This window comes from Cyclopterus lumpus, chromosome 18, assembly GCF_009769545.1.
Source record: "Cyclopterus lumpus isolate fCycLum1 chromosome 18, fCycLum1.pri, whole genome shotgun sequence".
In the NCBI taxonomy this organism is placed as follows: domain Eukaryota; kingdom Metazoa; phylum Chordata; class Actinopteri; order Perciformes; family Cyclopteridae; genus Cyclopterus; species Cyclopterus lumpus.
Window position 1 is genome coordinate 220,175 of NC_046983.1, and position 71,298 is coordinate 291,472.

At 45.5% G+C, this 71,298-nt stretch overlaps 2 protein-coding genes across 2 annotated transcripts in view; one reads left to right on the forward strand and one right to left on the reverse strand.

Moving 5' to 3' along the window:
• Positions 1 to 4,288: 4,288 nt before the first annotated feature.
• On the reverse strand, positions 4,289 to 54,848 carry dlg4b (discs, large homolog 4b (Drosophila)). The gene is made up of 18 exons (XM_034556982.1): positions 54,782 to 54,848; positions 49,829 to 49,954; positions 36,669 to 36,719; positions 33,292 to 33,416; positions 28,887 to 29,056; positions 26,830 to 26,966; positions 21,785 to 21,935; positions 21,376 to 21,644; positions 21,005 to 21,107; positions 20,625 to 20,721; positions 20,364 to 20,540; positions 20,250 to 20,287; positions 18,144 to 18,191; positions 5,144 to 5,245; positions 4,902 to 5,074; positions 4,673 to 4,782; positions 4,474 to 4,565; positions 4,289 to 4,395 (listed from the first exon to the last, which is right to left on the reverse strand). Exons 1-18 carry the CDS (start codon positions 54,809 to 54,811, stop codon positions 4,289 to 4,291), a joined length of 2,106 nt encoding a protein of 701 aa, XP_034412873.1. The 5' UTR covers positions 54,812 to 54,848.
• Positions 54,849 to 63,396: 8,548 nt separating this feature from the next.
• Positions 63,397 to 71,298, forward strand: part of LOC117747615 (7SK snRNA methylphosphate capping enzyme-like) — a 12,597-nt gene continuing 4,695 nt past the window's right edge. The window contains exons 1-6 of the mRNA XM_034556983.1: positions 63,397 to 63,727; positions 67,636 to 67,980; positions 68,057 to 68,370; positions 70,019 to 70,307; positions 70,469 to 70,982; positions 71,064 to 71,273. Coding sequence (XP_034412874.1) covers positions 67,643 to 67,980; positions 68,057 to 68,370; positions 70,019 to 70,307; positions 70,469 to 70,982; positions 71,064 to 71,273 — 1,665 coding nt within the window. The 5' untranslated portion in view covers positions 63,397 to 63,727; positions 67,636 to 67,642. The remainder of the gene's footprint in view (positions 63,728 to 67,635; positions 67,981 to 68,056; positions 68,371 to 70,018; positions 70,308 to 70,468; positions 70,983 to 71,063; positions 71,274 to 71,298) is intronic.

Consider the following 71,298-nt stretch of genomic DNA (forward strand, 5'->3'; position numbering starts at 1 on the left):
TCCACAAACAGGACCCTCATATGTCCCTGGGGGGTCGAGATGTTGCAGCACATGGTGCAGTCCAATGTTGACTGCATCATCCACCGAGCTGTTACATGACACATGACATCTATTGTACTTCTGGTCACATGACATATATTGTACTCCTATCCATCCTGATAGAGGGATCCTTCTCTGTTGCTCTCCCTGAGCGTTCTGCCCCTTTTCTCTCCTTTTGGGGGAGTTGTTCCTGTTCTGATGTGAGGGTCAAAGGTCAGAGGATGTGAGGGTCAGAGATTGTGAGGGTCAGAGGATGTGAGGGTCAGAGATTGTGAGGGTCAAAGGTCAGAGGATGTGTGGGTCAGAGATTGTGAGGGTCAAAGGTCAGAGGATGTGAGGGTCAAAGGTCAGAGGATGTGAGGGTTAGAGATTGTGAGGGTCGAAGGTCAGAGGATGTGTGGGTCAGAGATTGTGAGGGTCAAAGGTCAGAGGATGTGAGGGTTAGAGATTGTGAGGGTCGAAGGTCAGAGGATGTGTGGGTCAGAGATTGTGAGGGTCGAAGGTCAGAGGATGTGTGGGTCAGAGATTGTGAGGGTCGAAGGTCAGAGGATGTGAGGGTTAGAGATTGTGAGGGTCGAAGGTCAGAGGATGTGAGGGTTAGAGATTGTGAGGGTCGAAGGTCAGAGGATGTGAGGGTTAGAGATTGTGAGGGTCGAAGGTCAGAGGATGTGAGGGTTAGAGATTGTGAGGGTCGAAGGTTAGAGGATGTCGTATGTGTACAGATTGTAAAGCCTTCTGAGGAGAGTTTGAACTTCATTGAATTACAGTGGTATGACAGGGTGATACCTGAAACATCCCATCTAGCATGAAAATAATTCAATACAACCCAGAGAGCATTAGATGCAATGGTAAGAAATGAAGTCAATGGTAAACATGAATAACTAGAACAATATGATAATAGTAATATAACCCAGAGAGCATTAGACCCAGCGTGGACTGAAACATTTAATAAAATGGAATCTGTTCTGTGAGATGATGGAGCAACAGACGCCCCAAACTTAAAGGTTTTATTAACTCTTAAGGTTTTTGAAAACCCTTATACTGTTAAACTGTTTTTACTTTCAGTTTGTAAACTTTGTTTCTCTGCAGGTCGAACAAAGCGAAGTTTGTTCTTCATCTGTCTGGTTCTTTGGTCCAGTGGTGCCGAGTCCTTCCATGGTGAAGAACATATGAATCAAACAGACCTTACATTCAGGTTTTATAAAGGAATTTATTTCAATATTTGAGTTTCATTTAGAACTAATTATTTCATTATACAACAAGTCTGCTCTGTGTGTGTGTCACAGGCTAATAAATATTCTGATATAAGTTTAATAAAGTGTTTCTGTCAGTGCTCAGAAAGAAAAGACGACATCAGGTAACCCTGCTGTGTGTGTGAGAGATGATATTTCATCTTCAATAATTAGGATTATTCTTATTATAATAATTATTAGAATTATTCACATGACCCTGATATTCAGTCTAAAAACCCACCAGAACCTTCAGAAACCTGTTCAGGAGCATTGTGGGTTATGGAGTCAAGACAGACCCCCCACCTTTAGCCTCGCCATTGGTCCTGTTCAGGAGCAGCGAATCATGGGGTCTGTAGTCCAAAAGAGACCCATAGTCAGGGATTGTGGCAAGAAGAGTTGTAGCTGGGAATGGGTAATGTAGTCCTTTTGTGCTGAAGATATTTGTTGGCGGTGCAATCCTTCACTGGAGTGAGGAACTGTGGGTAATGTAGTATTTTGCTCAAAAAGAGATGTGTTCAGTTTCGGGTTGACATCCTTGTTGCTGCTCAGCTAAAACTGTCCACTGCAAGGAGGATTGTAGGAGTTGTAGTCCAGTTAGAAGTAGATTGTAGTCGTTGTAGTCCCGTCTGAAGTAGATTGTAGTCGTTGTAGTCCAGTTAGAAGTAGATTGTAGTCGTTGTAGTCCCGTTAGAAGTAGATTGTAGTCATTGTAGTCCAGTTAGAAGAAGATTGTAGTCATTGTAGTCCAGTTAGAAGTAGATTGTAGTCATTGTAGTCCCGTTAGAAGTAGATTGTAGTCGTTGTAGTCCAGTTAGAAGTAGATTGTAGTTGTTATAGTCCAGTTAGAAGTAGATTGTAGTCATTGTAGTCCAGTTAGAAGTAGATTATAGTCATTGTAGTCCAGTTAGAAGTAGATTGTAGTCGTTGTAGTCCAGTTAGAAGTAGATTGTAGTCGTTGTAGTCCAGTTAGAAGTAAATTGTAGTCATTGTAGTCCAGTTAGAAGTAGATTGTAGTCGTTGTAGTCCCGTTAGAAGTAGATTGTAGTCATTGTAGTCCAGTTAGAAGAAGATTGTAGTCATTGTAGTCCAGTTAGAAGAAGATTGTAGTCGTTGTAGTCCAGTTAGAAGTAGATTGTAGTCGTTGTAGACCAGTTAGAAGAAGATTGTAGTCATTGTAGTCCCGTCTGAAGTAGATTGTAGTCCAGTTAGAAGTAGATTGTAGTTGTTGTAGTCCAGTTAGAAGTAGATTGTAGTCGTTGTAGTCCAGTTAGAAGTAGATTGTAGTCATTGTAGTCCAGTTAGAAGTAGATTGTAGTCGTTGTAGTCCCGTCTGAAGAAGATTGTAGTCGTTGTAGACCCGTTAGAAGTAGATTGTAGTCGTTGTAGTCCAGTTAGAAGTAGATTGTAGTCGTTGTAGACCCGTTAGAAGTAGATTGTAGTCATTGTAGTCCAGTTAGAAGTAGATTGTAGTCGTTGTAGTCCCGTCTGAAGTAGATTGTAGTCGTTGTAGACCCGTTAGAAGTAGATTGTAGTCGTTGTAGTCCAGTTAGAAGTAGATTGTAGTCGTTGTAGACCCGTTAGAAGTAGATTGTAGTCGTTGTAGACCAGTTAGAAGAAGATTGTAGTCATTGTAGTCCCGTCTGAAGTAGATTGTAGTCCAGTTAGAAGTAGATTGTAGTCGTTGTAGTCCAGTTAGAAGTAGATTGTAGTCGTTGTAGTCCCGTCTGAAGTAGATTGTAGTCGTTGTAGACCCGTTAGAAGTAGATTGTAGTCGTTGTAGTCCCGTCTGAAGTAGATTGTAGTCGTTGTAGTCCCGTCTGAAGTAGATTGTAGTCGTTGTAGACCCGTTAGAAGTAGATTGTAGTCGTTGTAGTCCCGTCTGAAGTAGATTGTAGTCGTTGTAGTCCCGTCTGAAGTAGATTGTAGTCGTTGTAGACCCGTTAGAAGTAGATTGTAGTCGTTGTAGTCCCGTCTGAAGTAGATTGTAGTCGTTGTAGACCCGTTAGAAGTAGATTGTAGTCATTGTAGTCCAGTTAGAAGTAGATTGTAGTCGTTGTAGTCCCGTTAGAAGTAGATTGTAGTCCCGTCTGAAGGGGGTTGTAGTCGTTGTAGTCCTGATAGAAGGGGGTTGCGAGTGTTGTAGTCCAGGCAGAAGTAGATTGTAGTCCAGTTAGAAGTAGATTGTAATCGTTGTAGTCCGTCAGAAAGGGATTGTAGCAGTTGTAGTCCAGACAGAAGATGATTGTAGTTGTTGTAGTCCAGAAAGAAGGGGATTGTAGGAGTTGTAGTCCCGTCAGAAGGGGGTTGTAGTTGTTATAGTCCCATCAGAAGGGGATTGTAGGAGTTGTAGTCCAGACAGAAGATGATTGTAGTTGTTGTAGTCCAGAAAGAAGGGGATTGTAGGAGTTGTAGTCCCGTCAGAAGGGGGTTGTAGTCGTTGTAGTCCCGTCAGAAGGGGGCTGTAGTCGTTGTAGTCCTGACAAAAGAGGGTTGTGGGTGTTGTAGTCCAGGCAGAAGGAGGTTGTGGAAGATGAAGTACAGCAGAGGGGGTTTAGGGTGTTGTGGTGCGGGCAAAGGGGGGTTGTGGGTCTTGTTGTCTAGTGTATGATACTTTAAGCCCTGAATAGACTGTGTTTGAGCCCCATAGTTTTATTTACAGTCACACAAGTCTTTATGTACACTACACACAAACGCACGCACTCACGCACACACACACACACACACACACACACACACGCACACCCACCACTTTCACTTTCACATCACATAAATAAATAAATAGATAAATCATTAAATAAATAGGATAATTACAGTCCTGATTCATTATGTTCTGATAATACAGGATCAATCAATCTATCAATAAACCGTCTCTCTGCATCTTTTCCTCTGATGCTCATCAACCCGCAAAAAGAAAACTGTGAAAAGACAAACCTCCTGCTCTCCGCTAAGAGGAAGAGGAGGATGAGGAGGAGGAGGGTGTTTCCAGTGAGATGGCGCCCATCGCTGGTTTCAGCCAATCAGAGTCTGTCACGAGCTGGAACCCAGATGTACGGACCGCTCTGCTCCTCAATGACTGCTTTGACCAGGTGGTAGACCTCCTCGAAGCTGTCGCCGTGCACGATGGCTGCCCTTACAAACACACACAGTTAACATTAATCTGTAACCAGAACCTTCGTCTCACCTGCATGAAGATTGTTTTTACCCGTGAAACACTCGAGAAAGTCTTGTTCCAGTTTGATGGCTCGATCCAGAGCTTTCCTCGCCTGATCCTCCGACAGACGCTTGTTCAGATCCCTGTACACACACACACACACACTTATTTTAACTGTCTACGTGAAACAGCAGTGAAAGCGTCAATTGTGACGTATTTCATGACCTCACTGATGACCTCACTGACTTACAGGATGTTCTCCAGGGACCGAGGTCGGATGAAGATGGCAATGGGTTGCAGCTGAGCGGCCTGCAGCCTCCTCACTGCGTTGGCCGACACATCCAGGATGCAGTGTTTCCCCTGATGAGCACAAACGCACACACACACGCGCACACGCACACACAAACGCACACCGTCAGCTCATCGCTGCAACAACTCCAACATCCCGACACGTGACCGCAGTGAGTGGTGTGTCTCACCTGCTCGGCCACCTGTCGGACGCTCTGCACCGACGTGCCGTACAGGTGGTTGTTGTACTGCCCCGCCTCGATGAAGCGGTGGGATTGGATGTCCCGCTCCATCTGCTCCCGGGACGACACAAAGTGGTAGTCCCGCCCATCGGCCTCGTAGTCCCTCCGAGGCCGAGTCGTGTCTGCGGAGAGAGAGAGTGACATCACTTCCTGTTTGTCTATGTCATGTTTTCAGTTTCAACAACACTTACGAGGGACGCAGGAGCCAAACTTGTCCGGGAACTCGGAGAGCAGGTCGTCGTTGACCCGGTCTTTGGTCGGGCCGAGGATAATGACGGGACGAGCATAGTCCACTACAGAAACAGAGAGGCAGGTTATGAACACCTAGATGACTAACTATTAACACCTGCTCGTTACTGACAAACACCTGGGAGACACAGGGCCGGGAGTTTCTTTGTGGTTGTTTTGTGTATCTTTGTGGTTGTATTGCATCTCATTGTGATGTATTGCATCTCATTGTGGTTGTGTGGTTGTTTGTGTCTCTTTGTGGTTGTTTTGTGTCTCTTAGTGGTTGTTTTGTGTATATTTGTGGTTGTATTGCATCTCATTGTGGTTGTTGTGTGTCTCTGTGGTTGTTTTGGTCTCTTTGTGGTTGTTTTGTGTATCTTTGTGGTTGTATTGCTTCTCATTGTGGTTGTGTGGTTGTTTTGTGTATCTTTGTGGTTGTTCTGTGCTTCTTTGTGGTTGTTTTGTGTCTCTGTGGTTGTTTTTGTCTCTTTGTGGTTGTTTTGTGTCTCTTTGTGGTTGTTTGTGTCTCTTTGTGGTTGGTTTTGTCTCTCTGTGGTTGTTTTTGTCTCTTTGTGGTGGTTTTGGGCTCCACGGTGGTGTAGTGGCTAGCACTGTCGCCTCACAGCAAGAGGGCCGCGGGTTCGATTCCCGGTCGGAGCGGTCCTTCTGTGTGGAGTTTGCATGTTCTCCCCGTGGCAGCGTGGGTTCTCTCGGGGCTCTCCGGCTTCCTCCCACAGTCCAAAGACATGCTGCAGGTTAATTGATCTCTAAATGTCCCATAGGTGTGAATGTGAGAGTGAATGGTTGTATGTCCCTACATGTGCCCTCGATGGACTGGCGGCCTGTCCAGGGTGTCCCCTGCCTTCGCCCTATGTCAGCTGGGATAGGTTGTTTTGTGTCTCTGTGGTTGTTTTTGTCTCTTTGTGGTTGTTTTGTGTCTCTGTGGTTGTTTTTGTCTCTTTGTAGTGGTTTTGGGTCTCTGTGGCTGTTTTTGTCTCTTTATGGTTGTTTGTGTCTCTCTGTGGTTGTTTTTGTCTCTTTGTGGTTGTTTTTGTCTCTTTGTGGTGGTTTTGGGTCTCTGTGGTTGTTTTTGTCTCTCTGTGGTTGTTTTGTGTCTCATTATGGTTGTTTTTGTCTCTTTGTGGTGGTTTTGGGTCTCTGTGGTTGTTTTTGTCTCTTTGTGGTTGTTTTTTTCTCTTTATGGTTGTTTTGTCTCTCTGTGGTTGTTTTTGTCTCTCTGTGGTTGTTTTTGTCTCTTTGTGGTTGTTTTTTTCTCTTCATGGTTGTTTTGTCTCTCTGTGGTTGTTTTGTCTCTCTGTGGTTGTTTTGTGTCTCATTATGGTTGTTTTTGTCTCTTTGTGGTTGTTTTGTGTCTCTGTGGTTGTTTTTGTCTCTTTATGGTTGTTTTTGTCTCTTTGTGGTGGTTTTGTGTCTCTGTGGTTGTTTTTGTCTCTTTATGGTTGTTTTTGTCTCTTTGTGGTTGTTTTGTGTCTCTTTGTGGTTGTTTTTGTCTCTTTGTGGTTGTTTTGTCTCTCTGTGGTTGTTTTGTGTCTCTGTGGTTGTTTTTGTCTCTTTGTGGTTGTTTTGTGTCTCTGTGGTTGTTTTTGTCTCTTTGTAGTGGTTTTGGGTCTCTGTGGCTGTTTTTGTCTCTTTATGGTTGTTTGTGTCTCTCTGTGGTTGTTTTTGTCTCTTTGTGGTTGTTTTTGTCTCTCTGTGGTTGTTTTTGTCTCTCTGTGGTTGTTTTTTGTCTCTTTGTGGTGGTTTTGGGTCTCTGTGGTTGTTTTTGTCTCTTTGTGGTTGTTTTGTGTCTCTGTGGTTGTTTTTGTCTCTTTGTAGTGGTTTTGGGTCTTTGTGGCTGTTTTTGTCTCTTTATGGTTGTTTGTGTCTCTCTGTGGTTGTTTTTGTCTCTTTGTGGTTGTTTTTGTCTCTTTGGTGGTGGTTTTGGGTCTCTGTGGTTGTTTTGTCTTTTTGTGGTTGTTTTGTGTCTCTTTGTGGTTGTTTTTGTCTCTTTTGTGGTGGTTTTGGGTCTCTGTGGTTGTTTTTGTCTCTCTGTGGTTGTTTTGTGTCTCTGTGGTTGTTTTTGTCTCTTTGTGGTGGTTTTGGGTCTCTGTGGTTGTTTTGTGTCTCTGTGGTTGTTTTTGTCTCTTTGTGGTTGTTTTGTGTCTCTGTGGTTGTTTTGTGTCTCTGTGGTTGTTTTTGTCTCTTTGTGGTTGTTTTTGTCTCTCTGTGGTTGTTTTGTGTCTCTGTGGTTGTTTTTGTCTCTTTGTAGTGGTTTTGGGTCTCTGTGGCTGTTTTTGTCTCTTTATGGTTGTTTGTGTCTCTCTGTGGTTGTTTTGTGTCTCTTTGTGGTTGTTTTTGTCTCTTTGTGGTTGTTTTGTGTCTCTGTGGTTGTTTTTGTCTCTTTGTAGTGGTTTTGGGTCTTTGTGGCTGTTTTTGTCTCTTTATGGTTGTTTGTGTCTCTCTGTGGTTGTTTTTGTCTCTTTGTGGTTGTTTTTGTCTCTTTGTGGTGGTTTTGGGTCTCTGTGGTTGTTTTGTGTCTCTGTGGTTGTTTTTGTCTCTTTATGGTTGTTTGTGTCTCTTTGTGGTGGTTTTGGGTCTCTGTGGTTGTTTTTGTCTCTTTGTGGTGGTTTTGGGTCTCTGTGGTTGTTTTTTGTCTCTTTGTGGTTGTTTGTCTCTCTGTGGTTGTTTTGTGTCTCTGGTGGTTGTTTTGTCTCTTTGTGGTTGTTTTGTGTCTCTGTGGTTGTTTTGTCTCTCTGTGGTTGTTTTGTGTCTCTTTATGGTTGTTTTTGTCTCTTTGTGGTGGTTTTGGGTCTCTGTGGTTGTTTTTGTCTCTTTGTGGTTGTTTTGTCTCTCTGTGGTTGTTTTGTGTCTCTGTGGTTGTTTTTGTCTCTTTGTGGTTGTTTTGTGTCTCTGTGGTTGTTTTGTGTCTCTTTATGGTTTGTTTTTGTCTCTTTGGGTGGTTTTGGGTCCTCTGTGGTTGTTTTTGTCTCTTTGTGGTTGTTTTTGTCTCATTGTGGTGGTTTTGGGTCTCTGTGGTTGTTTTTTGTCTCTTTTGTGGTTTGTTTTGTCTCTCTGTGGTTGGTTTTGTGTCTCTGTGGTTTGTTTTGTCTCTTTGTGGTTGTTTTGTCTCTCTGTGGTTACTTTTGTGTCTCTGTGGTTGTTTTTGTCTCTTTGTGGTTGTTTTTGTCTCTTTGTGGTTGTTTTGTCTCTTTGTAGTGGTTTGGGTCTCTGTGGCTGTTTTTTTCTCTTTATGGTTGTTTGTGTCTCTCTGTGGTTGTTTTGTCCTCTTTGTGGTTGTTTTTGTCTCTTTGTGGTGGTTTTTGGGTCTCTGTGGTTGTTTTTGTCTCTCTGTGGTTGTTTTGTGTCTCATTATGGTTGTTTTTGTCTCTTTGTGGTTGTTTTGTCTCTCTGTGGTTGTTTTTTTCTCTTTATGGTTGTTTTTGTCTTTCTGTGGTTTTTTTTTGTCTCTCTGTGGTTGTTTTTTTCTCTTTATGGTTGTTTTGTCTCTCTGTGGTTGTTTTCTGTCTCTGTGGTTGTTTTGTGTCTCATTATGGTTGTTTTTGTCTCTTTATGGTTGTTTTTGTCTCTTTGTGGTTGTTTTGTGACTCTGTGGTTGTTTTTGTCTCTTTATGGTTGTTTTTGTCTCTTTGTGGTGGTTTTGTCTCTCTGTGGTTGTTTTTGTCTCTTTGTGGTTGTTTTGTGTCTCTGTGGTTGTTTTTGTCTCTTTGTAGTGGTTTTGGGTCTCTGTGGCTGTTTTTGTCTCTTTATGGTTGTTTTGTGTCTCTCTGTGGTTGTTGTTTGTCTCTTTGTGGTTGTTTTTGTCTCTCTGTGGTTGTTTTTGTTCTCTTTGTGGTGGTTTTGGGTCTCTGTGGTTGTTTTGTCTCTTTGTGGTTGTTTTGTGCTCTCTGTGGTATGTTTTGTGTCTCTGTGTTGTTGATGTTGTGACTCTTTGTAGTGGTTTTGGGTATTTTGTGGCTGTTTTTGTCTCTTTATGGTTGTTTTTGTGTCTCTCATGTGGTTGTTTTTGTTCTCTTTGTTGTTGTTTTATTGTCTACTTATGTGGTGGTTTTGGTCTCTGTGGTTTGTTTTTGTCTCGTTGTGGTTGTTTTGTGTCTCTTTGTGGGTTGTTTTTGTCTACATTTGTGGGGGTTTTGTGTCCTCTGTGGTTGTTTTGTGTCTCTGTGGTTGTTTTTGTCTCTTTGGGTTGTTTTGTGTCTCTGTGGTTGTTTCTGTGTGCTCTGTGTTTGTTTTTGGTCTCTTTGTGGTGGGTTTTGGGGTCTCTGTGGTTGTTTTGTGTCTCTGTGGTTGTTTTTGTCTCTTTGTGGTTGTTTGGGTCTCTGTGGCTGTTTTGTCTCTTTATGGTTGTTTGTGTCTCTCTGTGTTGTTTTTGTCTCTTTATGGTTGTTTGTGTCTCTCTGTGGTTTTTTTTGTCTAATTTGTGGTTGTTTTTGTCTCTTTGTGGTGGTTTTGGGTATCTGTGGTTGTTTTGTGTATCCTGTGGTTGTTTTTGTCTCTCTTAGGTTGTTTGTGTCTCTTTGTGGTGGTTTTGGGTCTCTGTGGTTGTTTTTGTCTCTTTGTGGTGGTTTTGGGTCTCTGTGGTTGTTTTTGTCTCTGTTTGGGTTGTTTTGTCTCTCTGTGGTTGTTTTGTGTCTCTGTGGTTGTTTTTGTCTCTTGTGGTTGTTTTGTGTCTCTGTTGGTTGTTTTGGGTCTCTGTGGTTGTTTTTTGTCTCTATGGTTGTTTTTTGTCTCTTTGTGGTTGTTTTGTCTCTCTGTGGTTGTTTTTGTCTCTTTGTGGTTGTTTTTGTCTCTTTGTGGTTGTTTTTGTCTCTTTGTGGTTGTTTTGTGTCTCTGTGGTTGTTTTTGTCTCTTTATGGTTGTTTTGTGTCTCTGTGGTTGTTTTGTGTCTCTGTGGTTGTTTTGTGTCTCTTTGTGGTTGTTTTTGTCTCTTTATTGGTTGTTTGTGTCTCTCTGTGGTTGTTTTTGTCTCTTTGTGGTTGTTTTTGTCTCTTTGTGGTTGTTTTTGTCTCATTATGGTTGTTTGTGTCTCTCTGTGGTTGTTTGTCTCTTGTGTGGTGTTTGGTCTCTGTGGTTGTTTTTGTCTCTTTGTGGTTGTTTTCTCTCTGTGGTTGTTTTGTGTCTCTGTGGTTGTTTTGTCTCTTTGTAGTGGTTTTGGGTCTCTGTGGCTGTTTTGTCTCTTTTGGTTGTTTGTGTCTCTCGTGTTGTTTTTGTCTCTTTGTGGTTGTTTGTCCTCTTTGTGGTGGTTTTGTGTCTCTGTGGTTGTTTTTGTCTCTTTGTGGTTGTTTTGTGTCTCTTTGTGGTTGTTTTTGTCTCTTTGTGGTGGTTTTGGGTCTCTGTGGTTGTTTTGTGTCTCTGTGGTTGTTTTTGTCTCTTTGTGGTTGTTTTGTGTCTCTGTGGTTGTTTTGTGTCTCTGTGGTTGTTTTTGTCTCTTTGTGGTGGTTTTGGGTCTTTGTGGTTGTTTTGTGTCTCTGTGGTTGTTTTGTCTCTTTGTGGTTGTTTTGTGTCCTCTGTGGTTGTTTTTGTCTCTTTGTAGTGGTTTTGGGTCTCTGTGGCTGTTTTTGTCTCTTTATGGTTGTTTTTGTCTCTTTGTGGTTGTTTTGTGTCTCTGTGGTTGTTTTTGTCTCTTTGTAGTGTTTTGTGTCTCTGTGGTTGTTTTGTCTCTTTGTGGTGGTTTTGGGTCTCTGTGGTTGTTTTTGTCTCTCTGTGGTTGTTTTTGTCTCATTGTGAGTGGTTTTGGGTCTCTGTGGTTGTTTTTGTCTCTTTGTGGTTGTTTTGTCTCTCTGTGGTTGTTTTGTGTCTCTGTGGTTGTTTTTGTCTCTTTGTGGTTGTTTTGTCTCTCTGTGGTTGTTTTGTGTCTCTGTGGTTGTTTTTGTCTCTTTGTGGTTGTTTTTGTCTCTTTGTGGTTGTTTTGTGTCTCTGTGGTTGTTTTTGTCTCATTTGTGGTGGTTTTGTGTCTCTGTGGGTTGTTTTTGTCTCTTTGTAGTGGTTTTTGGGTCTCTGTGGATGTTTTTGTCTCTTTATGGTTGTTTGTGTCTCTCTGTGGTTGTTTTTGTCCTCTTTGTGGTTGTTTTTGTCTCTTTGTGGTGGTTTTGGGTCTCTGTGGTTGTTTTTGTCTCTCTGTGGTTGTTTTGTGTCTCATTATGGTTGTTTTTGTCTCTTTGTGGTTGTTTTTGTCTCTTTGTGGTTGTTTTGTGTCTCTGTGGTTGTTTTTGTCTTTCTGTGGTTGTTTTTGTCTCTCTGTGGTTGTTTTTTTCTCTTTATGGTTGTTTTGTCTCTCTGTGGTTGTTTTCTGTCTCTGTGGTTGTTTTGTGTCTCATTATGGTGTTTTGTGTCTCTTTATGGTTTGTTTTGTCTCTTTATGGTTGTTTGTGTCTCTCTGTTGTTGTTTTTGTCTCTTTGTGGTTGTTTTGTCTCCTTTGTGGTTGTTTGTGTCTCATTATGGTTGTTTGTGGCTCTCTGTGGGTTGTTTTGTCTCTTTGTGGTGGTTTGGGTATCTGTGGTTGTTTTGTCTCTTGTGGTTGTTTTGTCTCTCTGTGGTTGTTTGTGCTCTGTGGTTGTTTTTGTCTCTTTGTAGTGGTTTTGGGTCTCTGTGGCTGTTTTTTGTCTCTTATGGTTGTTTGTGTCTCTCTGTGGTTGTTTTTGTCTCTTTGTGGTTGTTTTTGTCTCTTTGTGGTGGTTTTGTGTCTCTGTGGTTGTTTTTGTCTCTTTGTGGTTGTTTGTGTCTCTTGTGGTTGTTTTTTGTCTCTTTGTGGTGGTTTTGGGTCTCTGTGGTGTTTTGTGTCTCTGTGGTTGTTTTTGTCTCTTTGTGGTTGTTTTGTGTCTCTGTGGTTGTTTTGTGTCTCTGTGGTTGTTTTTGTCTCTTTGTGGTGGTTTTGGGTCTTTGTGGTTGTTTTGTGTCTCTGTGGTTGTTTTTGTCTCTTTGTGGTTGTTTTGTGTCTCTGTGGTTGTTTTTGTCTCTTTGTAGTGGTTTTGGGTCTCTGTGGCTGTTTTTGTCTCTTTATGGTTGTTTTTGTCTCTTTGTGGTTGTTTTGTGTCTCTGTGGTTGTTTTTGTCTCTTTGTAGTGGTTTTGTGTCTCTGTGGTTGTTTTTGTCTCTTTGTAGTGGTTTTGGGTCTCTGTGGCTGTTTTTGTCTCTTTATGGTTGTTTTTGTCTCTTTGTGGTTGTTTTGTGTCTCTGTGGTTGTTTTTGTCTCTTTGTGGTGGTTTTGGGTCTCTGTGGTTGTTTTTGTCTCTTTGTGGTTGTTTTTGTCTCTTTGTGGTGTTTTGGGTCTCTGTGGCTGTTTTTGTATCTTTATGGTTGTTTTTGTCTCTCTGTGGTTGTTTTGTCTCTTGTGGTGTGTTTTTTGTCCTCTTTGTGGTTGTTTTGTCTCTTTGTGGTGGTTTTGGGTCTCTGTGGCTGTTTTGTCTCTTTATGGTTGTTTTTGTCTCTTTGTGGTGGTTTTGGGTCTCTGTGGCTGTTTTGTCTCTTTATGGTTGTTTTTGTCTCTCTGTGGTTGTTTTGTCTCTCTGTGGTTGTTTTTGTCTCTTTGTGGTTGTTTTTGTCTCTTTGTGGTGGTTTTGGGGTCTCTGTGGTTGTTTTGTGTCTCTGTGGTTGTTTTGTGTCTCATTATGGTTGTTTTTGTCTCTTTATGGTTGTTTTGTGTCTCTGTGGTTGTTTTGTGTCTCTTTATGGTTGTTTTTGTCTCTTTGTGGTGGTTTTGGGTCTCTGTGGTTGTTTTTGTCTCTTTGTGGTTGTTTTTGTCTCTTTGTGGTGGTTTGGGTCTCTGTGGTTGTTTTTGTCTCTTTGTGGTTGTTTTTTCTCTCTGTGGTTGTTTTGTGTCTCTGTGGTTGTTTTGTGTCTCTTTGTGGTTGTTTTTGTCTCTTTGTGGTTGTTTTGTGTCTCTGTGGTTGTTTTTGTCTCTTTGTAGTGGTTTTGGGTCTCCTGTGGCTGTTTTTGTCTCTTTATGGTTGTTTGTGTCTCTCTGTGGTTGTTTTTGTCTCTTTGTGGTTGTTTTGTGTCTCATTATGGTTGTTTGTGTCTCTCTGTGGTTGTTTTTGTCTCTTTGTGGTGGTTTTGGGTCTCTGTGGTTGTTTTTGTCTCTTTGTGGTTGTTTTGTCTCTCTGTGGTTGTTTTGTGTCTCTGTGGTTGTTTTGTCTCTTTGTGGTGGTTTTGGGTCTCTGTGGACTGTTTTTTGTCTCTTTATGGTTGTTTGTGTCTCTCTGTGGTTGTTTTTGTCTCTTTGTGGTTGTTTTTGTCTCTTTGTGGTGGTTTTGTGTCTCTGTGGTTGTTTTTGTCTCTTTGTGGTTGTTTTGTGTCTCTTTGTGGTTGTTTTTGTCTCTTTGTGGTGGTTTTGGGTACTCTGTGGTTGTTTTGGTCTCTGTGGTTGTTTTTGTCTCTTTGTGGTTGTTTTGTGTCTCTGTGGTTGTTTTGTGTCTCTGTGGTTGTTTTTGTCTCTTTGTGGTGGTTTTGGGTCTTTGTGGTTGTTTTGTGTCTCTTGTGGTTGTTTTTTGTATCTTTGTGGTTGTTTTGTGTCTCTGTGGTTGTTTTTGTCTCTTTGTAGTGGTTTTGGGTCTCTGTGGCTGTTTTTGTCTCTTTATGGTTGTTTTTGTCTCTTTGTGGTTGTTTTGTGTCTCTGTGGTTGTTTTTGTCTCTTTGTAGTGGTTTTGTGGTCTCTGTGGTTGTTTTGTCTCTTTGTAGTGGTTTTGGGTCTCTGTGGCTGTTTTTGTCTCTTTATGGTTGTTTTTGTCTCTCTGTGGTTGTTTTGTGTCTCTGTGGTTGTTTTTGTCTCTTTGTGGTGGTTTGGGTCTCTGTGGCTGTTTTTGTCTCTTTATGGTTGTTTTTGTCTCTTTGTGGTGGTTTTGGGTCTCTGTGGCTGTTTTTGTCTCTTTATGGTTGTTTTGTCTCTCTGTGGTTGTTTTGTCTCTCTGTGGTTGTTTTTGTCTCTTTGTGGTTTTTTTTTGTCTCTTTGTGGTGGTTTTGGGTCTCTGTGGCTGTTTTTGTCTCTTTATGGTTGTTTTTTGTCTCTTTGTGGTGGTTTTGGGTCTCTGTGGCTGTTTTTGTCTCTTTATGGTTGTTTTGTCTCTCTGTGGTTGTTTGTCTCTCTGTGGTTGTTTTTGTCTCTTTGTGGTTGTTTTTGTCTCTTTGTGGTGGTTTTGGGTCTCTGTGGTGTTTTGTGTCTCTGTGGTTGTTTTGTGTCTCATCATGGTTGTTTTTGTCTCTTTATGGTTGTTTTGTGTCTCTGTGGTTGTTTTGTGTCTCTTTATGGTTGTTTTTGTCTCTTTATGGTGGTTTTGGGTCTCTGTGGTTGTTTTTGTCTCTTTGTGGTTGTTTTGTCTCTTTGTGGTGGTTTTGGGTCTCTGTGGTTGTTTTTGTCTCTTTGTGGTTGTTTTGTCTCTCTGTGGTTGTTTTGTGTCTCTGTGGTTGTTTTTGTCTCTTTGTGGTTGTTTTTGTCTCTTTGTGGTTGTTTTGTGTCTCTGTGGTTGTTTTTGTCTCTTGTAGTGGTTTTGGGTCTCTGTGGTGTTTTTGTCTCTTTATGGTTGTTTGTGTCTCTCTGTGGTTGTTTTTGTCTCTTTGTGGTTGTTTTGTCTCTTTGTGGTGTTTTGGGTCTCTGTGGTTGTTTTTGTCTCTTGTGGTTGTTTTGTGTCTCTATGGTTGTTTTTGTCTCTTTGTGGTTGTTTTGTGTCTCTGTGGTTGTTTTTGTCTCTTTATGGTTGTTTTTGTCTCTTTGTGGTTGTTTTTGTCTCTGTGGTTGTTTTTGTCTCTGTGGTTGTTTTTGTCTCTTTGTGGTTGTTTTTGTCTCTGTGGTTGTTTTTGTCTCTTTGTGGTTGTTTTGTGTCTCTGTGGTTGTTTTGTGTCTCTGTGGTGTTTTGTGTCTCTTATGGTTGTTTTTGTCTCTTTATGGTTGTTTTTGTCTCTTTGTGGTGTTTTGTGTCTCTGTGGTTGTTTTTGTCTCTTATGGTTGTTTTTGTCTCTTTGTGGTGGTTTTGTGTCTCTGTGGTTGTTTTTGTCTCTTTATGGTTGTTTTTGTCTCTTTGTGGTGGTTTTGGTCTCTGTGGTTGTTTTGTCTCTTTGTGTTTTTGTCTCTCTGTGGTTGTTTTTGTCTCTTTGTGGTGGTTTTGGGTCTCTGTGGTTGTTTTTGTCTCTTTATGGTTGTTTGTGTCTCTCTGTGGTGTTTTGTCTCTTGTGGTTGTTTTGTCTCTTGTGGTTGTTTGTGTCTTTATTTGTGTGTCTCTCTGTGGTGTTTTGTCTCTTTGTGGTGGTTTTGGGTCTCTGTGGTTGTTTTTGTCTCTTTGTGGTTGTTTTGTCTCTCTGTGGTTGTTTTGTGTCTCTGTGGTTGTTTTTGTCTCTTTGTAGTGGTTTTGGGTCTCTGTGGCTGTTTTTGTCTCTTTATGGTTGTTTGTGTCTCTCTGTGGTTGTTTTTGTCTCTTTGTGGTTGTTTTTGTCTCTTTGTGGTGGTTTTGTGTCTCTGTGGTTGTTTTTGTCTCTTTGTGGTTGTTTTGTGTCTCTTTGTGGTTGTTTTTGTCTCTTTGTGGTTGTTTTGTGTCTCTGTGGTTGTTTTTGTCTCTTTGTGGTTGTTTTGTGTCTCTGTGGTTGTTTTTGTCTCTTTGTAGTGGTTTTGGGTCTCTGTGGCTGTTTTTGTCTCTTTATGGTTGTTTTTGTCTCTTTGTGGTTGTTTTGTGTCTCTGTGGTTGTTTTTGTCTCTTTGTAGTGGTTTTGTGTCTCTGTGGTTGTTGTTGTCTCTTTGTAGTGGTTTTGGGTCTCTGTGGCTGTTTTTGTCTCTTTATGGTTGTTTTTGTCTCTTTGTGGTTGTTTTGTGTCTCTGTGGTTGTTTTTGTCTCTTTGTGGTGGTTTTGGGTCTCTGTGGCTGTTTTTGTCTCTTTATGGTTGTTTTTGTCTCTTTGTGGTGGTTTTGGGTCTCTGTGGCTGTTTTTGTCTCTTTATGGTTGTTTTTGTCTCTCTGTGGTTGTTTTGTCTCTCTGTGGTTGTTTTTGTCTCTTTGTGGTTGTTTTTGGTCTCTTTGTGGTTGTTTGTGTCTCATTATGGTTGTTTTGGTCTCCTGTGGTTGTTTTTGTCTCTTTGTGGTGGTTTTGGTCTCTGTGGTTGTTTTGTCTCTTTGTGGTTGTTTTGTCTCTCTGTGGTTGTTTTGTGTCTCTGTGGTTGTTTTTTGTCCTCTTTGTAGTGGTTTTGGGTCTCTGTGGCTGTTTTTGTCTCTTTATGGTTGTTTGTGTCTCTCTGTGGTTGTTTTTGTCTCTTTGTGGTTGTTTTTGTCTCTTTGTGGTGGTTTTGTTCTCTGTGGTTGTTTTTGTCTCTTTGTGTTGTTTTGTGTCTCTTTGTGGTTGTTTTTGTCTCTTTGTGGTGGTTTTGGGTCTCTGTGGTTGTTTTGTGTCTCTGTGGTTGTTTTGTCTCTTTGTGGTTGTTTTGTGGTCTCTGTGGTTGTTTTGTGTCTCTGTGGTTGTTTTTGTCTCTTTGTGGTGGTTTTGGGTCTTTGTGGTTGTTTTCTGTCTCTGTGGTTGTTTTTGTCTCTTTGTGGTTGTTTTGTGTCTCTGTGGTTGTTTTTGTCTCTTGTAGTGGTTTTGGTCTCTGTGGCTGTTTTTGTCTCTTTATGGTTGTTTTTGTCTCTTTGTGGTTGTTTGTTCTCTTTGTGGTTGTTTTTGGGTCTCCTTTGTAGTGGTTTTGTGTCTCTGTGGTTGTTTTTTGTCTCTTTGTAGTGGTTTTGGGTCTCTGTGGTTGTTTTTGTCTCTTTGTGGTGGTTTTGGGTCTTTGTGGTTGTTTTTGTCTATTTGTGGTTGTTTTTGTCTCTTTGTGGTTGTTTGTGTCTCTGTGGTTGTTTTTGGTCTCTTTGTAGTGGTTTTGGGTCTCTGTGGCTGTTTTTGTCTCTTTATGGTTGTTTTTGTCTCTCTGTGGTTGTTTGTCTCTCTGTGGTTGTTTTTGTCTCTTTGTGGTTGTTTTTGTCTCTTTGTGGGGTTTTGGGTTCTACTGTGGTTGTTTTGTCTCTTTATCGTTGTTTGTGTCTCTCTATATGGTTGTTTTTGTCTCTTTGTGGTTGTATTTTTGTCTCTTTGTGGTGGTTTTGGGTCTCTGTGGTTGTTTTGTGTCTCTGTGGTTGTTTTTTGTCTCTTTGTGGTGGTTTTGGGTCTCTGTGGTTGTTTTTGTCTCTTTGTGGTTGTTTTGTTTTTGTCTCTTTGTGTGGTTTTGTCTCTTTGTGGTTGTTTTGTTTTTGTCTCTTTGTGGTGGTTTTTGTCTCTTTGTGGTGGTTTTTGTCTCTTTCTGGTGTTTGGGTCTCTGTGGTTGTTTTTGTCTCTTTTATGGTTGTTTTTGTCTCTTGTGTGGTGGTTTTGTGTCTCTGTGGCTGTTTTGTGTACTCTTTGTTGTTGTTTTGGGTCTCTGTGGCTTTTTTGTGTCCCTTAGTGGTTGTTTTGTCTCTTTGTAGTGGTTTTGGGTCTCTGTGTTGTTTTTTGTCTCTTTATGGTTGTTTTTGTCTCTTTGTGGTGGTTTTGGGTCTCTCTGTGTGTTTTGTGTCTCTGTGGCTGTTTTTGTCTATTTGTGGTTGTTTTTGTGTCTCTGTGGTTGTTTTGTGTCTCTTTGTGGTTGTTTTTGCTCTTTATGGTTGTTTTTGTGTCTCTGTGGTTGTTTTCTATCTCTTTGTGGTTGTTTTGTGTCTCTTTGTGGTTGTTTTTGTCTCTTTATGGTTGTTTTGTGTCTCTGTGGTTGTTTTGTGTCTCTTTGGGTTGTTTTGGGTCCTCTTTGTGGTTTGTTTTTGTCTCTTTATGGTTGTTTTGTGTCTCTGTGGTTGTTTTGTGTCTTTTTGTGGTTGTTTGTGTCTCTTTGTGGTTGTTTGTGTCTCTCTGTGGTTGTTTTGCGTCTCTTCACTGAGTGCTGAAGTGAGTGCGTTTTATTCCTCATGTGTAAGAGGGGGGTTGTGTGAAGGTCAAAGGTCAAAGGTCAAGGGTTACATGTGACACTGACCTTCAATCTGAGTGATGAGCTCGTAGCTGTGAACGAATCCTTCTCTTCCTGTGAACGGAAAGCAAATGTTGACTTATTTACTCTTCATACATAACCACTCTTTATTTACTCTTCATACGCGATCACTCTTTATTTACTCTTCATACGCGATCACTCTTTATTACTCTTCATACCCGATCACTCCTTATTTACTCTTCATACCCGATCACTCTTTATTTACTCTTCATACCCGATCACTCTTTATTTACTCTTCATACGCGATCACTCCTTATTTACTCTTCATACCCGATCACTCCTTATTTACTCTTCATACCCGATCACTCTTTATTTACTCTTCATACATAACCACTCTTTCTTTACTCTTCATACGCGATCACTCTTTATTTACTCTTCATACCCGATCACTCTTTATTTACTCTTCATACCCGATCACTCTTTATTTACTCTTCATACCCGATCACTCTTTATTTACTCTTCATACGCGATCACTCCTTATTTACTCTTCATACCCGATCACTCCTTATTTACTCTTCATACCCGATCACTCCTTATTTACTCTTCATACCCGATCACTCTTTATTTACTCTTCATACATAACCACTCTTTCTTTACTCTTCATACGCGATCACTCTTTATTTACTCTTCATACCCGATCACTCTTTATTTACTCTTCATACCCGATCACTCTTTATTTACTCTTCATACATAACCACTCTTTCTTTACTCTTCATACCCGATCACTCTTTATTTACTCTTCATACGCGATCACTCTTTATTTACTCTTCATACGCGATCACTCCTTATTTACTCTTCATACGCGATCACTCTTTATTTACTCTTCATACATAACCACTCTTTACCTTTACTCTTCATACATAACCACTCTTTAATTACTCTTCATACATAACCACTCTTTCTTTACTCTTCATACATAACCACTCTTTCTTTACTCTTCATACATAACCACTCTTTATTTACTCTTCATACATAACCACTCTTTCTTTACTCTTCATACATAACCACTCTTTCTTTACTCTTCATACACAACCACTCTTTCTTTACTCTTCATACATAACCACTCTTTCTTTACTCTTCATACACAACCACTCTTTCTTTACTCTTCATACATAACCACTCTTTCTTTACTCTTCATACATAACCACTCTTTACCTTTACTCTTCATACATAACCACTCTTTCTTTACTCTTCATACATAACCACTCTTTCTTTACTCTTCATACATAACCACTCTTTCTTTACTCTTCATACATAACCACTCTTTCTTTACTCTTCATACATAACCACTCTTTATTTACTCTTCATACATAACCACTCTTTATTTACTCTTCATACATAACCACTCTTTCTTTACTCTTCATACATAACCACTCTTTCTTTACTCTTCATACATAACCACTCTTTCTTTACTCTTCATACATAACCACTCTTTCTTTACTCTTCATACATAACCACTCTTTATTTACTCTTCATACCCGATCACTCTTTATTTACTCTTCATACCCGATCACTCTTTATTTACTCTTCATACATAACCACTCTTTCTTTACTCTTCATACGCGATCACTCTTTATTTACTCTTCATACCCGATCACTCTTTATTTACTCTTCATACCCGATCACTCTTTATTTACTCTTCATACGCGATCACTCTTTATTTACTCTTCATACGCGATCACTCCTTATTTACTCTTCATACGCGATCACTCTTTATTTACTCTTCATACATAACCACTCTTTACCTTTACTCTTCATACATAACCACTCTTTAATTACTCTTCATACATAACCACTCTTTCTTTACTCTTCATACATAACCACTCTTTCTTTACTCTTCATACATAACCACTCTTTCTTTACTCTTCATACATAACCACTCTTTCTTTACTCTTCATACACAACCACTCTTTCTTTACTCTTCATACATAACCACTCTTTACCTTTACTCTTCATACATAACCACTCTTTCTTTACTCTTCATACATAACCACTCTTTACCTTTACTCTTCATACATAACCACTCTTTAATTACTCTTCATACATAACCACTCTTTCTTTACTCTTCATACATAACCACTCTTTACTCACCTTTACTCTTCATACGTGACCACTCCTTCCTCTCCACTCTGAAACACACAAACAGCGCTGGTCATCAGGAGTTCGTTAGCGGAGCGGCGGTGGTGATTGATGCGTCATATGAACCTGTGCTTGGAGGGGATGTAGCCCAGCTCCTCCAGCTCCCCCTGCTGGTTCACCCGTCTGGCCTGCCACCACTCGTCATCGGCGCTGTCCGTCACATGGAGAACCTCCCCGAAGGTAAAGTCCAGAGCTTGTGATAGGACGCCACAGTCCCACTGCTTGTCGTAGTCGAACAGCGCCCTGAAACCACAACACGCGTCAGTCCTGATGGCGCCGGTTCCACCAGCTGGACCGGCTGGAGCAGGTTGCGGCGACCTGGCTCACCTGAGGTAGAAGCTGCGGTTGGCTCTCAGACTCCCGGACGAGCTGTTCATCATCTGCTCCCTCAGGTCGTGGATCTTTGCTTCGAAGCGACTGTACTCTGCAGACATGTAGTACAGGTACACTTGCTATTGTACTAGTATTATGTAGTATTACTATGATCTCACCTTCAGGTCTGTACTGGGTACTACTAATATTATGTAGTATTACTATGATCTCACCTTCAGGTCTGTACTGGGTACTACTAGTATTATGTAGTATTACTATGATCTCACCTTCAGGTCTGTACTGGGTACTACTAGTATTATGTAGTATTACTATGATCTCACCTTCAGGTCTGTACTGGGTACTACTAGTATTATGTAGTATTACTATGATCTCACCTTCAGGTCTGTACTGGGCCACGATGGTGACGGTCTGTCCGGCGTTCTTTAGGGCTGCTGCTGCCTGTTCATGGGTAGCATACCTGAGGTCCACCCCATTTACCTGTATTCACACACACACACACACACACACACATGTACACAAAGTCATTGAAATATCTAAAACGCCAGAGAAGGACCAGATCTTACACTGAGGATCTGGTCTCTGTACTCACACTGAGGATCTGGTCTCTGTACTCACACTGAGGATCTGGTCTCTGTACTCACACTGAGGATCTGGTCTCTGTACTCACACTGAGGATCTGGTCTCTGTACTCACACTGAGGATCTGGTCTCTGTACTCACACTGAGGATCTGGTCTCTGTACTCACACTGAGGATCTGGTCTCCCTTCCGGAGCTCTCCGCTCAGGTCTGCTGGTCCTCCTGCCAGGATGAAGGAGATGAAGATCCCTTCTCCGTCCTCTCCCCCCACGATGTTGAAGCCCAGACCTGTGGACCCCCGCTGGACGCAGACCCGGCGGGGCTCCCGAGAATAATCGTCCTCTCCCATCATGCCTCGGGGTATTGGCGAATACCGTCGGGGTGACGGAGGAGGGAGGACTTGTGGGTAATCACACATGTAGTCCGGCTCCATGTAGGCTGCACAGAAATTGGACTTTGTGTTTACTTAAAATAAAGGTGCTCGAACGTCGTCAGCGTTATAGAGCCATGAGAATTTAAAGAAGCTATTCCAGCAAACACAAACTATAACATGACCACGAAACAGGAAGTGTACGTACAGCTGGTCAGGTCGGGGGGGCTGTATCGATCGGCTGGGTGGATGTACTGTGAGGTGGGCGTGGCAACCTTCAGGTAGACCACCTCCCCCGTGTTCTTCAGGGCCACCACGGCATCCTCATGCAGGACGTCCTCCAGGGACACGTGGTTCACCTGCCGGGGACAAAGCTCAGGTAACGTTAGCGCCCCGGACATATGAAGAAGTGTAAAGACGTGTGAGGACGTGTGAGGACGTGTGAGGACATGTGAGGATGTGTGAGGACATGTGAGGACGTGTGAGGATGTGTGAGGACGTGTGAGGATGTGTGAGGATGTGTGAGGACAGGTGAGGATGTGTGAGGACATGTGAGGACGTGTGAGGACATGTGAGGACGTGTGAGGATGTGTGAGGACGTGTGAGGATGTGTGAGGATGTGTGAGGACAGGTGAGGATGTGTGAGGACATGTGAGGACGTGTGAGGACATGTGAGGACGTGTGAGGATGTGTGAGGACATGTGAGGACGTGTGAGGACATGTGAGGACGTGTGAGGACGTGTGAGGACGTGTGAGGACATGTGAGGATGTGTGAGGACATGTGAGGACGTGTGAGGACATGTGAGGACGTGTGAGGATGTGTGAGGACGTGTGAGGATGTGTGAGGATGTGTGAGGACGTGTGAGGACAGATGAGGATGTGTGAGGACATGTGAGGACGTGTGAGGACAGGTGAGGATGTGTGAGGACCTGTGAGGACAGGTGAGGACATGTGAGGACGTGTGAGGACATGTGAGGATGTGTGAGGACGTGTGAGGATGTGTGAGGACGTGTGAGGACGTGTGAGGACATGTGAGGACGTGTGAGGATGTGTGAGGACGTGTGAGGATGTGTGAGGATGTGTGAGGACGTGTGAGGACAGATGAGGATGTGTGAGGACATGTGAGGACGTGTGAGGACAGGTGAGGATGTGTGAGGACCTGTGAGGACCTGTGAGGACAGGTGAGGACATGTGAGGACGTGTGAGGACATGTGAGGACATGTGAGGATGTGTGAGGACGTGTGAGGACAGGTGAGGATGTGTGAGGACATGTGAGGACGTGTGAGGACGTGTGAGGACGTGTGAGGACATGTGAGGACGTGTGAGGATGTGTGAGGACATGTGAGGACGTGTGAGGACGTGTGAGGATGTGTGAGGACGTGTGAGGATGTGTGAGGATGTGTGAGGACGTGTGAGGACATGTGAGGACAGGTGAGGATGTGTGAGGACATGTGAGGACGTGTGAGGACAGGTGAGGATGTGTGAGGACCTGTGAGGACAGGTGAGGACATGTGAGGACGTGTGAGGACATGTGAGGATGTGTGAGGACGTGTGAGGATGTGTGAGGACGTGTGAGGATGTGTGAGGACATGTGAGGACATGTGAGGACGTGTGAGGACGTGTGAGGACATGTGAGGACGTGTGAGGATGTGTGAGGATGTGTGAGGACGTGTGAGGACATGTGAGGACATGTGAGGACATGTGAGGATGTGTGAGGACGTGTGAGGATGTGTGAGGACGTGTGAGGATGTGTGAGGATGTGTGAGGACGTGTGAGGACGTGGGAGGACGTGTGAGGACATGTGAGGATGTGTGAGGACGTGTGAGGACATGTGAGGACATGTGAGGATGTGTGAGGACATGTGAGGATGTGTGAGGACATGTGAGGACGTGTGAGGACGTGTGAGGACATGTGAGGACGTGTGAGGACGTGTGAGGACATGTGAGGACAGATGAGGATGTGTGAGGATGTGTGAGGACGTGTGAGGACATGTGAGGATGTGTGAGGACATGTGAGGACGTGTGAGGACGTGTGAGGACATGTGAGGACGTGTGAGGACATGTGAGGACGTGTGAGGACGTGTGAGGACATGTGAGGATGTGTGAGGACAGATGAGGATGTGTGAGGATGTGTGAGGACGTGTGAGGACATGTGAGGACGTGTGAGGACATGTGAGGACGTGTGAGGACGTGTGAGGACATGTGAGGATGTGTGAGGACAGATGAGGATGTGTGAGGATGTGTGAGGACATGTGAGGATGTGTGAGGACGTGTGAGGACAGGTGAGGATGTGTGAGGACGTGTGAGGACGTGTGAGGACGTGTGAGGACGTGTGAGGACATGTGAGGACGTGTGAGGATGTGTGAGGACATGTGAGGACGTGTGAGGACGTGTGAGGATGTGTGAGGACGTGTGAGGATGTGTGAGGACGTGTGAGGACATGTGAGGACAGGTGAGGATGTGTGAGGACATGTGAGGACGTGTGAGGACAGGTGAGGATGTGTGAGGACCTGTGAGGACAGGTGAGGACATGTGAGGACGTGTGAGGACATGTGAGGATGTGTGAGGACGTGTGAGGATGTGTGAGGACGTGTGAGGATGTGTGAGGACATGTGAGGATGTGTGAGGACATGTGAGGACGTGTGAGGACGTGTGAGGACATGTGAGGACGTGTGAGGATGTGTGAGGATGTGTGAGGACGTGTGAGGACATGTGAGGACATGTGAGGACATGTGAGGATGTGTGAGGACGTGTGAGGATGTGTGAGGACGTGTGAGGATGTGTGAGGATGTGTGAGGACGTGTGAGGACGTGGGAGGACGTGTGAGGACATGTGAGGATGTGTGAGGACGTGTGAGGACATGTGAGGACATGTGAGGATGTGTGAGGACATGTGAGGATGTGTGAGGACGTGTGAGGACATGTGAGGACGTGTGAGGACATGTGAGGACGTGTGAGGACGTGTGAGGACATGTGAGGATGTGTGAGGACAGATGAGGATGTGTGAGGATGTGTGAGGACATGTGAGGACGTGTGAGGACAGATGAGGATGTGTGAGGATGTGTGAGGACGTGTGAGGACATGTGAGGATGTATGAGGACAGATGAGGATGTGTGAGGATGTGTGAGGACGTGTGAGGACATGTGAGGATGTATGAGGACAGATGAGGACGTGTTTCAGGACGTGTTTGAGGACGTGTTTGAGGACGTGATTGAGGACGTATTTGAGGACGTGTTTGAGGACGGGTGAGGACGTGTTTGAGGACGTGTTTGAGGATGTGAGGACGTGTTTGAGGACGTGTTTGAGGACGTGTTTGAGGACGTGTTTGAGGACGTGTTTGAGGACATATGAGTATGTGTTTGAGGATGTGTTTGAGGACGTGTTTGAGGACGTGTTTGAGGACATATGAGGACGTTTTTGAGGACGTGTTTGAGGACGTGAGGACGTTTTTGAGGACGTGTTTGAGGACGTGTTTGAGGACGTTTTTGAGGACGTGTTTGAGGACGTGTTTGAGGACGTGTTTGAGGACGTGTTTGAGGACGTGTTTGAGGATGTGAGGATGTGTTTGAGGATGTGTTTGAGGACGTTTTTGAGGACGTGTTTGAGGACGTGTTTGAGGATGTGAGGACGTGTTTGAGGACGTGTTTGAGGATGTGTTTGAGGACATATGAGGACGTGTTTGAGGACGTGTTTGAGGACGTTTTTGAGGACGTGTTTGAGGACGTGTTTGAGGACGTGTTTGAGGACGTTTTTGAGGACCTGAGGACGTGTTTGAGGACGTGTTTGAGGACGTTTTTGAGGACCTGAGGATGTGTTTGAGGACGTGTTTGAGGACGTGTTTGAGGATGTGAGGACGTGTTTGAGGATGTGTTTGAGGACGTGTTTGAGGATGTGAGGACGTGTTTGAGGACGTGTTTGAGGATGTGTTTGAGGACGTGTTTGAGGACGTGTTTGAGGACGTGTTTGAGGACGTGTTTGAGGACGTGTTTGAGGACGTGAGGACGTTTTTGAGGACGTGTTTGAGGACGTGTTTGAGGACGTGTTTGAGGACGTGTTTGAGGATGTGAGGATGTGTTTGAGGATGTGTTTGAGGACGTTTTTGAGGACGTGTTTGAGGACGTGTTTGAGGACGTGTTTGAGGACGTGTTTGAGGACATATGAGGACGTGTTTGAGGACATGTTTGAGGACGTTTTTGAGGAAGTGTTTGAGGACGTGTTTGAGGATGTGAGGACGTGTTTGAGGACGTGTTTGAGGACGTGTTTGAGGACGTGTTTGAGGACGTGTTTGAGGATGTGAGGAAGTGTTTGAGGACGTGTTTGAGGACGTGTTTGAGGACGTGTTTGAGGACGTGTTTGAGGACGTGTTTGAGGATGTGAGGACGTGTTTGAGGACGTGTTTGAGGACATATGAGGACGTGTTTGAGGACGTGTTTGAGGATGTGAGGACGTGTTTGAGGATGTGTTTGAGGACGTGTTTGAGGATGTGAGGACGTGTTTGAGGACGTGTTTGAGGACGTGTTTGAGGACGTGTTTGAGGACGTGTTTGAGGACGTGTTTGAGGACGTGAGGACGTTTTTGAGGACGTGTTTGAGGACGTGTTTGAGGACGTGTTTGAGGACGTGAGGACGTTTTTGAGGACGTGTTTGAGGACGTGTTTGAGGATGTGAGGATGTGTTTGAGGATGTGTTTGAGGACGTTTTTGAGGACGTGTTTGAGGACGTGTTTGAGGACATATGAGGACGTGTTTGAGGACGTGTTTGAGGACGTGTTTGAGGACGTTTTTGAGGAAGTGTTTGAGGACGTGTTTGAGGATGTGAGGACGTGTTTGAGGACGTGTTTGAGGACGTGTTTGAGGATGTGAGGACGTGTTTGAGGACGTGTTTGAGGACGTGTTTGAGGACGTGTTTGAGGATGTGAGGAAGTGTTTGAGGACGTGTTTGAGGACGTGTTTGAGGACGTGTTTGAGGACGTGTTTGAGGACGTGTTTGAGGACATATGAGGACGTGTTTGAGGACGTGTTTGAGGATGTGAGGAAGTGTTTGAGGACGTGTTTGAGGACGTGTTTGAGGACGTGTTTGAGGACGTGTTTGAGGACGTGTTTGAGGACGTGTTTGAGGACGTGTTTGAGGACATATGAGGACGTGTTTGAGGACGTGTTTGAGGATGTGAGGACGTGTTTGAGGACGTGTTTGAGGACGTGTTTGAGGACGTGTTTGAGGACGTGTTTGAGGACGTGTTTGAGGGTTTTTTCTTACTGCCAGTATTTTGTCACCGATCTGGAGACGTCCATCGCGGTGTGCCGCTCCGCCCTCGATGATCTTCGTCACGTAGATGCTGTTGTCCCCTGGAACGTGTTGGTTACCCACACCACCCGCTATACTGAATCCCAGACCTGGACCAGACCGGGACAGGAACAGGGACACACAGGGTCAGGACCAGATAAGAAGACACAGGGACACACAGGGACAGGACCAGATAAGGACACACAGGACCAGATAAGGACACACAGGGACAGGATCAGATAAGGACACACAGGACCAGATAAGGACACACAGGGACAGGACCAGATAAGGACACACAGGACCAGATAAGGACACACAGGGACAGGATCAGATAAGGACACACAGGGACAGGACCAGATAAGGACACACAGGGACAGGACCAGATAAGGACACACAAGACCAGATAAGGACACACAGGACCAGATAAGGACACACAGGGACAGGATCAGATAAGGACACACAGGGACAGGACCAGATAAGGACACACAAGACCAGATAAGGACACACAGGACCAGATAAGGACACACAGGGACAGGACCAGATAAGGACACACAGGGACAGATAAGGACACACAGGACCAGATAAGGACACACAGGGACAGGATCAGATAAGGACACACAGGGACAGGACCAGATAAGGACACACAAGACCAGATAAGGACACACAGGACCAGATAAGGACACACAGGGACAGGACCAGATAAGGACACACAGGGACAGATAAGGACACACAGGACCAGTTAAGGACACACAGGGACAGGACCAGATAAGGACACACAAGACCAGATAAGGACACACAGGACCAGATAAGGACACACAGGGACAGATAAGGACACACAGGGACAGATAAGGACACACAGGGACAGATAAGGACACACAGGGACAGATAAGGACACACAGGGACAGATAAGGACACACAGGGACAGGACCAGATAAGGACACACAGGACCAGATAAGGACACACAGGACCAGATAAGGACACACAGGGACAGATAAGGACACACAGGGACAGATAAGGACACACAGGGACAGATAAGGACACACAGGACCAGATAAGGACACACAGGGACAGATAAGGACACACAGGACCAGATAAGGACACACAGGGACAGATAAGGACACACAGGACCAGATAAGGACACACAGGGACAGGTCAAGACAGCTTAACAACCCTCAGGGGTCCAAGGTCCTTTTCTCGATTTTACATCATTTCTTAAATTCACGTGTTACACATCATGCAGAACCATCTCATCTGTCTATGTGATGGAGCACCATTGTCTTCAGGCTCAGTGTGAAGCGGTCAGATTTATTATAATTCTTCAAATCTCTTGTAGAAACATTCCTTTACTCATGTGGACCAACTGTTGTGGTGTTTTAAATTAGTTTACCAAAGCCTTAGGTTCAAGTGGTGGAATATGTGAATACAATAGTGATACATGTAATAAATGTCAACATGTGGTCTGTCACTCCACTTTCATACTACAGATCAAGTATTATGGGATGTATGCACATAACAAATGAACATTACAACCGTTTTGGTTTTACTATGTATTTTAGTCTTTTTTTCAAACCAGAACAATGTCCTTTATATAAAAACTAACTATGTACTGACTGAAAACGACTGTTTTACTGAAGCGTAAGGTGGGAGGTCCTTAGTGAGTTACTGAGTGTTCATTGGTTAGTTGTCCAGGCTCTTGGCTCGCTGTGTGAATCACATACGATCTTGTGAGAAGAAGAACACGGAAGTAGAACGTCTACAGATTACAACATCAGAACCATAATTATGTGCCTTTTAACCGCGGAGATATGAACACCATAGGACGTGCCGGCGTCCATGGACTCCAGAGGGTTAAACCTTTGAGCGAGGGCGGTTCCTACTGGAACACTTTTAATCCACATTTAAAACCTTTCAGCGGAACACGGTGAAACAGAACCAGAGGAGACAGAAGTCCAATAACCGAAAATAGCATTTATATTCTGAAATGATCTGTAACCACTACAGCTGTTTCCTCTCCTCATCTCGTTTCCTACCTTTAGGCCCTTTCATCAGTTTGATTTGTGTGATGCGTTCGCTCGGTGGGCGTCGCCGCAGGACGTAGAGCCTGACGACAGGCCCCGCCTCCTTCAGCGCCTCCACCGCGATGGAGTGAGTGACCTCACGCACGTCCACGTCGTTCACGAACACGATGCTGTCGTTCACCCTGGAGACAAAGACAGAACCACCGCTGAGAGGACGTCTGGCCCTCAGTACTGGTGTCACAGGGTTCGGACCTGGTTTTAAGGTTCAGGTAAGAACCGGGTTCAGGTTAAGAACCGGGTTCAGGTAAGAACCAGGTTCAGGTTAGAACCGGGTTATGTTAGAACCGGGTTCAGGTAAGAACCAGGTTCAGGTTAGAACCGGGTTCAGGTAAGAACCATGTTCAGGTAAGAACCGGGTTCAGGTTACAACCGGCTTATGTTAGAACCGGGTTCAGGTAAGAACCATGTTCAGGTTACAACAAACTTATGTTAGAACCAGGTTTATGAAAGAACCGGGTTCAGGTAAGAACCAGGTTCAGGTAAGAACCGGGTTCAGGTAAGAACCAAGTTCAGGTTAGAACCGGCTTATGTTAGAACCGGGTTCAGGTAAGAACCATGTTCAGGTTACAACAAACTTATGTTAGAACCAGGTTTATGAAAGAACCGGGTTCAGGTAAGAACCAGGTTCAGGTAAGAACCAAGTTCAGGTTAGAACCGGCTTATGTTAGAACCGGGTTCAGGTAAGAACCATGTTCAGGTTACAACAAACTTATATTAGAACCAGGTTTATGAAAGAACCGGGTTCAGGTTACAACCGGCTTATATTAGAACCAGGTTTATTAAAGAACCGGACTCAGGTTACAACCGGCTTATGTTAGAACCAGGTTTATTAAAGAACCGGGCTCAGGTTACAACCGGCTTATATTAGAACCAGGTTTATGAAAGAACCGGGTTCAGGTTACAACCGGCTTATATTAGAACCAGGTTTATTAAAGAACCGGACTCAGGTTACAACCGGCTTATATTAGAACCAGGTTTATTAAAGAACCGGACTCAGGTTACAACCGGCTTATGTTAGAACCAGGTTTATTAAAGAACCGGGCTCAGGTTACAACCGGCTTATATTAGAACCAGGTTTATTAAAGAACCGGGCTCAGGTTACAACCGGCTTATATTAGAACCAGGTTTATTAAAGAACCGGGCTCAGGTTACAACCGGCTTATATTAGAACCAGGTTTATTAAAGAACCGGGCTCAGGTTACAACCGGCTTATATTAGAACCAGGTTTATTAAAGAACCGGGCTCAGGTTACAACCGGCTTATGTTAGAACCAGGTTTATTAAAGAACCGGGCTCAGGTTACAACCGGCTTATATTAGAACCAGGTTTATTAAAGAACCGGACTCAGGTTACAACCGGCTTATATTAGAACCAGGTTTATTAAAGAACCGGGCTCAGGTTACAACCGGCTTATATTAGAACCAGGTTTATTAAAGAACCGGGCTCAGGTTTACAACCGGCTTATATTAGAACCAGGTTTATTAAAGAACCGGGCTCAGGTTACAACCGGCTTATGTTAGAACCAGGTTTATTAAAGAACCGGGCTCAGGTTACAACCGGCTTATGTTAGAACCGGGTTCAGGTTACAACCTGCTTATGTTAGAACCAGGTTTATTAAAGAACCGAGCTCAGGTTACAACCGGGTTTATGTTAGAACCATGTTCAGGTTACAACCGGCTTATATTAGAACCAGGTTCAGGTTACAACCAGGTTTATTTTAGAACCAGGTTCAGGTTACAACCGGCTTATATTAGAACCAGGTTCAGGTTACAACCAGGTTTATTTTAGAACCAGGTTCAGGTTACAACCAGGTTTATTTTAGAACCAGGTTCAGGTTACAACCAGGTTTATTTTAGAACCAGTTTTAGGAAAAAACTGGGTTCAGGTTTCAATCGGGTTTAGGTTAATAATAATAATCCATTTAATTTAGATAGCGCTTTTTAAGATACTCAAAGACACTTTACAGCTACGGGGAACAACACAGGGTTCAGTGTCTTGCCCAAGGACACATTGACTAGGGCGGGGATTGAACTGCCAACCCCCTGATTAAAAGACAGACATGCTAACCACTGACCCACAGTCACCCCAAGGTTAGAACAAGGTTTAGGTAAGAACCTGGTTCAGGATACAAATGGGTTCAGATTAAAACCAGGTCTAGGTTGGAGCCAGGTCAAGGTAACAACCAGGCCTAGGTTGGAGCCAGGTCTAGATTAGAACCAGGTCTCGGTTAGAGCCAGGTCAAGGTAACAACCAGGTCTAGGTTGGAGCCAGGTCTAGATTAGAACCAGGTCTCGGTTAGAGCCAGGTCAAGGTAACAACCAGGTCTAGGTTGGAGCCAGGTCAAGGTAACAACCAGGCCTAGGTTGGAGCCAGGTCAAGGTAACAACCAGGTCTAGGTTGGAGCCAGGTCAAGGTAACAACCAGGCCTAGGTTGGAGCCAGGTCATGGTAACAACCAGGTCTAGGTTGGAGCCAGGTCAAGGTAACAAACAGGTCTAGGTTGGAGCCAGGTCTAGATTAGAACCAGGTCTCGGTTAGAGCCAGGTCAAGGTAACAACCAGGCCTAGGTTGGAGCCAGGTCAAGGTAACAACCAGGCCTAGGTTGGAGCCAGGTCAAGGTAACAACCAGGTCTAGGTTGGAGCCAGGTCAAGGTAACAACCAGGTCTAGGTTGGAGCCAGGTCAAGGTAACAACCAGGTCTAGGTTGGAGCCAGGTCAAGGTAACAACCAGGTCTAGGTTGGAGCCAGGTCAAGGTAACAACCAGGTCTAGGTTGGAGCCAGGTCAAGGTAACAACCAGGTCTAGGTTGGAGCCAGGTCAAGGTAACAACCAGGTCTCGGTTGGAGCCAGGTCAAGGTAACAACCGGGTCTAGGTTGGAGCCAGGTCAAGGTAACAACCAGGTCTCGGTTGGAGCCAGGTCAAGGTAACAACCAGGCCTAGGTTGGAGCCAGGTCAAGGTAACAACCAGGCCTAGGTTGGAGCCAGGTCAAGGTAACAACCAGATCTAGGTTGGAGCCAGGTCAAGGTAACAACCAGGCCTAGGTTGGAGCCAGGTCAAGGTAACAACCAGGCCTAGGTTGGAGCCAGGTCAAGGTAACAACCAGATCTAGGTTGGAGCCAGGTCAAGGTAACAACCAGGCCTAGGTTGGAGCCAGGTCAAGGTAACAACCAGGTCTAGGTTGGAGCCAGGTCAAGGTAACAACCAGGCCTAGGTTGGAGCCAGGTCAAGGTAACAACCAGGCCTAGGTTGGAGCCAGGTCAAGGTAACAACCAGGTCTAGGTTGGAGCCAGGTCAAGGTAACAACCAGGTCTAGGTTGGAGCCAGGTCAAGGTAACAACCAGGTCTCGGTTAGAGCCAGGTCAAGGTAACAACCAGGTCTAGGTTGGAGCCAGGTCTAGATTAGAACCAGGTCTCGGTTGGAGCCAGGTCAAGGTAACAACCAGGCCTAGGTTGGAGCCAGGTCAAGGTAACAACCAGGCCTAGGTTGGAGCCAGGTCAAGGTAACAACCAGGTCTAGGTTGGAGCCAGGTCAAGGTAACAACCAGGCCTAGGTTGGAGCCAGGTCAAGGTAACAACCAGGTCTAGGTTGGAGCCAGGTCAAGGTAACAACCAGGCCTAGGTTGGAGCCAGGTCAAGGTAACAACCAGGCCTAGGTTGGAGCCAGGTCAAGGTAACAACCAGGTCTAGGTTGGAGCCAGGTCAAGGTAACAACCAGGTCTAGGTTGGAGCCAGGTCTAGATTAGAACCAGGTCTCGGTTAGAGCCAGGTCAAGGTAACAACCAGGTCTAGGTTGGAGCCAGGTCTAGATTAGAACCAGGTCTCGGTTAGAGCCAGGTCAAGGTAACAACCAGGCCTAGGTTGGAGCCAGGTCAAGGTAACAACCAGGCCTAGGTTGGAGCCAGGTCAAGGTAACAACCAGGTCTAGGTTGGAGCCAGGTCAAGGTAACAACCAGGCCTAGGTTGGAGCCAGGTCAAGGTAACAACCAGGTCTAGGTTGGAGCCAGGTCAAGGTAACAACCAGGTCTAGGTTGGAGCCAGGTCAAGGTAACAACCAGGTCTAGGTTGGAGCCAGGTCAAGGTAACAACCAGGCCTAGGTTGGAGCCAGGTCAAGGTAACAACCAGGCCTAGGTTGGAGCCAGGTCAAGGTAACAACCAGGTCTAGGTTGGAGCCAGGTCAAGGTAACAACCAGGCCTAGGTTGGAGCCAGGCCAAGGTAACAACCAGGTCTAGGTTGGAGCCAGGTCTAGATTAGAACCAGGTCTCGGTTAGAGCCAGGTCAAGGTAACAACCAGGTCTAGGTTGGAGCCAGGTCAAGGTAACAACCAGGTCTAGGTTGGAGCCAGGTGAGGGTCTCACCTGAGCCGTCCATCCTGGGCGGCAGCTCCTCCAGGAATGATCTTGGTGATGAAAATGGACGGATCGTCTCCGATGTGAGGATTGTCGGTTCCTCCTGCAATGCTGAAGCCCAGACCAGAGTTCCCCTGAACACACACATTAACACACACATTAACACACATTAACACACACATTAACACACACATTAACACACATTAACACACACACTAACACACATTAACACACACATTAACACACACATTAACACACATTAACACACACATTAACACACACATTAACACACACATTAACACACACATTAAAACACACATTAACACACATTAACACACACATTAACACACACATTAACACACACATTAACACACACATTAAAACACACATTAACACACACATTAACACACACATTAATTAACACACACACATTAACACACATTAACACACACATTAACACACACATTAACACACACATTAACACACACATTAACACACACATTAATTAACACACACACACTAACACACATTAACACACACATTAACACACACATTAACACACATTAACACACACATTAACACACACATTAACACACACATTAACACACACATTAAAACACACATTAACACACATTAACACACACATTAACACACACATTAACACACATTAACACACACATTAACACACACATTAAAACACACATTAACACACACATTAACACACACATTAACACACACATTAATTAACACACACACATTAACACACATTACTACACATCAACACAAATTAATACACAGGGATGTGTTATTCAATTCAGTTTATTTTGTATAGTCCAATATCACAAATCACAAACTCCCCTCAGAGGGCTTTACAATCTGTACACATAGACATCCCTGACCTTTGACCTCACATCGGATCAGGAAAAACTCCCCAAAAATAACCTTTGACAGGGAAAAAAGTGAAGAACCCTTCAGGAGAGCAACAGAGGAGGATCCCTCTCCCCGGATGGACAGAAGAATAGATGTCATGTGACCAGATGAACAGAGTTACAGAGTTACATAAACACATTACATGAATATGACAGAATGTATGAATGGAACTCCAATCCATCAAACAGAAGGAGGTAGAGAGGAGGGGGGGCGGGGCATCAGCAGGGCCAATGCAAGACCTGATCCAGCCCTAACTATAAGCACTATTAAAGAGGAAAGTCTTAAGTCTATTCTTAAATAAGGTGACTGTGTCTGCCTCCAGGACTGAAAGTGGAAGCTGGTTCCATAAAAGAGGAGCTTGATAACTGAAGGCTCTCCATTGCACCTTATTAACTCTGCTTCCTCCCCGGAGTCGTTGTGACTTCACGTCTCATAGGGTCCATTGGACCTGGAGGTGTCTGAAGCTGGTCCTGACTCCTTGCCCCTGCTTCCTGCATCCAGCCCCTGGTCTGGACCTGGCATCCTTCTCATTGGCCCTGCCTCCTTCTTTGTGCTTCCTGCCTCAAAGGCCAACCTCATTGGTCCCGCCTCTTTTGCGATGCCTCCTGCCTCCGTGGCCCTGCTGATGCCCCCCCCCCCCCCCCCCCGCTCCTCTCTACCTCCTTCTGTTTCATGGATTGTGGAGGTCTGGATCGTGGTCCATGCCTACTACTCATTATTCATACATTCTGTCATATTCATTTAACGTTTATGTAACTCTGTTCATTCTGGTCACATGACATCTATTGTTCATCTGGTCACATGACATCTATTGTTCATCTGGTCACATGACATCTATTGTTCATCTGGTCACATGACATCTATTGTTCATCTGGTCACATGACATCTAGTGTTCATCTGGTCACATGACATCTAGTGTTTAACTGGTCACATGACATCTATTGTTCATCTGGTCACATGACATCTATTGTTCATCTGGTCACATGACATCTATTGTTCATCTGGTCACATGACATCTAGTGTTCATCTGGTCACATGACATCTAGTGTTCATCTGGTCACATGACATCTATTGTTCATCTGGTCACATGACATCTACTGTTCATCTGGTCACATGACATCTATTGTTCATCTGGTCACATGACATCTATTGTTCATCTGGTCACATGACATCTATTGTTCATCTGGTCACATGACATCTATTGTTCATCTGGTCACATGACATCTAGTGTTCATCTGGTCACATGACATCTAGTGTTCATCTGGTCACATGACATCTATTGTTCATCTGGTCACATGACATCTATTGTTCATCTGGTCACATGACATCTATTGTTCATGTGGTCACATGACATCTATTGTTCATCTGGTCACATGACATCTATTGTTCATCTGGTCACATGACATCTATTGTTCATGTGGTCACATGACATCTATTGTTCATGTGGTCACATGACATCTATTGTTCATCTGGTCACATGACATCTATTGTTCATCTGGTCACATGACATCTATTGTTCATGTGGTCACATGACATCTATTGTTCATCTGGTCACATGACATCTATTGTTCATCTGGTCACATGACATCTATTGTTCATCTGGTCACATGACATCTATTGTTCATCTGGTCACATGACATCTATTGTTCATCTGGTCACATGACATCTATTGTTCATGTGGTCACATGACATCTATTGTTCATCTGGTCACATGACATCTATTGTTCATCTGGTCACATGACATCTATTGTTCATCTGGTCACATGACATCTATTGTTCATGTGGTCACATGACATCTATTGCTTCTGTCCATCTGGGGAGAGGGATCCTCCTCTGTTGCTCTCCTCTCTGTTCTTACCTTCTTTCTGAGTTCAGGACTCCGTGCTGGTTCAGGATAAGAGTTGTGTCCTGTCGCTTTAAGACGTCTGAACCCAAGCGGCAGGTTAAAGTTCACGTGTTTGATTCCTAAAATAACCGCTGTGTTAAAATAAGCTGTTTTCTCTTTCTGGAGCTTTAAAACAGTTTCTAAAAGCAACTCACAGCGGAAACACACAGAATACACACTGTAACACACATGTTGTGTATGTATGTTGTGTGTACTGTGTGTTATAGTGTGTGTTAATGGGTGTTACAGTCTGTGTATGGTGTGTATGTAGTAAGTGTGTATTATATGTTACAGTGTGTATTATGTGTTTGTATAGTGTGCGTGTAGTATCTGTGTGTATAGTGTGTAACTGTGTGTGTATAGTGTGTAAAGTGTGTAACAGGGTGTATAGTTTGTATATATGTGTCTCACCCTCTCCAGAGTGATCTCCGTACTCCAGCTCACCTTATGTGTGTATAGCGTGTAGTATGTGTGTAAAGTGTGTAACAGTGTGTATTATGTGTGTATCAGGGTGTATAGTGTGTGTATAATAGTGTGTAGTATGTGTGTGTATAGTGTGTATGTGTCTCACCCTCTCCAGAGTGATCTCCTCGTACTCCAGTTCTCCTTCTGATCCATTCATCTGTAAAAACACCAAACAGTTTTAATCTCATGCAGCATCTCTCTGCTCGTCTCCACGGCAACACCATGGTAACTGCTGTCGAGGTCTCAGGGGGCCGGTTACCAGGCAACTGTAACTGTAGCTATGGTGACAACCCCTCCCTGCCTCCCTCTCTCACATCATGATTATTACATCACTTCCTGTGGAGACGTCAGTTGGATTACTTTAAGGTGCTACAGACGAGGGTTATGACAGCCGAGTGTTATTAAAGCCGACTGTTGCTATAGCCGTGGGTTATTACAGCCGACTGTTGCTATAGCCGTGGGTTATTACAGCCGACTGTTGCTATAGCCGTGGGTTATTACAGCTGTGTGTTGCTACAGCTGAGTGTTATTAAAGCTGACTGTTGCTATAGCCGTGGGTTATTACAGCCAGGTGTTTCTACAGCCGACTGTTGCTATAGCCAAGGGTTATTACAGCCGTGTGTTGCTACAGCCGAGTGTTATTACAGCCGACTGTTGCTATAGCCGAGTGTTGTTACAGCCGAGTATTGCTACAGCCGAGGGTTATTACAGCCATGTGTTGCTACAGCTGAGTGTTATTAAAGCCAACTGTTGCTACAGCCGAGTGTTGCTTCAGCCGAGTGTTGATACAGCCAAGTGTTGATACAGCCGAGTGTTGATGCAGCCAAGTGTTGATACAGCCGAGTGTTATTACAGATGACTGTTGCTATAGCCGAGGGTTGTTACAGCCGGGTGTTATTAAAGCCAACTGTTGCTACAGCCAAGTGTTATTACAATGACTGTTGCTACACCGAGTGTTGTTACAGCCGAGTGTTGCTACAGCCGAGTGTTGTTACAGATGACCTTTGCTACAGCCGAGTGTTTCTTCAGCCGAGTGTTGTTACAGCCAAGTTTTGCGACAGCCGAGTGTTGATACAGCCAACTGTTGCTACAGCTGAGTGTTGATACAGCCGACTGTTGCTATAGCCGTGGGTTATTACAGCCGGGTGTTATTACAGCTGGGTATTATTAAAGCCGACTGTTGCTATAGCCGAGGGTTGTTACAGCCGGGTGTTATTAAAGCCAACTGTTGCTACAGCCAAGTGTTATTACAATGACTGTTGCTACACCGAGTGTTGTTACAGCCGAGTGTTGCTACAGCCGAGCATTGCTACAGACGAGTGTTGATACAGCCGAGTGTTGCTTCAACCAAGTGTTCCTACAGCCGACTTCAACAGAGTGTTGATACAGCCGAGTGTTGCTTCAACCAAGTGTTGCTACAGCCGACTTCAACAGAGTGTTGATACAACCGAGTGTTGATACAGCCGACTGTTATTACAGCCGAGTGTTATTAAAGCCAACTGTTGCTACAGCCGGGTGTTATTAAAGATGACTGTTGCTACACCGAGTGTTGCTACAGCCGACTTCAACAGAGTGTTGATACAACCGAGTGTTGATACAGCCAAGTGTTATTACAGCCGAGTGTTGCTTCAACCGAGTGTTGATACAGCCGACTGTTGCCATAGCCGAGTGTTGTTACAGCCGACTGTTGTTATAGCTGTGGGTTATTACAGCCAGGTGTTATTACAGCCGTGTGTTATTAAAGCCAAGCCAAGTTTTGCAACAGCAGAGTGTTGCTTCAACGTCCCCCAGCAGCCTATAAGCCTATAGCAGCATATCAAGGGGCTGGACCAGGGCAAACCTGATTCAGCCCTAACTATAAGCACTATTAAAGAGGAAAGTCTTAAGTCTATTCTTGAATGAGGTGACTGTGTCTGCCTCCAGGACTGAAAGTGGAAGCTGGTTCCATAAAAGAGGAGCTTGATAACTGAAGGCTCTGGCTCCCATCCTACTTTTTAGGACTCTAGGAACCACAAGTAGCCCCGCATTTAGTGAGCGCAGCTCTCTAGTGGGGCAATATGGTACTACAAGCTCCTTAAGATATGATGGTGCATCACCAATCAAGGCTTTGTAGGTGAGGAGAATAATTTTAAATGTGATTCTTGATTTTACAGGGAGCCAGTGCAGAGCAGCTAATACAGGAGTCATGTGATCTCTTTTCTTAGTTTTTGTGAGTACACGAGCTGCAGCATTCTGGATCAACTGGAGGGACTTAAGAGACTTATTAGAGCAGCCTGATAATAAGGAGTTGCAGTAATCTAGTCTGGAAGTAACAAACGCGTGAACCAGCTTTTCTGCATCTTTTTGAGACAAGATGTGCCTGATTTTTGAAATGTTACGTAGATGAAAAAATGCAATCCTTGAGATTTGCTTAACGTGGAGTTAAAGGACAAGTCTGGGTCAAAGATAACTAGAGATTCTTTACAGTGGTGTTGGATGCCAGGGCAATGCCATCTACAGAAACCACATCACCAGATCATTGATCTCTGAGGTGTTCAGGGCCCAGTAAAATAACTTCAGTTTTGTCTGAGTTTAACATCAGGAAATTGCAGGTCATCCATGTTTTTATGTCTTTAAGACATTCTTGAATTTTAGCGAGCTGGTTGGTCTCCTCTGGTTTGATCGATAGATATAATTGAGTATCGTCTGCATAGCAATGAAAGTTTATGCAGTGTTTCCTGATAATGTTGCCCAAAGGAAGCATATATAAGGTAAATAAAATTGGTCCAAACACAGAACCTTGTGGAACTCCGTGATTAACGTTGGTGGTCATTGAGGCTTCATCGTTTACAAATACAAACTGAGATCGATCTGATAAATAGGATTTAAACCAACTTAGTGCGGTACCTGAAATGCCAATCGACTGATCCAATCTCTGTAATAGGATGTCATGATCAATGGTGTCGAACGCAGCACTAAGGTCTAACAAGACCAGTACAGAGATGAGTCCTTTATCAGCACTAAGGTCTAACAATACCAGTACGGAGATGAGTCCTTTATCAGCACTAAGGTCTAATAAGACCAGTACGGAGATGAGTCCTTTATCAGCACTAAGGTCTAACAAGACCAGTACAGAGATGAGTCCTTTATCAGCACTAAGGTCTAACAAGACCAGTACAGAGATGAGTCCTTTATCAGCACTAAGGTCTAACAAGACCAGTACAGAGATGAGTCCTTTATCAGCACTAAGGTCTAACAAGACCAGTACAGAGATGAGTCCTTTATCAGCACTAAGGTCTAACAAGACCAGTACAGAGATGAGTCCTTTATCAGCACTAAGGTCTAATAATACCAGTACAGAGATGAGTCCTTTATCAGCACTAAGGTCTAACAAGACCAGTACAGAGATGAGTCCTTTATCAGCACTAAGGTCTAACAAGACCAGTACAGAGATGAGTCCTTTATCAGCACTAAGGTCTAACACGACCAGTACAGAGATGAGTCCTTTATCAGCACTAAGGTCTAATAATACCAGTACGGAGATGAGTCCTTTATCAGCACTAAGGTCTAACAAGACCAGTACAGAGATGAGTCCTTTATCAGCACTAAGGTCTAATAATACCAGTACAGAGATGAGTCCTTTATCAGCACTAAGGTCTAACAAGACCAGTACAGAGATGAGTCCTGTAAGATTTGTGTTCAAAGCTCCGGGTCCCGTGGCCGCAGGAAATTCAGGATTCAATGAGTTAAAGTTTAACAATATTTAATGGCAAAGATAATACTCATGTAGCGTTCACGATCGTGGGGCCAGAAAGGAGGAACTCTCCACAGACGGACTGCAGCTCCCAAGGAGCAACAGACCGGGGCTGTCTCGAGTCTCCAGACCAGTAGAACCAAGTCTCCAGACCAGTAGAACCATGTTCCCCAGAACAAATGCTCGGTCGTTAGTCTGGTCATGCAAATGAATTCACACCTAAGGGTTAGTTCTATTGGTCAGTTCAAAGGATGCCGCAGTTCTGTTCGCTAAGCCAATTGATAAGCTGGCGAGGTCAAAGCTCACACTTCCGGTCAAGGACAGGAAGTTCCCCTTCAGAATAAAACCCTATTATCCTGCCTTCAGAATAAAAGCAACACATTAGGTTTCAATCGGCATCCATTTTAACTATTGTCTAAACAATAAAACATCATTCATTCTCATGCATCATATAGTTAATCATTACATTTGTCATTAAAACAGAATAATAAAACAGTGATCCTCTCTTATGTTTCATAATACATTCCTCCAGAATATTCCTCATAATATCCCAAATTAATTATCATATCTTTCTTTATGTATTAATTTACAACATAAACTTCTCCTTTCTACATGTGCAAATATATATAAAATTCACTACAACCCAACAGTCCTTTATCAGCACTAAGGTCTAACAAGACCAGTACAGAGATGAGTCCTTTATCAGCACTAAGGTCTAACAAGACCAGTACAGAGATGAGTCCTTTATCAGCACTAAGGTCTAACAAGACCAGTACAGAGATGAGTTCTTTATCAGCACTAAGGTCTAACAAGACCAGTACGGAGATGAGTCCTTTATCAGCACTAAGGTCTAACAAGACCAGTACGGAAATGAGTCCTTTATCAGAACTAAAGTCTAACAAGACCAGTACAGAGATGAGTCCTTTATCAGCACTAAGGTCTAACAAGACCAGTACAGAGATGAGTCCTTTATCAGCACTAAGGTCTCACAAGACCAGTACAGAGATGAGTCCTTTATCAGATGCAATTATGAGGTTGATGAGTGTTGCCACAGCCTGGTGTTTTGGAGGCTACTGTTACTGTTTAACCAACATTATGTCTGCCTGTTCCTCTGTCTGTCTGTCTGTCTGTCTGTTCCTCTGTCTGTCTGTCTGTCTGTCTCTCTGTCCTGAATAGGGTCCCTGCAGGACTGCACAGCTGTCAACAATCCACCACTCACTGTGTTTGTCTCTGGAGGACTTGGAGGAGCTTCAGTAGAGTTAAATAACAGAGAGAGAAAGAGGCAGTTACAGTTCACTGTGAATTAATTAAACCTCTTAACTTCCCATGACAGCTCTCTCTCTCTCTCTCTCTCTGAGCGTGAGCATGGAGGTTGTGAGCCAAGAGTGTTAGTGAGGTAGGTAATGGTGGTTTCTATCAGTATTTGTTACTTACTACACTTACTAGAGATGTATGTGGTAGTGTCACGGTGGTGTTGTGGTGTGGTGGTACTAGGTGCACGGCCGGCGCGTGCTCGGCGGCGTTTTACACGGCACTATGGACCAGAGCTGGTTGACAGGAAGCACAACGTGAAGCTTGCGCCGTGCTTGAGTGCTCAGTGGAGTCCTGCAGTCTGGCTGTGGGGTGGGTGGTGGGTCTGTTTACTCGGTGGAGGACTGCAGTCTGGCAGTGGGGTGGGTGGTGGGCCACGGCAGCGTGAAGGCCACCGCCCGCATGAACAGCGCGGTCGAGATCTTTCTCGACAGCGTGGAGAAGGTGAACATGGTGGTGGTGAAAGGGATCGTGGTGAAAGACACGGTGGTGCCGGTTCTGCTGCTCGTAACACCGGCGGTCAGAGTCATTGTGGCCAACGTGCTTCCGTTTATTAGGGACGAGGTTCTGATCAGAGAGCTGGTGAGACACGGGAAGGTGCTGTTGCAGGTGAGGGAGGTCTCCTCGGGGTGCAAGCCCCCCCTGCTGAAGCACGTGGTGTCTCACAGGACGCAGCTCCTTATTGTCCTGGACAACAGGAGTGAGAAGCTCAACCTTGTGCTCAAGATCAGCGTGGAGGACTTGTTTTTTTTTTACAGCAGAGTGGCAACATTCAGGTTCCAGTTTATCCAGAAATATCTGACATTTCCGACAGAGGTGGTATGGAGGGACGTCACCAATTGCGGTATCTCCTCTCCGCAGAGGAGAGGAGATACCGGACTCCGCAGACACAGTGTGGAGACAGGAACTGGGGCTGGGCTCTGGGGTAAGACCAGGATGGAGGGTCATCTATAAACCTCCCATTAAGAAGATGACTGGAGATCTCCAGTGGAGGGTTCCACATGAACCTCCCATTAAGAAGAGGACTGTTGCCGTCAACAGTTTTATCTCTGTTCTTAATCCCATTGTGTCTAATCCATGTCCATTATGCGAGGCTGTGGAGACTGTGTTTCACTGTATTTATGACTGTAAAAGACTTTGTATCCTCGGGGTCTGCTACAGGAAGCTTAACGCCTCCAAGTGGCAGCTCCTCAACCTGGTGGGGGGAGAGGCCAAGCTGGCCATCTACAGCAGCAGGAAGAGCAGAGTGGGGGGCAGGACCAGACAGGAAGCACTTCCTGTCTTCAAGTCCTTAGTCAAAGCCAGAGTCTGGATTGACTTTTTTCCAAAGCATGAACAACATGGAGGACTTGGAGGAATATGGTGCTATAAGGATGTGATATGTTGTGTGGAGACAAATTAATATTCAACGCTGTGTTGATTTATTCTTCTCGTCTTAAAAATGTTTTATTCTGTTATACTGATTGTTAAATAAAGCTTTTGTAAGTGAGATGACCAAAATATATCAGTCTATTGACCACGTGATGCGAGTCTGGACCACAAGATACAATTCTGGACCAAGAGATATGAGTCTCGACTACAAGATACTAGTCTGGACCACAAGATACTAGTCTAGACTACAACATTTGAGTCTGGAACACAAGATACTGGACCACGAGATACTAGTCTGGACCAAAACATGAGTCTGGACCACGTGATACGAGTCTCGACCAAGATATATGAATCTGAGACAATTTTGTACGAAGAGATATAAGTCTGGACCACGACATACCAGTCTGGACCACGACATACCAGTCTGGACCACGACATACAAGTCTGGACCACGACATACCAGTCTGGACCACGACATACCAGTCTGGACCACGACATACCAGTCTGGACCACGACATACCAGTCTGGACCACGACATATCAGTCTGGACCACGACATACCAGTCTGGACCACGACATACCAGTCTGGACCACGACATACCAGTCTGGACCACGACATACCAGTCTGGACCACGACATACCAGTCTGGACCACGACATATCAGTCTGGACCACGACATACCAGTCTGGACCACGACATACCAGTCTGGACCACGACATACCAGTTTGGACCACGACATACTAGTCTGGACCACGACATACCAGTCTGGACCACGACATACCAGTCTGGACCACGACATACCAGTCTGGACCACGACATACCTGTCTGGACCACGACATACCAGTCTGGACCACGACATACCAGTCTGGACCACGACATATCAGTCTGGACCACGACATACCAGTCTGGACCACGACATACCAGTCTGGACCACGACATACCAGTCTGGACCACGACATACCAGTCTGGACCACGACATATCAGTCTGGACCACGACATACCAGTCTGGACCACGACATACCAGTCTGGACCACGACATACCAGTCTGGACCACGACATACCAGTCTGGACCACGACATACTAGTCTGGACCACGACATACCAGTCTGGACCACGACATACCAGTCTGGACCACGACATACCAGTCTGGACCACGACATATCAGTCTGGACCACGACATATCAGTCTGGACCACGACATACCAGTCTGGACCACGACATACCAGTCTGGACCACGACATACCAGTCTGGACCACGACATACCAGTCTGGACCACGACATACCAGTCTGGACCACGACATACCAGTCTGGACCACGACATATCAGTCTGGACCACGACATACCAGTCTGGACCACGACATACCAGTCTGGACCACGACATACCAGTCTGGACCACGACATACCAGTCTGGACCACGACATATCAGTCTGGACCACGACATACCAGTCTGGACCACGACATACCAGTCTGGACCACGACATACCAGTCTGGACCACGACATACCAGTCTGGACCACGACATACTAGCTTACCAAAATACATTTTAAGATTAAAGTAGCTGATTGAAATCCAAACTGTCAGTATTTCAGCTCACTAAAGCCAACAATATAAGCCACGAATCTAAGTTGTAGCTCCTGAAAGAGAAAGAGAAACGTCTACAGTCGTCACTTTCAGCCGAAGCTTAGTGTCGGAGCTAATTACAGTAAAATAAATGCATTTGTAATGTTGCTAAAGCTAACATGTTGCTAAGTAGAGTTAGCCAGGTCCAGAAGGAGAGGAGAGCCGAGCATGTGAACAGAATCCAAGCAGAGTAGAACCAACATTAGCGGTCCAATCGCACGCTAATCAGAGCCGCTGTGATTTGTGTTAATGAAAGAGGTCCTACCATCATCCTCTGCCTGTGTCTCTTTGCTCGCCTCACGTTGTTGATGAATCGTCTTCCCATCTTCTTAGCGTACCACACTGACACAAACATCACTCCCTGTCTCTCTCTCTCTGCCTCTCTCTCTCTCTTCAGGAGGACGGCTGTTACATAAAGACTGATGGAGTGACGGATGAATAATTAACAAGCCAACAGGAAAGAAAGAGATGGAGGGGGAGGAGGGGGGAGCCTCTCAGCAGAAGAAGAAGCTCGTTAGGTGTTGTTTCCTGGACCCGTTAACGAAGCCTCCGACATGACTGACAGCTCAGCACATCACTCAGTCGTCCCTCGTTCATCCAGAGAGGGGGGAGACAGAAAGAGAGAGAGGTGATAAACCAGAAGAACCTTTGGTGAGATGGAGAGGAATGAAGAGCGATCGAATCCGAACGAGAACAGAAAACAGAGAAAGAGAGAGAGAGAGAGAGAGGCTGTTTCTGGTTCTCTGTCCTCCCTCCTCCCTCCTTCCTCCTCCGCTCGCTCTCTTTCTTCTCCACTGCACAGCTTCTGTGGGTCTAAGTCTCTCTACCACTCTCTCTCGCTACCTCTACCTCTCTCTCTCTCTCTCTCTCTCTCTCTCGCTACCTCTACCTCTCTCTCTCTCTCTCTCTCTCTCTCTCTCTCGCTACCTCTACCTCTCTCTCTCTCTCTCTCTCTCTCTCGCTACCTCTACCTACCTCTCTCTCTCTCTCTCTCCCTACCTCTACCTCTCTCTCTCTCTCTCTCCCTACCTCTACCACTCTCTCTCTCTCTCTCTCTCTCTCTCTCGCTACCTCTACCTCTCTCTCTCTCTCTCTCTCTCGCTACCTCTACCTCTCTCTCTCTCTCTCCCTACCTCTACCTCTCTCTCTCTCTCTCTCCCTACCTCTACCTCTCTCTCGCTACCTCTACCTCTCTCTCTCTCTCTCTCTCTCTCGCTACCTCTACCTCTCTCTCTCTCTCTCTCTCTCCCTACCTCTACCTCTCTCTCTCTCTCTCTCTCTCTCTCTCTCGCTACCTCTACCTACCTCTCTCTCTCTCTCTCGCTACCTCTACCTCTCTCTCTCTCTCTCTCCCTACCTCTACCTCTCTCTCTCTCTCTCTCCCTACCTCTACCACTCTCTCTCTCTCTCTCTCTCTCTCTCTCTACCTCTACCTCTCTCTCTCTCTCTCTCTCTCTCTCTCGCTACCTCTACCTCTCTCTCTCTCTCTCTCTCTCGCTACCTCTACCTCTCTCTCTCTCTCTCTCTCTCTCTCTCGCTACCTCTACCTCTCTCTCTCTCTCTCTCTCTCTCTCTCTCGCTACCTCTACCTCTCTCTCTCTCTCTCTCTCTCTCTCTCTCGCTACCTCTACCTCTCTCTCTCTCTCTCTCTCTCTCTCGCTACCTCTACCTCTCTCTCTCTCTCTCTCTCTCTCTCTCTCCCTACCTCTACCACTCTCTCTCTCTCTCTCTCTCTCGCTACCTCGCTACCTCTACCTCTCTCTCTCTCTCTCTCTCTCGCTACCTCTACCTCTCTCTCTCTCTCTCCCTACCTCTACCTCTCTCTCTCTCTCTCCCTACCTCTACCTCTCTCTCGCTACCTCTACCTCTCTCTCTCTCTCTCTCTCTCTCGCTACCTCTACCTCTCTCTCTCTCTCTCTCGCTACCTCTACCTCTCTCTCTCTCTCTCCCTACCTCTACCTCTCTCTCTCTCTCTCTCGCTACCTCTACCTACCTCTCTCTCTCTCTCTCGCTACCTCTACCTCTCTCTCTCTCTCTCTCTCTCCCTACCTCTACCTCTCTCTCTCTCTCTCTCCCTACCTCTACCACTCTCTCTCTCTCTCTCTCTCTCGCTACCTCTACCTCTCTCTCTCTCTCTCTCTCTCTCTCTCGCTACCTCTACCTCTACCTCTCTCTCTCTCTCTCTCTCTCTCCCTACCTCTACCTCTCTCTCCCTACCTCTACCTCTCTCTCTCTCTCTCTCCCTACCTCTACCTCTCTCTCTCTCTCTCTCCCTACCTCTACCTCTCTCTCGCTACCTCTACCTCTCTCTCTCTCTCCCTCTCTCGCTACCTCTACCTTTCTCTCTCTCTCTCTCTCCCTACCTCTACCTCTCTCTCTCTCTCTCTCCCTACCTCTACCTCTCTCTCGCTACCTCTACCTCTCTCTCTCTCTCCCTCTCTCGCTACCTCTACCTCTCTCTCTCTCTCTCTCTCCCTACCTCTCTCTCTCTCTCTCTCTCTCTCTCTCTCTCCCTACCTCTACCACTCTCTCTCTCTCTCTCTCTCTCTCCCTCTCCCTACCTCTACCACTCTCTCTCTCTCTCTCTCTCTCTCACACAGGCTCTCTCTCTCTCTTTAGCTCTGGGTTGGCAGAATAATGACATCACAAAGGGGTGAGAGAGTGTGAGAGAGAGAGTGGTAGAGAGACATTGATCCACAGATAGAGAGAGCGAGAGCATCAGGGAGTTTCATCGTGGCAGTGAATACACAAAAGGAAAAAGCTCCAAATGCTGTAAATGCAATAAAAAGAACATTTTATAATTTCCTCACTTCCCTGAGAAGTGTCTTTGCTCCAGCTTGTTGTTCTGTAGTGAAGTGTCTTCTAACACAGATATAGTCCTCCAGCTTGTTGTTCTGTAGTGAAGTGTCTTCTAACACAGATATAGTCCTCCAGCTTGTTGTTCTGTAGTGAAGTGTCTTCTAACACAGATATAGTCCTCCAGCTTGTTGTTCTGTAGTGAAGTGTCTTCTAACACAGATATAGTCCTCCAGCTTGTTGTTCTATAGTGAAGTGTCTTCTAACACAGATATAGTCCTCCAGCTTGTTGTTCTATAGTGAAGTGTCTTCTAACACAGATATAGTCCTCCAGCTTGTTGTTCTGTAGTGAAGTGTCTTCTAACATCAGATATAGTCCTCCAGCTTGTTGTTCTATAGTGAAGTGTCTTCTAACACAGATATAGTCCTCCAGCTTGTTGTTCTATAGTGAAGTGTCTTCTAACACAGATATAGTCCTCCAGCTTGTTGTTCTATAGTGAAGTGTCTTCTAACACAGATATAGTCCTCCAGCTTGTTGTTCTATAGTGAAGTGTCTTCTAACACAGATATAGTCCTCCAGCTTGTTGTTCTGTAGTGAAGTGTCTTCTAACACAGATATAGTCCTCCAGCTTGTTGTTCTGTAGTGAAGTGTCTTCTAACACAGATATAGTCCTCCAGCTTGTTGTTCTGTAGTGAAGTGTCTTCTAACACAGATATAGTCCTCCAGCTTGTTGTTCTGTAGTGAAGTGTCTTCTAACATCAGATATAGTCCTCCAGCTTGTTGTTCTGTAGTGAAGTGTCTTCTAACACAGATATAGTCCTCCAGCTTGTTGTTCTATAGTGAAGTGTCTTCTAACACAGATATAGTCCTCCAGCTTGTTGTTCTGTAGTGAAGTGTCTTCTAACACAGATATAGTCCTCCAGCTTGTTGTTCTGTAGTGAAGTGTCTTCTAACACAGATATAGTCCTCCAGCTTGTTGTTCTGTAGTGAAGTGTCTTCTAACACAGATATAGTCCTCCAGCTTGTTGTTCTGTAGTGAAGTGTCTTCTAACATCAGATATAGTCCTCCAGCTTGTTGTTCTGTAGTGAAGTGTCTTCTAACACAGTTATAGTCCTCCAGCTTGTTGTTCTATAGTGAAGTGTCTTCTAACACAGATATAGTCCTCCAGCTTGTTGTTCTGTAGTGAAGTGTCTTCTAACACAGATATAGTCCTCCAGCTTGTTGTTCTGTAGTGAAGTGTCTTCTAACACAGATATAGTCCTCCAGCTTGTTGTTCTGTAGTGAAGTGTCTTCTAACACAGATATAGTCCTCCAGCTTGTTGTTCTGTAGTGAAGTGTCTTCTAACACAGATATAGTCCTCCAGCTTGTTGTTCTGTAGTGAAGTGTCTTCTAACACAGATATAGTCCTCAGGTCTGAGTGAGACCGATAGCAACCAAGAGAGTGAGACTAATAGAGACCCAGAGAGTGAGACAGAGAGAGTGAATTCATTCTTACAGATACAATGATTTCAGTAAACACACATTCAGGCTAATCTTGTTGCCATGGTAACTCCTCTTCTGCCCCCCCCCCCTCCCTCCCCATTGTCGGCGTTATCATGGTGATGGCCAAGCAAAAAAAGCAGAGGGATGGAGCTCATGCTGAGTAAGTGTGTGTGTGTGTGTGTGTGTGTGTGTGTGTGTGTGTGTGTGTGTGTGTGTGTGTGTGTGAGTGTGTGTGTGTGTGTCAGTAATTAACAGAGATGAACTCCCTCTGGCTGTAGAACTGATCTCAGCTCTAAGTGAATAGTAAGAACAGCTGACCTCAGATCACACAAACCAGATGGATCCTCTTCAAGGATCTCTAATCCTCTTCAAGGACCTCTGGATCTGCTTCAAGGATCTCTGGATCCGCTTCAAGGACCTCTGGATAACCTTCAATGATCTCTGGATCCTTCCCACGTATCTCTGGAGCCTCCTCAAGAATCTCTGATAATCCTCAAGGATCTCTGATCTTCCTCAAGGATCTCTGGATCCTCTTTAAGGACTTCTGGATTATCCTCAAGGGTCTCTGGATCTTCTTCAAGGACTTCTGGATTCTCCACAAGGGTCTCTGGATCTTCTTCAAGGACCCACAGTACAATCTCAGTAGAACCTCCCTCAAAGAACTCCAGAGTTTTCTCAAATACCCTGACCTAGAGGGTTTGTCAAGGACTCCTAGGACAATTGTCAAGGACCGCTGAACCTCTTCAATAACTTCCCAAACCTCCCCAAGGCCCCTACAAGACTCTCAAGCACCAGAGAAACCTTCTCCATGCTTAGACCTGTTAGATGCAACTCTTTATAAAGGAGCTCAGTTTTAATCAGAAACAGCGTCATCTAATGGCGAAGCAGAGCAGTGTGTGTGTGTGTGTGTGTGTGTGTGTGTGTGTGTGTGTGTATGTGTGTGTATGCGCGTACGGTGAGTGCGGCAGGGTGTGTGTATCCGTCCAGGTGTGCGTGGCTCAGCTCTATGCTGCGTCCGTGGGTCATGTGACTGGGGCTGGGGTCGGCAGGCGGAGTCTCATCATCTTGGTAACGATACTTCTGCAGAGACACAGATCACATGAGGCGTTAGCATAAGCATCTCTGTTCCCATTACACTGATACCAGTATTTCCAGTGTCCCGATTATCCTGATACCAGTATGTCCAGTGTTCCCATTATACTGATACCAGTATGTCCAGTGTTCCCATTATACTGATACCAGTATATCCAGTGTTCCCATTATCCTGATACCAGTATGTCCAGTGTTCCCATTATCCTGATACCAGTATGTCCAGTGTTCCCATTATACTGATACCAGTATGTCCAGTGTTCCCATTATACTGATACCAGTATTTCCAGTGTACCCATTATCCTGATACCAGTATGTCCAGTGTACCCATTACACTGATGCGAGTATGTCCAGTTTTCCCAATACATGAATACCAGTATGTCCATTGTCTCCATTTTACTGATATCAGTATGTACAGTGTTCTCATTACACTGATACCAATTCAATTCAATTCAGTTTATGTTGTATAGCCCAATATCACAAATCACAAACTCCCCTCAGAGGGCTTTACAATCTGTACACATAGACATCCCTGACCTTTGACCTCACATCGGATCAGGAAAAACTCCCCAAAAATAACCTTTGACAGGGAAAAAAGGGAAGAAACCTTCAGGAGAGCAACAGAGGAGGATCCCTCTCCCCGGATGGACAGATGAATAGATGTCATGTGTACAGAATGAACAGCATTTACAAAGTTACATAAACACATTACATGAATATGACAATGTATGAATGGAACTCCAATCCATGAAACAGAAGGAGGTAGAGAGGAGGGGGGGCGGGGCATCAGCAGGGCCAATGGGAGGCCGGCTCACCAGCATCAGACACCTCCAGGTCCAATGGACCCTATGAGACGTGAAGTCACAACGACTCCGGGGAGGAAGCAGAGTTAATAAGGTGCAATGGAGAGATGTAAATTCATCCATAGGAGAGAGACGATGAGATAGGTGCTCAGTGTATCCTAAAACATCCCCCAGCAGCCTATAAGCCTATAACAGCATATCAAGGGGCTGGACCAGGGCAAACCTGATTCAGCCCTAACTATAAGCACTATTAAAGAGGAAAGTCTTAAGTCTATTCTTAAATGAGGTGACTGTGTCTGCCTCCAGGACTGAAAGTGGAAGCTGGTTCCATAAAAGAGGAGCTTGATAACTGAAGGCTCTGGCTCCCATCCTACTTTTTAGGACTCTAGGAACCACAAGTAGCCCCGCATTTAGTGAGCAGCTCTCTAGTGGGGCAATATGGTACTACAAGCTCCTTAAGATATGATGGTGCATCACCAATCAAGGCTTTGTAGGTGAGGAGAATAATTTTAAATGTGATTCTTGATTTTACAGGGAGCCAGTGCAGAGCAGCTAATACAGGAGTCATGTGATCTCTTTTCTTAGTTTTTGTGAGTACACGAGCTGCAGCATTCTGGATCAACTGGAGGGACTTAAGAGACTTATTAGGGCAGCCTGATAATAAGGAGTTGCAGTAATCTAGTCTGGAAGTAACAAACGCGTGAACCAGCTTTTCTGCATCTTTTTGAGACAAGATGTGTCTGATTTTTGAAATGTTACGTAGATGAAAAAATGCAATCCTTGAGATTTGCTTAACGTGGAGTTAAAGGACAAGTCTGGGTCAAAGATAACTAGAGATTCTTTACAGTGGTGTTGGATGCCAGGGCAATGCCATCTACAGAAACCACATCACCAGATAATTGATCTCTGAGGTGTTCAGGGCCAGTAAAATAACTTCAGTTGTGTCTGAGTTTAACATCAGGAAGTTGCAGGTCATCCATGTTTTTATGTCTTTAAGACATTCTTGAATTTTAGCGAGCTGGTTGGTCTCCTCTGGTTTGATCCATAGATATAATTGAGTATCGTCTGCATAGCAATGAAAGTTTATGGAGTGTTTCCTGATAATGTTGCCCAAAGGAAGCATATATAAGGTAAATAAAATTGGTCCAAACACAGAACCTTGTGGAACTCCGTGATTAACGTTGGTGGTCATTGAGGCTTCATCGTTTACAAATACAAACTGAGATCGATCTGATAAATAGGATTTAAACCAACTTAGTGCGGTACCTGAAATGCCAATCGACTGATCCAGTCTCTGTAATAGGATGTCATGATCAATGGTGTCGAACGCAGCACTAAGGTCTAACAAGACCAGTACAGAGATGAGTCCTTTATCAGCACTAAGGTCTAACAAGACCAGTACAGAGATGAGTCCTTTATCAGCACTAAGGTCTAACAAGACCAGTACAGAGATGAGTCCTTTATTAGCACTAAGGTCTAATAATACCAGTACAGAGATGAGTCCTTTATGAGCACCAAGGTCTAACAAGACCAGTACAGAGATGAGTCCTTTATCAGCACTAAGGTCTAAGAAGACCAGTACAGAGATGAGTCCTTTGTGAGCACCAAGGTCTAACAAGACCAGTACATAGATGAGTCCTTTATCAGCACTAAGGTCTAAGAAGACCAGTACAGAGATGAGTCCTTTATTAGCACTAAGGTCTAATAATACCAGTACAGAGATGAGTCCTTTATGAGCACCAAGGTCTAACAAGACCAGTACAGAGATGAGTCCTTTATCAGCACTAAGGTATAACAAGACCAGTACAGAGATGAGTCCTTTATGAGCACCAAGGTCTAACAAGACCAGTACAGAGATGAGTCCTTTATCAGCACTAAGGTCTAACAAGACCAGTACAGAGATGAGTCCTACTTTCTCAAGGATCTTAGAGAGGAAGGGAAGGTTAGAGATCGGTCTGTAGTTAGCCAACACCTCTGGATTAAAAGTGGTCTTCTTCAGGAGAGGTTTAATTACAGCTACTTTGAAGGAATGTGGTACATGGCCTGTTAGCAAAGACACATTAACAATATCCAGCAGAGAGGTGCCAATTAAAGGCAACACGTCTTTAAGCAGCCTCGTTGGGATGGGGTCCAAGAGACAGGTAGACGGTTTAGAAGTAGAAACCGTTGAAGACAATTGGTCTAGGTTAATGGGAGAAAAGCTATCCAAATATACACCAGGGCATACAGCCGTTTCCAAGGCCACTCCACTTGATGACAGATCGGTAGTAGTTGAGGGCAAGAGATCATCAATCTTGCCTCTAATAGTTAAAATCTTTTCCTTGAAGAAGTTCATGAAGTCATTACTACTGAGGTCTATAGGAATACACGGCTCCACAGAGCTGTGACTCTGTCAGCCTGGCTACAGTGCTAAAGAGAACCCTGGGGTTGTTCTTATTTTTCTCTATTACTGATGAGTAATAGGCTGCTCTGGCATTACGGAGAGCCTTTTTATATGTTTTAAGACTATCTCTCCAAACTAAGTATGATTCTTCCAGATTGGTGGAACGCCATATGCTTTAAAGCTTTCGTGAAGTTCGCTTTAGGTCGCGGGTCTGAGGGTTCTACCAGGGAGCAAACCTCCTTTGCCTCACTGTCTTTTTCTTCAGTGGGGCTATCGAGTCTAGTGTCATTCTCAGTGAGCCTGTAGCACTATCGACAATATGATCAATCTGGGATGGACTAAAGTTAGCACAGGAGTCCTCCGTCACATTGAGACGTGGTATTGAATCAAATGCAGAAGGAATCTCTTCTTTAAATGTAGCTACAGCACTGTCAGTTAGACATCTGGTGTAGAAACTTTTGACTAACGGTGTACACTCCGGGAGTATAAACTCAAAAGTTATGAGGTAATGGTCTGACAGAAGAGGGTTCTGTGGGAAGACCTCCAAATGCTCAATGTCAATGCCATATGTAAGAACAAGGTGGAGGGTGTGGCCAAAGCAGTGAGTGGGTTTCTGTACTCTCTGACAGAAGCCAATCGAGTCCAACAATGAGATAAATGCAGCACTAAGGCAATCATTATCAATATCCACATGAATATTAAAATCTCCTACAATAATAACCTGGTCTGTATACAATCAGACCAGCGCTAAAACACCTGTAAATATACAATCAGACCAGCGCTGAAATCCCTGTGAATAAACGACCATAACAGGGCTAAAATATCCTGTGTATATATACGATAAGTATACAACTAGACCAGGCCTAAAACACCTGTAAGTATACAACCAGACCAGGGTTAAAACACCTGTAAATATTGTATACCACCAAACTAGGGCTAAAATATCCTGTATATATATACGATCAGACCAGGGCTAAAACAACTGTAAATGTATTAACAGACCACGGCTAAAACACCTGTAAGTATACATCCAGACCAGGGCTTAAATAATCTTTGTATCTCCTAATTAGTTTCTTGTTATATGGTTTGATGCCATGGTTCTCTTACTTACCTCCATTTTACTTTGACGGACAACAAGAATCTTACGTTTACCGACGTGAACGAACGCAACAGATCAGAGTGACGGTGCATTTTAAACACATCGGGAGGACAAGACGCGACCTGTTGCTCTTCATTCTAATTAAAACACATTGTTACGGATCCAGGTTTGTTTTCTCACTCAAATCTGGATCAAACGTGACTGCATCATTTGAAATGTCTGGAAAAAATGTTTTTGTGCTGATGTGAATGTCCTCCAGCCCTACTAACAGCTAGCTAACGGCTGGAGCTATCCTGAGTTAACATACATGCTAATGTGGCCACGGTAACCACACACACACACATACACACACACACACGGATAGACATGTGAAAAGAGAGGGAGACGCAGCATATTAAATGAAAACATGACGAAATCAGCAACTACAGACATAATACCCGACTTTGGTGGTTTATGAGGACACACGTGTGTCTTCATAAAACGTGTGTGTGTGTCTGTGTTTTAGCGGATGCAAGCGAGCGGTCTGCTCTTACCTTGGTGGTGACAATGCAGAGGCAGTCCATATCCACACACACACACACACACACACACACTCACACACACACACACTCACACACAAACATTTCCACACACACTTACACACTCATGGTTGATGTCTCTCTCTCTCTCTTTGTCGCCCCCCCCCCCTCTCTCTCTCTCTCTCCTCTTCCGTCTGTCTGCCCTCGCTCGCCTCCTCTATCCCTCCGTCTGCCAGCACCAGGCTAGCAAGAGGGGGACGGGGGGCAGATGAGGAAGACTGGTGTTTTTGGAGGGTGGGGGGGTGGGGGGGTTGGGGGGGGGCGCACCTCCTTGAGTCACTCGCTGGTTGATGAGAGAGGAGGAGGTGGGGGTTGGGCTCTTGTTGCCATGGTGTTATGCAGCTGTTGCTCTGGTGATGCTGCTGCAGCTGTTGCTAGGTAACAACGACGGGTGTTGCCATGTGAATGAGAGAAAGCACGTGTGTGTGTGTGTGTGTGTGTGTGTGTGTGTGTGTGTGTGTGTTCTCACCTGCCCAGGTGTGTGCGGTTGGCTCGTCGTCTGATTCTCACAAACCGTCAACTCGTAGAACTCCTGAATGTCTGTACACACACACACACACACACACAGGTACACACACAGACAGACACACACACACGTACACACACAGACAAACACGCATACACACATACACATTAGTTCTCTGTTTTTAGTCTCTGGCCAATTATATCGCTTCTCCTTCAGTAATGGAATGTTGTACATTGAAACAATTAATGTAAATGTTATTGTATTTAGAATTATGTTAATGATGTTAATAATATATATACTGTATATGTCCATGTTTTTGTAAAATGTAATTTATATCTATTTTTTTACTTTAAACTGATTGATGACCTTTAAATTCAAAAGGTCAGAGAGTGACAGGTAAAGCGTTAATAACAGTGTCAGGAATCCCCGTGCATGTGATGGTAATGTCGTGAGTTCTGTGGGGGTGTAACATGTGGCTGTTACCCAGCAGGGCCTGGAACAGGTCACTCTGGAAGATGTTCAGCAGTTTCTCAGCGCGACCTTTGACTCCGTCAGCAGCTCCGGCCTGACAGGCCTCCATTGCCTGCAGAGCACGCTCAGTGTCTGGGGAGAGGAAGCAACCACATTAATAAACTGTAATTTAAGAGCATCCACTACTGTAACCTGAAACCATGTATCAACCAACCAGACTGCAACAACTCCACCCTGAAACCATGTATCAACCAACCAGACTGCAACAACTCCACCCTGAAACCATGTATCAACCAGCCAGACTGCAACAACTCCACCCTGAAACCATGTATCAACCAACCAGACTGCAACAACTCCACCCTGAAACCATGTATCAACCAACCAGACTGCAACAACTCCACCCTGAAACCATGTATCAACCAGCCAGACTGCAACAACTCCACCCTGAAACCATGTTTCAACCAACCAGACTGCAACAACTCCACCCTGAAACCATGTATCAACCAGCCAGACTGCAACAACTCCACCCTGAAACCATGTATCAACCAGCCAGACTGCAACAACTCCACCCTGAAACCATGTATCAACCAACCAGACTGCAACAACTCCACCCTGAAACCATGTATCAACCAGCCAGACTGCAACAACTCCACCCTGAAACCATGTATCAACCATCCAGACTGCAACAACTCCACCCTGAAACCATGTATCAACCAGCCAGACTGCAACAACTCCACCCTGAAACCATGTATCAACCAGCCAGACTGCAACAACTCCACCCTGAAACCATGTATCAACCAACCAGACTGCAACAACTCCACCCTGAAACCATGTATCAACCAGCCAGACTGCAACAACTCCACCCTGAAACCATGTATCAACCAACCAGACTGCAACAACTCCACCCTGAAACCATGTATCAACCAGCCAGACTGCAACAACTCCACCCTGAAACCATGTATCAACCAGCCAGACTGCAACAACTCCACCCTGAAACCATGTATCAACCAGCCAGACTGCAACAACTCCACCCTGAAACCATGTATCAACCAGCCAGACTGCAACAACTCCACCCTGAAACCATGTATCAACCAACCAGACTGCAACAACTCCACCCTGAAACCATGTATCAACCAGCCAGACTGCAACAACTCCACCCTGAAACCATGTATCAACCAGCCAGACTGCAACAACTCCACCCTGAAACCATGTATCAACCAACCAGACTGCAACAACTCCACCCTGAAACCATGTATCAACCAGCCAGACTGCAACAACTCCACCCTGAAACCATGTATCAACCAACCAGACTGCAACAACTCCACCCTGAAACCATGTATCAACCAGCCAGACTGCAACAACTCCACCCTGAAACCATGTATCAACCAGCCAGACTGCAACAACTCCACCCTGAAACCATGTATCAACCAGCCAGACTGCAACAACTCCACCCTGAAACGATGTTTCAACCAACCAGACTGCAACAACTCCACCCTGAAACCATGTATCAACCAGCCAGACTGCAACAACTCCACCCTGAAACCATGTTTCAACCAACCAGACTGCAACAACTCCACCCTGAAACCATGTATCAACCAGCCAGACTGCAACAACTCCACCCTGAAACCATGTATCAACCAGCCAGACTGCAACAACTCCACCCTGAAACCATGTATCAACCAGCCAGACTGCAACAACTCCACCCTGAAACCATGTATCAACCAGCCAGACTGCAACAACTCCACCCTGAAACCATGTATCAACCAACCAGACTGCAACAACTCCACCCTGAAACCATGTATCAACCAGCCAGACTGCAACAACTCCACCCTGAAACCATGTATCAACCAGCCAGACTGCAACAACTCCACCCTGAAACCATGTATCAACCAGCCAGACTGCAACAACTCCACCCTGAAACCATGTTTCAACCAACCAGACTGCAACAACTCCACCCTGAAACCATGTATCAACCAGCCAGACTGCAACAACTCCACCCTGAAACCATGTATCAACCAGCCAGACTGCAACAACTCCACCCTGAAACCATGTATTACCCAACCAGTATTGAATATCGTCTCCTCATAGGTGGAGTGATCCTAGACCGTTGCTGTCGGTTACGTTGGTTTTGGTCTCCGTTGGTTTCGCTGACATCACCTACACTCCATTCCTCACGCATTCATGTTGACACTACTGATGTTACTGACTGCCACACTCCATAACGTTAGCTATTTCTTTATTTAGTGAGGGAAGGGTCGGCTGTGGCTCATGGGGAGAGCGGTCGTCCTGTAACCACAAGGCAGCCGGTTCGATCCCCGCTCTCCCCATAGTTCATGTTGAAGTGTCCTTGAGCAAGACAATGAACCGCCAGTTGCTCCCCGGGCGCTTCGCTGTGTCTTCGGCGTATTTGTCATAGCCTAGGAGCTAGGTTGTGATTTATATATATATATCTTTCCTATGTAGCAAAGTGGGAACACATTCTAAAGCCATTGTCTCATCCCTGTAGGATGACAATAAAGAACCTAGTAAGCCTTTAGTAGAAGCAGTTGTGGAAGAAGGTGTCAGTAATTGTAATAGTAGTAGTAGTATTATGAGTAGTACAGGTATCGTCACACAAAGTAATGAATGGGATGAAAACAAACTAAAGAGGAAGAAGAGTGAAGAACAATGAGGACAATTGACAAACAAACACAATACAAGAACTGCTCCTTTACACCTAAGGATGGGTTCAATGCAGAGAAGAACTTTCCCACTGTGGGATCAATAAAGTGTACATTATTATTAGTATTATACACACAACAATAAAAACACACTCTGTGGGTATGTTTATTATAAAAAACGTCTCACCTTCTCTCTTCAGCGGCATGTCGTCTCTCTGATCCACATAAATCCTCTTTAGGGATTTTATAAACACACGCGTTGCATGCTGGGTAATGAAGTCCTAAACCCATCAGCCCTCTGTGACAGATAAATACACACTGTGGCCCCGCCCTCCTCCTGTTGTCACACCAAAGGAATTGACGATGCTGTCAGCTTTGATTGACAGCTCTGTTATAGTAAATTATAATTTTTTTGAGTTCTGACGTTTTTAAATTGCTTATTCTGCTAAATGTGAGATTTAAATGAATCTGAAGAGAAATATAAACATTATTAAATATTTTTAAAACGTAAAGCTGCCTTTTAAAAATGGATATATGAAAATACAGTTCAATGTTCTCAAATGCATTTAAAGTGGTTGTGTATTTATTTATTAATGATTGATTAGTGTCAAACATTCAAAACCAAGTGCAGAACATTTTCTTTATATGACCGAAGGGTCTCGCTGTGGGATGGACCAGAACCACTCGGCCACTGGGAATCGAACCGGTGTCTCGCTGTGGGATGGACCAGAACCACTCGGCCACTGGGAATCGAACCGGTGTCTCGCTGTGGGATGGACCAGAACCACTCGGCCACTGGGAATCGAACCGGTGTCTCGCTGTGGGATGGACCAGAACCACTCGGCCACTGGGAATCGAACAGGTGTCTCGTTGTGGGATGGACCAGAACCACTCGGCCACTGGGAATCGAACCGGTGTCTCGCTGTGGGATGGACCAGAACCACTCGGCCACTGGGAATCGAACCGGTGTCTCGCTGTGGGATGGACCAGAACCACTCGGCCACTGGGAATCGAACAGGTGTCTCGCTGTGGGATGGACCAGAACCACTCGGCCACTGGGAATCGAACCGGTGTCTCGCTGTGGGATGGACCAGAACCACTCGGCCACTGGGAATCGAACCGGTGTCTCGCTGTGGGATGGACCAGAACCACTCGGATACTGGGAATCGAACAGGTGTCTCGCTGTGGGATGGACCAGAACCACTCGGCTACTGGGAATCGAACCGGTGTCTCGCTGTGGGATGGACCAGAACCACTCGGCCACTGGGAATCGAACCGGTGTCTCGCTGTGGGATGGACCAGAACCACTCGGCCACTGGGAATCGAACCGGTGTCTCGCTGTGGGATGGACCAGAACCACTCGGCCACTGGGAATCGAACCGGTGTCTCGCTGTGGGATGGACCAGAACCACTCGGCCACTGGGAATCGAACCGGTGTCTCGCTGTGGGATGGACCAGAACCACTCGGCCACTGGGAATCGAACCGGTGTCTCGCTGTGGGATGGACCAGAACCACTCGGCCACTGGGAATCGAACCGGTGTCTCGCTGTGGGATGGACCAGAACCACTCGGATACTGGGAATCGAACCGGTGTCTCGCTGTGGGATGGACCAGAACCACTCGGCTACTGGGAATCGAACAGGTGTCTCGCTGTGGGATGGACCAGAACCACTCGGCCACTGGGAATCGAACCGGTGTCTCGCTGTGGGATGGACCAGAACCACTCGGCCACTGGGAATCGAACAGGTGTCTCGCTGTGGGATGGACCAGAACCACTCGGATACTGGGAATCGAACAGGTGTCTCGCTGTGGGATGGACCAGAACCACTCGGCCACTGGAAATCGAACCGGTGTCTCGCTGTGGGATGGACCAGAACCACTCGGCCACTGGGAATCGAACCGGTGTCTCGCTGTGGGATGGACCAGAACCACTCGGATACTGGGAATCGAACCGGTGTCTCGCTGTGGGATGGACCAGAACCACTCGGCCACTGGGAATCGAACCGGTGTCTCGCTGTGGGATGGACCAGAACCACTCGGCCACTGGGAATCGAACCGGTGTCTCGCTGTGGGATGGACCAGAACCACTCGGCCACTGGGAATCGAACCGGTGTCTCGCTGTGGGATGGACCAGAACCACTCGGCCACTGGGAATCGAACCGGTGTCTCGCTGTGGGATGGACCAGAACCACTCGGCCACTGGGAATCGAACCGGTGTCTCGCTGTGGGATGGACCAGAACCACTCGGCCACTGGGAATCGAACCGGTGTCTCGCTGTGGGATGGACCAGAACCACTCGGCCACTGGGAATCGAACCGGTGTCTCGCTGTGGGATGGACCAGAACCACTCGGATACTGGGAATCGAACCGGTGTCTCGCTGTGGGATGGACCAGAACCACTCGGCTACTGGGAATCGAACAGGTGTCTCGCTGTGGGATGGACCAGAACCACTCGGCCACTGGGAATCGAACCGGTGTCTCGCTGTGGGATGGACCAGAACCACTCGGCCACTGGGAATCGAACCGGTGTCTCGCTGTGGGATGGACCAGAACCACTCGGCCACTGGGAATCGAACCGGTGTCTCGCTGTGGGATGGACCAGAACCACTCGGATACTGGGAATCGAACCGGTGTCTCGCTGTGGGATGGACCAGAACCACTCGGCCACTGGGAATCGAACCGGTGTCTCGCTGTGGGATGGACCAGAACCACTCGGATACTGGGAATCGAACAGGTGTCTCGCTGTGGGATGGACCAGAACCACTCGGCCACTGGGAATCGAACCGGTGTCTCGCTGTGGGATGGACCAGAACCACTCGGATACTGGGAATCGAACCGGTGTCTCGCTGTGGGATGGACCAGAACCACTCGGCCACTGGGAATCGAACAGGTGTCTCGCTGTGGGATGGACCAGAACCACTCGGCCACTGGGAATCGAACCGGTGTCTCGCTGTGGGATGGACCAGAACCACTCGGCCACTGGGAATCGAACAGGTGTCTCGCTGTGGGATGGACCAGAACCACTCGGATACTGGGAATCGAACAGGTGTCTCGCTGTGGGATGGACCAGAACCACTCGGCCACTGGGAATCGAACAGGTGTCTCGCTGTGGGATGGACCAGAACCACTCGGCCACTGGGAATCGAACAGGTGTCTCGCTGTGGGATGGACCAGAACCACTCGGCTACTGGGAATCGAACAGGTGCCTCGCTGTGGGATGGACCAGAACCACTCGGCTACTGTGAATCGAACCGGTGTCTCGCTGTGGGATGGACCAGAACCACTCGGATACTGGGAATCGAACAGGTGTCTCGCTGTGGGATGGACCAGAACCACTCGGCTACTGGGAATCGAACCGGTGTCTCGCTGTGGGATGGACCAGAACCACTCGGCTACTGGGAATCGAACCGGTGTCTCGCTGTGGGATGGACCAGAACCACTCGGATACTGGGAATCGAACAGGTGTCTCGCTGTGGGATGGACCAGAACCACTCGGCTACTGGGAATCGAACCGGTGTCTCGCTGTGGGATGGACCAGAACCACTCGGATACTGGGAATCGAACAGGTGTCTCGCTGTGGGATGGACCAGAACCACTCGGCTACTGGGAATCGAACCGGTGTCTCGCTGTGGGATGGACCAGAACCACTCGGCTACTGGGAATCGAACCGGTGTCTCGCTGTGGGATGGACCAGAACCACTCGGCTACTGGGAATCGAACAGGTGTCTCGCTGTGGGATGGACCAGAACCACCCGGATACTGGGAATCGAACAGGTGTCTCGCTGTGGGATGGACCAGAACCACCCGGATACTGGGAATCGAACAGGTGTCTCGCTGTGGGATGGACCAGAACCACTCGGATACTGGGAATCGAACAGGTGTCTCGCTGTGGGATGGACCAGAACCACTCGGATACTGGGAATCGAACAGGTGTCTCGCTGTGGGATGGACCAGAACCACTCGGCTACTGTGAATCGAACCGGTGTCTCGCTGTGGGATGGACCAGAACCACTCGGATACTGGGAATTGAACAGGTGTCTCGCTGTGGGATGGACCAGAACCACTCGGCTACTGGGAATCGAACCGGTGTCTCGCTGTGGGATGGACCAGAACCACTCGGCTACTGGGAATCGAACAGGTGTCTCGCTGTGGGATGGACCAGAACCACTCGGCTACTGGGAATCGAACCGGTGTCTCGCTGTGGGATGGACCAGAACCACTCGGCTACTGGGAATCGAACAGGTGTCTCGCTGTGGGATGGACCAGAACCACTCGGCTACTGGGAATCGAACAGGTGTCTCGCTGTGGGATGGACCAGAACCACTCGGCTACTGGTCTAAAATCAGTCAACTTTGAAATGTCTGGTTTTTCTGTGACGTTAATCAATCGTGTTTGATATTTATATTTGATAGGCTACTGTGTATCATAAGGCAATATAATGAACAGGAGGGGAGCTGCTGGCTTCTCTGATCAACATTTATCAATATCCTACTTTTTATATCCCTGACAATGTGCGCCCTACACCTCTCAGGCGATCTCCGTTCTTAATTTCGTGGCTACTATACTCTCAGATATGTAGGCCTACTGGTGTTCAATACATCGAACTATTTGGGCGGTCGATTTTCTTGGAGGACATGAACTGCAGAGAGGTTGAGTTGCCTGTAATAACGGCACGATAATAGCCGGTAAAGGGCTCTATGTGGCGCTAAAAACCTTGTTGAAAAGTTGATGGACATCCAGTTACTTTCGACCAATACATTGTTTATTTCTGTCCGTGATGTGTTTACTGTCAGGCACTACTCAGGACGCCTCTCTCCCGCCCCGCCCCGCTGAACTGCGACCAATCACACGACCTCTGGAGACGAGCGGCCGTGTGATTGGCCGCAGCTTGGGCGTGACCGTAGCTCAGCTCGGCACGTGATTGGCTGACTCCACAGTCACTCACGCGCCAACAGCGGCTGGCGTATTAAATCTCGGGATTGAATCGCGAGCACGGCGAGAAGAAGCTAGCAGCGGCTAACGGCTAACACTTTCGTAGAAGTCTTTACGCATCACCACGCACGCACACACACGTGCACCCACACGCACGGGCAGCTCGGCAGGGGCTCGTTTTCACGCACATAGTGGGTTCCCGGCGGCAGTTCTTTGTCTCTAGGGAGGGGGTGGGGGGTGTTAGCTACTTCCTGCATGCTAGCTGCAGCAGCTAGCTGTTTACCAGGTCAAGCGGAATTATTCATGAGGGCGCGCAGTGATTGGTGGAGACAGCGAGAGGGGCGGGGCCAGAGAATGTTTGTTTGACAACAAGTGAGTATGATTGACACTATCTGTGGAGGTATCAAATGTTCCTATAACTAAAGTACTAATACCACACTGTACAAATACTGTTACAAGTTAAATGTTCCTATAACTAAAGTACTAATACCACACTGTACAAATACTGTTACAAGTTAAATGTTCCTATAACTAAAGTACTAATACCACACTGTACAAATACTGTTACAAGTTAAATGTTACTATAGCTAAAGTACTAGTACCACACTGTACAAATACTGTTACAAGTTAAATGTTACTATAACTAAAGTACTAATACCACACTGTACAAATACTGTTACACGTTAAATGTTACTATAGCTAAAGTACTAATACCACACTGTACAAATACTGTTACAAGTTAAATGTTACTATAGCTAAAGTACTAGTACCACACTGTACAAATACTGTTACAAGTTAAATGTTCCTATAACTAAAGTACTAATACCACACTGTACAAATACTGTTACACGTTAAATGTTACTATAACTAAAGTACTAATACCACACTGTACAAATACTGTTACACGTTAAATGTTACTATAACTAAAGTACTAATACCACACTGTACAAATACTGTTACAAGTTAAATGTTACTATAGCTAAAGTACTAGTACCACACTGTACAAATACTGTTACAAGTTAAATGTTCCTATAACTAAAGTACTAATACCACACTGTACAAATACTGTTACACGTTAAATGTTACTATAACTAAAGTACTAATACCACACTGTACAAATACTGTTACACGTTAAATGTTACTATAACTAAAGTACTAATACCACACTGTACAAATACTGTTACAAGTTAAATGTTACTATAGCTAAAGTACTAGTACCACACTGTACAAATACTGTTACAAGTTAAATGTTCCTATAACTAAAGTACTAATACCACACTGTACAAATACTGTTACACGTTAAATGTTACTATAGCTAAAGTACTAGTACCACACTGTACAAATACTGTTACAAGTTAAATGTTACTATAGCTAAAGTACTAATACCACACTGTACAAATACTGTTACACGTTAAATGTTACTATAGCTAAAGTACTAGTACCACACTGTACAAATACTGTTACAAGTTAAATGTTACTATAGCTAAAGTACTAGTACCACACTGTACAAATACTGTTACAAGTTAAATGTTACTATAGCTAAAGTACTAATACCACCTTGTATGTTTTGTAACTAACTCCGATGGATAAAGTGAAGTCCTAAGATAATAGTTAATATTATGTACTGTTCGTTTTCAGCCAAACTCCTGTTTCCATACTGTTGATAATATATTTAGGTCCCAACAGTTTGAATGTAGTTTTTAAGTATTACAACAAAATAATAGCTTAAGATAAGATAAGATATATATATATACTTCATTCATCCCCATGGAAACATGTTTACATATATACAATAAAATAAAATAACAGAGCATATTACAAATGTAAATGCTGAAGGAAATAAAAATGTTTAAAAAAAATGAAAGTATATACAGTGTATAACGTATATACAGTGTATCTAAGTATATACAGTGTATAACGTATATACAGTGTATCTAAGTGTATATACAGTGTATATAAGTATGTAAAAAGTATATACAGTGTATATAAGTGTACATAAAGTGTATATAAGTGTACATAAAGTATATACAGTGTATATAAGTGTGTATAAAGTATATACAGTGTATATAAGTGTATAAAGATATACAGTGTATATAGTATATATAAGTGTGTATAAAGTATATACAGTGTATATAGTATATATAAGTGTGTATAAAGTATATACAGTGTATATAAGTGTGTATAAAGTATATACAGTGTATATAGTGTATATAAGTGTGTATAAAGTATATATAGTGTATATAAGTGTGTATAAAGTATATACAGTGTATATAGTATATATAAGTGTGTATAAAGTATATATAGTGTATATAAGTGTGTATAAAGTATATACAGTGTATATAGTGTATATAAGTGTGTATAAAGTATATACAGTGTATATAGTGTATATAAGTGTGTATAAAGTATATACAGTGTATATAGTATATATAAGTGTGTATAAAGTATATACAGTGTATCTAAATGTGTATAAAGTTTATACAGTGAAGCAGTATTTATTATAAAAGTCTAATAGCAGTGGTCAGGAATGTTCTCCTGTATGTTCTCCTGTGTCAGGAATGTTCTAATTTATCAGGAATGTTCTCCTGTATGTTCTCCTGTGTCAGGAATGTTCTAATTTATCAGGAATGTTCTCCTGTATGTTCCCCTGTGTCAGGAATGTTCTAATTTATCAGGAATGTTCTCCTGTATCTGGAATGTTCTAATTTATCAGGAATGTTCTCCTGTATCTGGAATGCTCTCTTTTATCTGGAATGTTCTCCTGTAAATGTTCTCCTGTATCTGGAATGCTCTTCTATATCAGTAATGTTCTCCTGTATCAGGAATGTTGTCCTGTATCTGGAATGTTCTCCTGTGTCAGGAATATTCTCAAGAGAATATATCAGAATGGTATCTGGAATGTTCAGGAATGTTCTCCTGTAAATGTTCTCCTGTATCTGGAATATTCTCCTGTATGTTCCCCCGTGTCAGGAAAGTTCTCCTGTATCTGGAATGTTCTAATTTATCAGGAATGTTCTCCTGTATCTGGAATGCTCTTTTGTATCAGGAATGTTCTCCTGTAAATGTTCTCCTGTATCTGGAATGCTCTCTTTTATCTTAAATGTTCTCTTGTATCAGGAAAGTTCTCCTGTATCTGGAATGTTCTAATTTATCAGGAATGTTCTCCTGTATCTGGAATGCTCTTCTGTATCAGGAATGTTCTCCTGTAAATGTTCTCCTGTATCTGGAATGTTCTCCTGTAAATGTTCTCATGTATCTGGAATGTTCTCCTGTATCTGGAATGTTCTCCCGTAAATGTTCTCCTGTATCAGGAATGTTCTCCTGTATCTGAAATGTTCTAATTTATCAGGAATGTTCTCCTGTAAATGTTCTCCTGTATCTGGAATGTTCTCCTGTATCAGTAATGTTCTAATTTATCAGGAATGTTCTCCTGTATCAGTAATGTTCTAATTTATCAGGAATGTTCTCCTGTATCTGGAAAGTTATCCTGTATCTGGAATGTTCTAATTTATCAGGAATGCTCTTCTGTATCAGGAATGTTCTCCTGTAAATGTTCTCCTGTATCTGGAATGTTCTCCTGTATCAGTAATGTTCTCCTGTAAATGTTATCAGGAATGTTCTGTATCAGGAATGCTCTTCTGTATCAGGAATGTTCTCCTGTATCAGTAATGTTCTCCTGTAAATGTTATCAGGAATGTTCTGTATCAGGAATGCTCTTCTGTATCAGGAATGTTCTCCTGTATCTGGAATGTTCTCCTGTAGAGGTTCTCTTGTATCAGGAATGTTCTCCTGTATCTCCTTGTGACAGCAAAGCTGAAGCAGTCTGTTGGAGATTGTTCTCCGCAGGGTGGTCCGGGTTCTCCAGTATGGACAATAGTTTCTTCAATGAAAAAAGGGCTATAACCTAAAGATTTTACTTTAATACTCCATCATATTCACATTGCCACACACTGAGACAGAAGAACCAGCTGGCAACAGGAGAGACCGTATGCATGGTATTCATGGTATTCATGGTATTCAGGTCCTCATCAGTGATCAGCGTATGGAAAAGTACTTCACATATATTTAGATATTTATACGTATTCCATATTCATTACAACGCCTCTTCTATCTGATAGCAGAGAATAGTTGAGTTATGATTTCATATCAGGAAGTAATTATTGGATAAATTCTGTCTCTGTCATTTGATGAGCTGGTGAATCTGATTGGCTCTGCCACCTGTCAGTCAAACACACACCCCGCCCCTCTCTTTGTTAATCTGTGATTGGCCCATCCGTCTACAGGTAGAAGATGATCAGGATGTCATTGGATAAGGAGACGGTCCTCCCTCGCGAAGTCAGCCCCTCCTTCCCTGCCGCCGTCAACCTATCGGAGCAACCGCAGACTGCCAAGACCCGCCCCCTGCATGCTAAGAACAGCCAGACCCCCGTGGCCTCTGCCCCCTCCGCTCAGCGAATCGCTAAGAGGCGCTACTCCGTAGGCGTGGGCTTCAGGGGGCTGGCCAAGCGGCGGCGCCGCGCCGTCAGCGACAGCCAATCGGAGCCCGTTCTGCCGAGCCACTTCCTGTTGGGCGGGAACATCTTCGACCCGCTCAATCTCAACTCTCTATTGGACGAAGACGTCAACAGGTAGGATGCTCCGCCTCTAATCGACCAGTCGGTCCATTGGTTTGTCTGACTTCGACGTTACGTTCTTCCTCCTCAGGGCGACCAATCAGGAGACCCCAAAGTGCTCACCCCTGCCATCGAGGGGCGGAGACCCTGTAGAGATCCTGGTGCCTCGGGACATCACCGATCCCCTGAACCTGAAGGGAAGGGGACAGGGGGGGGCTGGGGTCCTGCTGTCCCCCCTGAAGTCCAAGAGGAAACACAGGAACCGACACCATGGAGGAGGAGGAGGAGGAGGAGGAGGAGGAGGAGGAGGAGGAGGAGGAGGAGGAGGAGGAGGAGGAGGAGGAGGAGGAGGAGGGAGGGGGGTGCTACCTGCTCGATTGTTTCCCTCCACAGCCGCATTGACAGGTGAGACTGGAACACCTGGACCTTCACTGACACCTGGTGGACGCGGTCCAAACCCTTCTTCATAATAATAATGATATAATAGAAATAATAATGTACACTTTATTGATCCCCATGGTAACTTCTTCTCTGCATTGACCCATCCTCAGTTATTAAGGAGCAACTGGGGGGTTCAGTTTCTTGCTCAAGGGCACTTCAACATGAACTATGGGGAGAGCGGGGATCGAGCAGTGGTTGTGGTTGTGCGAGTGGCGGCATTTTTGAACAGTCACCTGTCTCACGTGATCACCTGTCTCACGTGCTGACCAGGTGACCACCTGTCTCACGTGCTGACCAGGTGACCACCTGTCTCACGTGACCACCTTTCTCACGTGCTGACCAGGTGACCACCTGTCTCACGTGACCACCTTTCTCACGTGCTGACCAGGTGACCACCTGTCGCACGTGCTCACCTGTCTCACATGCTCACCTGTCTCAGGTGAACACCTGTCTCACGTGCTCACCTGTCTCACATGCTCACCTGTCTCACGTGATCACCTGTCTCACATGCTGACCAGGTGACCACCTGTCTCACGTGACCACCTTTCTCACGTGCTGACCAGGTGACCACCTGTCTCACGTGCTCACCTGTCTCACATGCTCACCTGTCTCACGTGAACACCTGTCTCACATGCTGACCAGGTGACCACCTGTCTCACATGCTCACCTGTCTCAGGTGAACACCTGTCTCACATGCTCACCTGTCTCAGGTGAACACCTGTCTCACATGCTCATCTGTCTTACATGCTTACCTGTCTCACATGCTCACATGCTCACCTGTCTCACGTGCTCACATGCTCACCTGTCTCACGTGAACACCTGTCTCACATGCTGACCAGGTGACCACCTGTCGCACGTGCTCACCTGTCTCACATGCTCACCTGTCTCAGGTGAACACCTGTCTCACGTGCTCACCTGTCTCACATGCTCACCTGTCTCACGTGAACACCTGTCTCACATGCTGACCAGGTGACCACCTGTCTCACGTGACCACCTGTCTCATGTGAACACCTGTCTCACGTGCTCACCTGTCTCACGTGAACACCTGTCTTACGTGAACACCTGTCTCACGTGACTACCTGTCTCACGTGCTGACCAGGTGACCACCTGTCTCACGTGACCACCTGTCTCACGTGCTGACCAGGTGACCACCTGTCTCATGTGCTTACCTGTCTCACGTGCTCACCTGTCTCACGTGACCACCTGTCTCACGTGCTGACCAGGTGACCACCTGTCTCACGTGAACACCTGTCTCACGTGACTACCTGTCTCACGTGCTGACCAGGTGACCACCTGTCTCACGTGACCACCTGTCTCACGTGACCACCTGTCTCACGTGCTGACCAGGTGACCACCTGTCTCATGTGCTTACCTGTCTCACGTGCTCACCTGTCTCACATGCTCACCTGTCTCACGTGAACACCTGTCTCACGTGAACACCTGTCTCATGTGAACACCTGTCTCACGTGACCACCTGTCTCACGTGCTGACCAGGTGACCACCTGTCTCACGTGACCACCTGTCTCGCATGTCTCGGTGCTGACAGCTGGTGGCTCTGATACACGGTGTGGTCCATTTGGGTTCAGTGGGTTAATGACTTGGTTGTGTGCAGTTCCTCTGTTGACCAGAGGGGGCAGCGTTTCAGCGTCTCCTCTGCCCTGTGAACTCAACACGGCCATCACCTGCCGGGACGATGTAGCTCCGCCCCCCATCCTCCCCAGGAGACACACCCACCCTCTGCCGGGACACGCCCAGAAGCCTGGTAACCAGGGAGACGGCCGCAGATGCCGACGGCGCCGCACGGCCTCGACGAGGTCGGCTGACAACACCGATACCGTGGCAACCATAGCTCAGCCAACCAGATTCCAGACACCCCTGGTGGGAGGGGCTAAAGCCGGCAGGTTAGTGTCACACCTGAAGTGGAGTAAAATCCCGATCTATAAAAAGAGATGACAGGAAGTGAGATTATATGAGGTGTCATGAAGTGAGGCTAGATGTGGTGACAGGAAGTTACACCTGAAGTGGAGTAGAATCCTGTAATCTGATTGGCTGCACCCGACAGGTGTGCAGGACTACAGCCCGGCTCTGCTAATCCACCAGAGAATAAGAAAGACAAGCGCCGCTACCAGTACGGCAACCACAGCTGTTACTACGGCTACCACGGTTTCTACGGCGACGGGGGGGAGGGGCGTGTCGGGGCCGGGGAGGACCCGCGGCTCCGCCTCCTACAATCCGATTGGTTCAGAGACAAGAACGTGCTGGACGTGGGCTGCGGCACCGGTCACCTGACGCTTGCTGTTGCCCGGAGGTTCAACCCCACCCACATCCTAGGGGTGGAGCTAGACCGTCGATTGGTCCACACTGCCAAGCAGAACATCAGGCACTTCCTGTCACATGACCTCGTAGTAGAGGAGAGGAGGAGGAGGAGGAAGAAGGAAGAAGGGCAGGAGGAGGTCCAGCTCCTCCCCCTTCCCCTGTCCTTCAGGGTGAGTCGAGGTCCTCTCTCTGCTCCTCCTCTCCTCCTATCTTCATCCTCCTCCTCCTCCAGGTTCCCCAGCAACATCACCTTCATCCAGGTGAGTCTTCACACAAGCCACACATGAGCCTCTGACATCATCATTGCCCTGCTGGCATCACAGCTCTGACTCCTCCCACAGGGGGACTACGTGTCGGGGCGAGAGTCGTGGGCTGGGCAGGGCCAGTATGACGTCATCATGTGTCTGGGCGTGACCAAATGGGTGCAGCTGCAGTCAGGCGACGGGGGCGTGGCCACTCTGTTCAGACGGGCCTATCAGAGCCTGTCGTCAGGCGGATTATTCATGCTTGAGCCACAACCATGGAGCAGCTACAGCCACAAGAGGGCCTCGGTAACCCGTGTGTGTGTGTGTGTGT

What these genes read in the sequence shown, in the direction of transcription:
- dlg4b (XM_034556982.1), bottom strand. Translation starts at nt 54,811, where the DNA reads ATGGACTGCCTCTGCATTGTCACCACCAAG. An exon ending in CACACCCTGCCGCACTCACC is followed by an intron (nt 36,720 to 49,828) that starts GTACGCGCATAC and finishes GTGTTTTTACAG; the next exon opens with ATGAATGGATCAGAAGGAGA. An exon ending in ACTGATGAAAGGGCCTAAAG is followed by an intron (nt 26,967 to 28,886) that starts GTAGGAAACGAG and finishes GGTCTGGTCCAG; the next exon opens with GTCTGGGATTCAGTATAGCG.